This window comes from Akebia trifoliata, chromosome 8 (assembly GCF_017979445.1).
Source record: "Akebia trifoliata isolate Shusen 1 chromosome 8, ASM1797944v1, whole genome shotgun sequence".
In the NCBI taxonomy this organism is placed as follows: domain Eukaryota; kingdom Viridiplantae; phylum Streptophyta; class Magnoliopsida; order Ranunculales; family Lardizabalaceae; genus Akebia; species Akebia trifoliata.
In genome coordinates this window covers 38572346-38632360 of record NC_141382.1, presented here as the reverse complement: position 1 = coordinate 38632360, position 60015 = coordinate 38572346, and the positions used below count along the sequence as shown (strand labels likewise).

Sequence of the window (60015 nt, the reverse complement as noted above, 5' to 3'; positions counted from 1 at the left end):
AAAAAATGGTATGATTTTGAAAAAAAACTAAATTTTATTGAAAATAATTAAAATTAAGAAAGACTTACAATTTAAGAAAACGTAGGGATAATGAATCCATCAAAATAATCTTGTTAAATATAATCTTAATATTCAAGTTCTTGACAAATAAACTCAAATCAAGAATTCAACTAAGGATCTTGACTCAGAATATTTTTTTATCAAAAACCTTTTTGAAATATATCTAATTAATTGGTTACCATTTCTTTCTTTTAACATATTTTATTGCTCAATAATCCTCTATCATGCCAAGCATCCAATATAATGGATTTTCCCCCAATAGTAACAGATCACGCCAAGCATGATTGATAAGGAGTAATAATTGAAAAATATTTAAGGTCCAAGGTTGTTAAAAATAAATTTATTAAACACTTTTAAAACACACATGCAAGAACAAAAATATTAGAATTAAACCTTATTAGTTTAATTTGGTTCCATCAATCTCCTTTGAATGAGAGATTAGTCAAGCATGATCATTGATACACAATAACAAAAATAAACAAAACATTTATCTTTATTATTTACGAACTTCTTAAAATCCTTAAACAAAATTTTCACTGTCTTCCAAAATTACAGCAAAAATAAAAATAAAACATAATGCTAAAAGATGAAAAGAAAAGTGAAAGAAGTTAAGACAGAATAATCGAAGAGAGAGCCACCAAAACATAAAGTTAAGGTCTTTTTATATAGAAAAATTAGAATTGCCTTGGCAACACGTTTTCTCCCTCAAAAAGTCTAAATTGACTTTCATTCATGAAATAAAAATATCTTCTCTCCTCAAATAAAGTAATTGAGTCAAAAGTTATTTCCATAATGATAAAACTTGACAGATTTGGAGTTTCTCACTTTTCATGCATTTTTTACCAATGAAAAGTCTAAATTAATTTTTTTTCGTGAAATACGAATTTATTCTCCTCTAAATCAATTTTATAACTCTATTGACTTCACCTTAATTCGATAAGTAAATCAAAAGTTATGGATAAAATGGTATGACGTGACAAATTTAAAGTGAAATAAAATTTGATTCTATGAATTCAAGATTATCAGATCTCTTTTTTCATACTTTGACTTTGATTTTGCCTTTGATAGTTTTTCTATTCTTGACTTCTTGACTTCGTTTGATTTATCTATAAAAATATAACATGTAATAAAATATCGAAAAAAATGGATAGAGAATGATAATTTCCCATTGAATTAGAATAATTAGTACACAGAAATATATAGACTATTCTAGAGAGAAAAATAGGAAACTAATCTACCCAAATCAGAAAATATTCCTACAATTACAAATCCCATGATTTAAGGGATCACAATAATTTTCCTAACTAAATATACACCTTGATTTCTTTCCTAACAATTAATCTATGACAACTATACAAGTCAACCATGACAACTGTATAATTCAACACTCCCCCTCAAGCTGGAGAATAGATGTCTTCCATTCCTAACTTGGAAATAATTCCATGAAAAGTTGCACTGTTGAGTCCTTTGGTCAAGACATCTGCTAGTTGACTCCCTAAAAGCACGTACGGCATGCAAATCAGACCTCCTTCCAACTTTTCTTTGATGAAGTGTCTGTCAATCTCGATATGCTTTGTCTTGTCATGCCAAACTGGGTAATGGGCAATGTTTATTACTGACTTATTGTCATAATATAGCTTCATAAGACCTTCCCACTTGATTTTCAAATCATCCAAGATGATCTTCAACCACAATAATTCACATATGCCTTGGGCCAACGCTCTGAACTTTGATTCGGCACTTGACCGTGCCACAACATTCTACTTCTTACTCCTCCAGATTATCAAATTTCCATCAAGAAGCGTGCAATAATCAAATGCCGATCTCCTATCTACTAAAGAGCTTGCATAGTTTGCGTCTGTGTACGCCTCCAATGTGAGTTCATTATTCCTTTTGAATAGAACTCATTTTCTCGGACTACCCTTCAAGTAGTGTAACACACGGTAGGCTGCTTGCAAGTATGTCTTTCTTAGATCATGCATAAACCAATTAATCATGCTTACTGAGTGTGCAATGTCTAGTCGAGTATGAGCAAGGTAGATGAGCTTTCCTACCAATCTTTGGTACATTTCTCTATCAATGGCTGGTTCTTCTTTTGCTTCCCCTAGCTTTTGGTTTGGCTTAATAGGTGTTGCTACTGGTTTACAATCGAGTTTTTCGATTTCCTTTAAGAGATCCTTTACATATTTTTGCTGTGAGATAAAAATTCCTTGTCTTTAGTATGAAACTTCAATTCCAAAAAAATACTTCAGTTTTTCAAACTCCTTTATTTCAAATTCTTTGATCAAACATTGTTTCAGATCTTCTTTCTCTTTTTCATCATTTCCTGTGACAATAATATCATCAACATATACCTGTAGATACATGATTCTCGATTATGAGTACCACATCTACTAAGGTTTGGAGTCGCCACCATTCATATTGTAAGAGGGTGTGAATAGTCACCCGATGTACATTTTAGAAAAAAGTGTCATTTTTGGCATTTAATGACTCTCAATGAATAAGATACCAATCTAACCTTGAGATCGGGGTAAGCGGCTCGATTGGAGAAAATAGAAGGTGTTAGGCACCTTTTTCTCCCTGCCAAGTGGTGGTAACCTCAACTCAACTCGGTCATTTTTTATTAAAAATGTAGAAAAAAGAAAAATGCCACATGTCGATAACTTGTACCCTAAGTAGGGATTTCTTTTCGACTTTAGCTTGTAAGGATCATCTCATCAAAAGAGATGATCCTAAAGGGAATTAGCCTTGGACATAACCGATGTTTGAAAAATGTTGGTTAAGGTCTCGGATCCATTCTCATGGGTTGAGAAGGATCCGAATTCCAATTGCCTCAAAATAGTTTAGGGACTAAAACCAGTTTTGTTCTAAAAGGGATTACAACCCCTATATTTTCAACCGAATCGAAGTTCAATCTACCGGAGATAGGGGAGGGGGCATTACATCCTAAGTCCTTCTAAAATAACAATTAAAGAGAGAAAATAAATAGTAGAAGAGGGATATGGAGAGGGTAGAGAGAGAGTGAGGGGGGTATTGATCTTTTGCCCACCTTGAAGCTTCAAATTTGCTTTTCTTTCCTTTCTTCTTTTTCTTCTTCTATGTCTTATTAAGTCCTTAGTAGAATATGAGAGAGTGCATATATTTTTTAGAAGATTAGTGTGAGAGTAAAGAAGAGATGAGTAGAGAGTAGATTTTTTTTTTAATGTGAGACTTGGTACCCATTTTGAAAGGGGAGAGGGGGTATTTATAGGTGTTTGGAGAATACTTTAAGGATATAATGGGGTGAAATATTGGGAGAGTAGATAATGACATAGGTTTTGAATGTGAGAGGTATGAAATTTAGATTGAAGATGAGGTAGTTGTGTAATGAAGGTAAATGGGTATTATTTTTTATCCAAATGATTTGGATCATACCCAATCCATTGGGTAGAATATTGGGCGATGTGAGATGATGAGTGTTTGGTTAAAAAGAATGGGGGTGTAAGGGAGTGATGTGTTGATAGAGTGTTAGGTTGGTTGAAGAGGTGAGGTGTTTAGATTAAGAATGGGTTGTGTAAGGAATTAGGTGTTTGGGTTTTTAGGAGGGTTAAGGAGATGTGATGACATGTGTTAAAAGGATAAGGAGATGAGATGATTTAGATGGATTGATTGGAGAGGAGTGTTAGATTGGAGATGAGGTGTGTGGGTTTGGTTTGTAAAAATGGATTTGTAAGTGATGATGATGGGAAGTGTGGGTTGTGATGTGAGTTGGTGGAGTATTTAGAAAAAGGTGATGGGTTAGGGTGTAGGGGATGTGGGTTGTGATGTAGGTGTTTGATTGTGTTAGAGAAATGTGAGGTTGGTAGGTTAGGGAAGGTATAGGTTGAGGTGATTTTTAGAGAGAGGTGATGTGGGTAGATGGATTGTTAAAGAAAAATGATGGGAGTACGTAGTTGGATGAGGGAGGTGAGAAGTGGTGATGACATGTGTCCCCTTTGATGATCAAAGGGTGATTGGTTGATGTGGATAATGGATTATGGGTATGGGTTATGGGTGTAGATGTGGATTGGATATGGATAAGGGTTGGTGGGTTATAGTGTATTGGGCTTGGATTTTAGGAATGGTTTTGAGTTATTTGGAATTGGTTAAGGTCATTTTTAAATGAGTTTTAATGAGTGAGTATGTTTTAGGTGGTGTGGGATTGGATTTAGGTTAGGGGATAAGGTGAGAAATTAATTTTGGAGAGTTGAGGGTTCGTGGGCTTTAAGTGGGCTTGGGGTAATTCAATCTTGAGAGTAGAGCAGTGAAAGGTAAGGAAGATGGGGGAGGTCCTAAGTCTCATTTGGTGGATCTCTTAAAACTTTAGGGAGTTTTAGATACCCTAAATCGATAAAAGTGTCACGTGTTGACGAATTGGGCTTTTTAAGCCCGTTGGCAAGTTTTATCAGAAATCTGGTATTTTTAGTTTCGAGAGCGGAGCAGTGAAGGTGGGGGTGCATCAAATCTTTTTGGGTGGGCCCATTAGACCCTTAGGGGATCTTACAAACCTCCAAACTGATCAAAATGTCGTATTTTATTGATTCGGGCTTTTGAGGTCCGTTGGCAAATTTTGTTGAAAAATCGATATTTTTGAGCCCTTTCGAGTGGGGGCCCGTTCATATTGGGGTGTCTACAATACCAAAAAGGCTATCACTCCCCCTATTGCCGAATGTTTGATGAAAAGGGTATGGTCTCCTTGACTCTATCTATATCCTATTGCTTTCATTACTCCAACAAATCTCCCAAACCAAGTTTTAGGTGACTGTTTTAGTCCAGGGCTTTCTTCAGTCTACACGCCTTGTTAGTTGTTCCCTTTCCTTCAAATCTTGGTAAAATGCTCATGTAAATTTCCTCTTCTAGGTCACCATGCAGGAAGGCATTCTTCACATCATACTGTTGAAGTTGCCAATTAAAATGAGCAGCTAGAGATAATAAGATTTTCACAGTGTTCATTTTTGTCACAGGAGCAAACTCTCCTGATAATCAACTCCAGAGGTCTAAGTATAGCCCTTAGCAATCAATCTCGCCTTATACTACTCAAGAAAACCATCAGCCTTGTATTTTAAAGTGAAAACTCATTTGCAACCCACTAGATTCTTTCATTTTGGCTTATCAACAATCTCTCATGTTTTATTATTTTTTTTTTCCAATGCATCCATCTCCTCTCTCATAGCATTCCTCTACTCTCTTTTTGACAATGCCTCAGATAAAGTGTTTGGAACAAAAATAGTGTTCAAATTCATAATAAAATTTATATGAAGTGGTGAAAAACGTTTAAGTGACACATAGTGGGACAATGGATATAAAAGTGCTTTGTACATTTTCTAGTACCTTTCCTAACAGCAATAAGAAGATCAGAACCCCCATTTGTTGTTTCAATAGGTGTTTCAACAGATCGTATATGTAAGGGAGAATCAGAACTTACCATATCTTCATTAGCAGAGCTCGGGACGTCATTTCGTACTTGTGTCAGGTCTGGAACAACTTTTCTCTTTGAGTATACCTAAGGAAATCTCATTGAGTCATGCATACGGACAGATGTTGGAGTGACTAGAGTATGGACGGGTACTAAAGTGGACACAGACTCTGGAACGGGTATTGACACAGATTCAGGAACTGAGATAGACTCCATGGATATTGGGCCATGTTGTTTTTTAGTAGATAAAAATGGTATCGAGGATAGATCAAGAAACCCAAAAGAACCGAGATCACCACCACAGTTTTTATCTTCCATAAGTAAAATCACCCCCTGAAGATAGGACTGTGTGAAGTATGGTTTATTTTCAGCAAATGTGACATCTGCAGATATGTAAAGTTTTCTAGAAGGAAGATGATAGCTTTTATACCCTTTGTGTAGATGAATAGCCAAGAAACACACATTTGATTGCTCTAGGGTCTAACTTTCCTCTATTAGGGCTATGAATATGGACAAAAGAGGTACAACCAAAGACTCTGGGTATGAGACCATTTGAGGTTTTGACATAGGGATAAAATTTTGCAAGACTTTCCTTGGGAGTTTTGTAATCTTATGTTCGTGAGGGTAGCCTATTAATCATGTATGTGGCAGTAAGTACATCCTCCCCCCAATAAGATTTAAGAACAATCCCTTGAAATAACAATGCCCTAGTGGTATTAAGTAAATGGCCATTTTTCTTTTCAGCAACCCCGTTTTATTGTGGTGTGCTTACACATGATGATTCATGAAAAATGCCTTCTTTTTGAAAGTAGGGTGTCCCTGCACTGTCAAACCTAAAAGCTTTAAGTTTTACCCCAAATTGGTTTTGTATCAGGAATGGAAGTTAGGAATGACACTGTTAACATCAGATTTTTGTTTAATCAAGAATATCCATGTAGTACAATTGTCAATCAAAGAAACAAACCATCGCGACCCCGAAATATTTGGAATTGTAAACGGTCCCCAAATGTCACTATGAATCAATTCAAAAGGGTGAGAACATCTTTTATTACTAATGGGAAAAGACACACAAGTATGCTTTGCAAGTTCACAAATATCACAAAGAAAATCGGTACCATTCAATCCTTTAAACAAAGAGGGAAACATGATATTTAAGACTCTAAAGGATGGATGACCTAGACAAAAATGGTGAAGCCATATGACATCTTTATTTAAAGAACTAAGAAATGATGGACAAATTATTCATGATTTTCTTTGAAGTACTCGGTGTCTCAAGATAGTAGAGCCCATTCCATTCCTTAGCAAGTCCAATCTTCCTCCTCGAACCCTGGTTCTGAAAAACACACTAAGAATGATGGAAAGTTGCATAACATTTTAGGTCTTCTGTTAACTTTTGAATTGAAACAAGATTTGCTGACAATTTTGGTACATGAAGAACATTTTTAAGGACAAGAGAAGGCGTCATATGAATATCTTCTAACCCTGCAACTGTAGCAAGAGAACCATTTGCAACGGTAATTTTCCTACTACTAGGACACGGAGTATAAGTGTTGAATCCCATCTCCGAAAAATCCCATCAATTTCTATAATGGGAACATTGGGATCCACTAATTCCACATTACAAATGTTAGCAACCAGAATCCCATCTCTGAAAAATCACTAAGAATATTAAATTACCACTATTCTTCACATTTTAAAATGTCCATAAAATTATTAAAAATTAAATATCAATCCTTTATTAAACCCTAGACTAGGACTTGTGAAAACAAAGTTACCCTAACCTATAATCATAACTATTTATCTGGGTTTGGGACACAAGCAAAGTTACCAGTGAGAAAAGATTAGATTACACTCATATGAATAAAACCATGCAAAAGTTTACCAACAAAGGTGTCATGTCTTGCTAGGATTATCTCCATTAACTACAAGCTTGAATGGGTCTTGCATGAGCAAAAGCATTGGTGGTATGTTGCAGATGGCTTTCATATTTGGGTATTGGCATGACCGTTTCAAAAGCTTCAACAAGCAATGCCACCTTCCTTTTATGAGCAAGAGCAAGTTTCGTCACAGCCCATCGGAGTGCATACATAATCAAGCATCCACTCATCTGCATTTTTCCTATCATCCATCATTTGATGCCTGAGATCAATCTCAGAAGCCTTATCCTCGCCATCTGATTCAAAGTCATCACCAAATGTTGCATCAAAACTTTCTCTGTTTTCTATAGAAACTACTTGTGATTCTTCTTCATTTTTTGAAACATCCTCACAGACAATATCACCTGACTTGAAGACAAGCTTGCTGTGCAATCCGGGATCTGCAGACTCATGTAACTGAACAGATATCAAATCAACTTCACAATTAGCGACGGTGGAATGATCAGCTCCGTTATCAAGATCTGGATCTTCAATTTGTCCCTCTATCAATGGCTTCAAAGATTGATTCATCAACTTCAAACTCTTCAGGTATCTCGCTTTCTGATTCACTTTCAATGCAATGACCTTCCATTAATATTCCTTTTCATTATGATTTTGTCAAAAGTAAGTTTCATCCAATCCGTTAATTTTCCATCTCTTCCAGCTCGACCTTCTTCTTGGTAATATGCTTGGAATCTCCATATAAAAAAATAAAAAAAATAAAAGCTAAAATCAAATATGCTTACAACAAAAAATTGCTAATTGAGCACATAATGCAAAAGAGAAAAGCTAAAATCAAAGATTCTTGCAACAAAAAATCACTAGTTGACATAATTCTTCCTAGAGAAAAAAGAAGCAATTTTGGAATCATTTAGGATGGGATACCAAAAGGTTTTGTGCTTTGTAAAATTAATATATAAGCGGAAGTTTAAAACTATCTCCAATTGGAAATAGAGCAAGGTAAAGTCGTTTGAGATAGTTTGGGCATGTTCAAATAAAGGACACATTGATTGAAAGTAAATAAAATATGTCAAGACAAGAAAATAAGTGTTGTATATAAGTTAATAGTTCATTTCTGTGGAGATTGGGGTAAATATCTTCTTTGAAATGTTTAGTTGCATGGATATAAGGACTTAAGATCACATGAACAAAATCACCATGGATGAAATTGCAGCAAAATATCATATTCTACCCACATATAGAAGGGGGGTTTACATGCTCAAACTGAGGAACAAGACTAACCCAAAGATACTGAAAATTTGATGAGTTTTGTTAAGTATAAGAGGTTAGATCAACTTGGATATTTTAACAATGATAATATTGTATCTCTGACACTATATCTTGAGTATGTAACAATGTCATTATGGTTAGACACTTAGACAACAAAACAAAACCTACCAAGTCCACCATCCCTAGATTAATCCACCATGTAACTAAAAGCATGACCAAAAGCATAATCTAAATAGAACATAGAACCATCGGGAAAGATCAAGTGTGTGAAGGTTTGAGAGCCTCCCAATCTCTAATGGGATTGATCTTGACATGTTGTTTTGAAAAAGCCTGCAACAACTCCAATCATTAAACCAATAGTAACTCTAAAAACCTAAATAAAAAATTTCAAGCAATACCCAATGATTTAAACATTTAGAATTTTAAACACACTACGTCAAATGGGTATCTCAAATATTCACCAAAACTAGGAAGGGTCTACTTAAATCACCCAAAAAAAATTCTATAACACTGGTGATGGTCCATGGATGACCTCACACACACTATTCAACTCTCACATGACATTAGTTACTTGGCCATGGCTCTCCTACCGATGGTTGCGACCGAGCAAGGCTGTTAATGTAATATTGAGGGCCTAATATGGCAATAATAGAACGTTGTTCTAAAACCCAAGCCAAAGAGTCCCATGAGGAAGGCTTATTGCAGCATCATTAACAATGTGGACGCAACTTGTGTTTGTCGGTATGTCACTATGAAGAAGGCGATTGAGGTATCTCCCATAGAACCAAATGTGTTGAAAGTAAGAAATAAGAAACAATTTATTGGATCCAACTCAAAATTAGATTTGATCTAGGTCCTAGTGTAACCTATGACCTGAACCCTAAAACTTTATGTCTAAAACAAACCTCTTAATCCCTAAATCCTATGACCTATAATCACAACCATTTATCTGGGTTTGGTACACAAGCAAACTTATCCTAACCTAAACGTAATTTTGTAATGTCAATCCTTTATTAAACCCTAGACTAGGACTTGTAATTAATTACCTAAACCCTATAAACTATAGCCTCAATCCTTTACTCGCAATCACACAGATGAAGTAACCCTAATTTAAATTTAATCATGTCGCCTCAACTATAAACTCTATGGTCTAAAACCTAACCGTGATCGTATAATCTCAACCCTTAATTAAACCATAAATTTTAAAATAAATCTTAATCCCTAAAGCAGTTAAGTATCGTAATATATGTAGAGATTAGAGAATGAAACAAAGGTTTTGAATACTTACAAATAATTCGATCAATCAATCAATCAATCGGTGTATTTCTTGTTGTTAGCGTGAATTAGTGTAATAAATTTCGTATATTTCACAGATTTCATATTAATATTGATGAACATCTATCTATAAATTTAAGTGTGAAACCGGTGGAATAGATGAAGTATACAAACACTTTCCTCTACCTCTAGCAGGAGAAATGTAGAGAAAGATGGGAGGGTCTACTACATACATACGTATTTATAGAAGAGAATTGATGGATTATTCTTGGTCAAGTTACAGGTTTGGGATAGGTGTTGGGGCAGCTAATTGATTCAATACGTATCCCTTTATTTTTGGGGATTTAATGGCCCGGCCCACAAAAAAAAAATTTATTATAAAAGTAAATAAATTGTTTTTTAAGTTATTTTAGTCATGTGGAGCCCTTAAAAAAAACGACAAACCTAAAAGAGTTATAAAAAGAGAGATTTACGGGGGAGACACATCTGTTACAATTTTATTACAAAAACTCCCTAACTTTTTGTTACAAACCTTACTTTATGGAATCAGGCTACCATGACTAACTTAATAACATTTTTCAAATATTACTAAGGGTCTTTGAGCCCACACGCATTTTAAAATTGGCAATCCACATGGATTATCAAGCTGACAATCCAACACCACAGCTTTTTAGATTTTATGAAAAAACTCATATTCAAAAGAAACGCTTGTAGTTCTGACAACTCCAAAGGAACCTTAATTTATGAAGTTGGTTATCTGTCAAATCTTACTTTATCAAGTTTGTTAACGATCAAACCTTGGAGTAGAGATCCACGTCATAAAATTCAAATTGATGTGGTTAATTTGTTACGTAACGTATCTTGGAGTGGATTAATAACCCCAAGGGGTTGGCATAGTGGCAAGCGAGCCTTGAAAAACTCCTCAGGAAGGATAGGTCAAGTCTTTGAAATCTCACGAAGCAATGAACTCCTTGGGGGTCAGATTGACTCTCAACTCAATCAGTTGCACGTAGAACTTTGACTGAGTGTTTGGTTTATTGCAGGAAATCAATCGATGAATTGTTCGCATTTGACTCAGATTCGATATGACTTCTCTATTACTTGAAAAATATTATCATGGTTGTGAAGATTCAACCGAGGAAATTTTCGCATATTTTCGTTTAAAGATGAGTGACTCCCTTCAAATCGTACTTTTCCAACTTTGTTAACGAATTCTCCCTTCACAAACTATTTATTTTTAATGATCATATTATCCTTCTTTGCAATGGTTTCATATAAATACAAGTAGATAATTATAGTAACCAAAGGAGTTGGATATAAAATGTCTTGACCCTATTAAAATATAACTTATTTTAATAAAAGATATTTATTTTTAATCAGATCATTAAGATTGTTGTTTGTAAATTCTAAACCTGAAAATCATGTTAGGCTCTCTTGCCTGAATTATTATTGAACTTGTTTTTTTTTACCATTCACTATAAAACAACAAAAAAGAGACCAACAAAATTATGTTCCACCTAATTAAGAAATATATTACTTTGGTTGTGTTTGGTTATAACACTCCTGAAGGCTGAAGTTTGGAACTGTTTTCTGATTTATGGTTCAAAACTATTGGATTGATCCAGCATCCCTTATTGCTGATTCAAAATTTTCAAATTTTAATTCTAAAGTCTGGAATCTAAAATGAAACAAACAAGATTAAAAGTTTTAAAGTCTGAGTTTTAAAGGTGGACCACCTCCATTCAGACTTCAGAAATATTACCAAACACACACTTAATAATGGAAAATCTTTTTCTATAATACTTTTTGTGTTTTGTTTATGTTACTTAAGAACGTGATTTGGATAAATAAATAAATAAAAAAAGAAGAAGGGATCTTTCCATGTTTTTAGATTTTGCACAATCTTGATGATGATTGACTTTTTTGTGCACAATACCACATTAACACTATAATTATTCTTTATATTTTATCCACAAAAAATTGCATTTCATCCATTGTAAATGATAAATAATATGGCAATGGTGTTAGATATTCTCTTCATTTTATTTTTATTTTTATTTTTTAGGACTCCATATCTCACCCAAATCCCCAGTGTACATGCAATACCCAACAAACCACACGTACTAAGTAAGCTAGGAAAAATCCTTGTACATGGCCAACAAGGGAGCTTAAACTCAAGAGCTCTCCCTTTCTGGAGGGATGCCCTGATCTGTAAAAAGATATCAATCTATCAATTCTTGTACGGAAGAGTAATCTTATCATTTACTTAAAAATACATGATTTTGTGAAAGGGAATTTGTAATTAAGTGGAAAAAACTATGAGAGGCAATTCACAAGATCTTAACTGCTTGGCAGGCGGATGAAAGAAGTTTGCTCTTCCATTTTTTAGTAGCAGTGTTCCTATGTTAGCAGGACATTTCATGAAAGGTTTGGATAAAGATGGTTCAACTGATTCATTGATATTTTCCAAGACGAGAAAAAATGATTAATACCACTAAAGACGTTGGATTGAATGATGAGCCATGTAATATAGAATTCATCATATAAGTCGAGATAAATCCTAACAAGTCAGTTATTTTACGCTTTGTTGTTCGTTAGAATTAGAAAAAGATCAACAAAGACTCGTAATTTTATTATTGGAAAAATCATGGAGACCATCACATTGGGATCATTCAATTAAAATTTTAATTAAAAAATAAATTTGATAAAATGATAAGAGTCACAAATAATTTATAACTAAAAGTGGATTGACACGAGTAATTCATTCAACTACTGTTGAAATAAGAATGCTAAATTCTTTCTTAATTTAAGCGTTGGACTATCTTATCGATAAAAAATATATTCTTAGCAAATTAAATTGTCATTTTTAAATGCTAGTACTTCAAATCATAATTATTTGGATTGAATTTTAATTAAATTATCCTTCTTATCGGGAAAATCTCTTTGTTGCAATTTTATTACAAAACTCCCCTTCTTTATCAAGTTTGTTATCAAACAAGTCTTACTTTATGAATCATGCTAGCATGACCAACTTAATAAGATTTCAAATCTTAATAAGTGTTGTTGGGCCCACATGGATTACCAAATTAGCAATGCAACACCACAACCTTCTAGATTTTACTGAAAAGCTCAAACTAAAAATATTTTTTTTTGAATCCTTTTTGAGCTTGATGGAAGATGTTAAAAATGGATGGCTACTGAACTCTCACATTTAAAATTAAATTTAACGGTGAAAACTAACTCTTTTTTGTTTTTTAACATTCTTGGAATTTTATCATATCATGCTTTTAATTGCCACAAATTGACGAGGTTATGATCCACTCCACGATATGTTAAGAAACAAATTAATCGCATCAATTTGAATTATATGACGTGAATCCCCGCTCCAAGGTTTTCTGGGTAATAAACTTAATAAAGCAAGTTTTGGAAGGAAACAAACTTTATAACATAAGGTTCTTTGGAGTTGTCACTTGTCAGAACTCCAAGGGAGTTTTTGTAAAAAAAATACAACAATTAGGTCTACTGGGTAAATCTCTCTACATAATATTTGATAGAACGATATGTTTCTATGAAAATACGATGTATATTTGTATTATATCTAAAACAAGCCTCTTAATCCCTAAATTGTATAACCTCAATCGATTATTACTAGGATTGACACATAAGCAAAGTTACCCTAAACTAATTGTAATCATATAATTTCAACTCTTAATTAAACCTGAAACTATGACCTTTACTTACCTAAACCCCGTAACCAAACTTTACTTCAACGTTTTTGTCGGGGCTTGGGACACAAGAAAAGTTACCCTAAACTAATCGTACAATGTCAACCCTTAATTAATTGAGATTCTATTGCCACACCAACTTTCGCTAACACCACCCCAATTAATATCCAAATCACTAAAGAATCAGCACACATCTTGGGGTGGCATTAGCAAAATTTGGTGTGGCCATAGAAGTTCTCTAAATTAAACCCTAGCTGTAACTATCTAAACCTTAAAATCCTATTTTTAAAACAAATCTTAATCCTTAAATCAGTTAAGTACCTTCTATTAGTTAGAACAAGACAAAGATTTTGAAGATTACTTACAAATAATTCCATCTCGTCTTTATTCTTGTTACCATGAATTAGAATTAGTGTAATAAACTTCATCTACTCCACGGATTTCATACTGATGAACATCTATCAATTTAAGTATGAAATCCGCAAAATAGATGAAGTATACAAACACTCTCCTCTACCTCTAGAGGGAGAAAAATAGAGAAAGATGGGAAGGCCTACTTATAATGGCCTGGTTCACTTATAATTCTTTTACCATAAAAGTAAATAAAATATATCCACATCCCCCTAAATATGTGCAGTTTTGTATCAAAGGAAAAAAATCTATGGTTCTTTGCACAGTCACATGGGAAGATTGGGAGAGTTTGTTAAGAGGGGGAGTTAGAAAATCACAGCTCTTTTTTTTATATAATAAATCTATAATTTAAAAAAACACTTTCCTTACTTAGCTTTGTAAGATTTCAACTCTTACAAGGGGTCGTTGAGATCAAATGGATTACCATATTGGCAATCCAACTCTACAACCCTTTATATTTCATGGAAAAAAACTCAGATTACGAATAAATAAAAAAAAAAAAGTTCTTTTAGACTTGATCCAAGGTTCTAAAAATGGACAGCTACCGAACTCCTAAACTTTAAGTTGAAATTCAACTGTGAAATTATTTTCTTCAAAGTTCATAGAATTTTGTCCTTTACATCCCTTGACATCAGATCATATTTTTGGATGCTACAAGGTGAGCTCAATGACCCTTATTAAGAATTGAAATCTTACAAAGTTAGTAAGGCTAACCTTATTCATAACATAACTTTTTCCTTATAAAATGTAAGGAAAAAAGGGTTTTGTAGTTTGACACGAACTCAAGCAGTCAACCACTCTAACTCGATTATTTGGGCTCGGCTTGTGTGGAGCAAGTCTAGAATTTCAAAACACAGCTTCATAACATGACTTGCCCTCAAAGGTAGGCTAAAAACATTGAGATTAAAGATTGGGGGTTAAGAGTTGAGACTACTTGCAGACTCTGCGGTACCCATGAGGAAGACACAAACCATTTATTCAATGCCTACACCTTTTCTAGGCAACTACGGGCTAAAATCCTTAAGAGATGTATGTACAATCTTACCTTGGGCAATTGGGACGAAGAGGTGATGTGGGCCGTATCTAACTTCAAGGGTGACTCAATCATTCAAGATATCAAAAAAGTTATTTTCTTCGCCTTCATCTATCACTTGTGGAGAGAGAGGTGCAACAAGATCTTTCAAAACCAATTCAACAACCACAACACTATTATCTCTATTATTTAAGAAGAAATTAGTTTAAAGTTTGAAGATTCCTTGAAAGAAATCGAGGATTTTGACTACAATCGGCACTTCCTTCAAGCTTGAGAATTTAATGTGACCTTCTCATAGCCTAGGAGAGTTTATTGCTGCTGGCCAAAACCAGACATTGACACGTGGGCACTCAACACTGATGGCTCATTCTCGAACACTCGAGCTGGACTTGGAGCAATTATTTGAGACTATGAAGGAATGGTATTTGCTGCCATTGCAGGCCGTGCGAACCCCGTTTCAATCCTTTATCACGAAATACAAGCTATCCTTGAAGGGCTCAAGTTGTGTATCACAAAAAGTTGCCTAAACATTCAGGTTCAGGTAGACTCATTAACGACTGTCAATATCTTTAACAGCCGATGAAATACTCCATAGAGTGTTATACACTTAGTCCTCTCCATTAGAAGCTCTTCCTAATTTCATCATATACACCTTCAATCACGTTTTCAAGGAAGCTAAGAAACTATGGATTATCTTGAATCCTCCCAAGACTCCATGAAATATTCTAAAATAGATAGTGGCGTTCTCTCTTGTAACCTCAAATTTATCATTGATCAGGATCGTAAGGACTTTCCTTCATTGAGGTTGTAGTTGGTTTGGGTTTTGCCTTAACCCTGTTGACCTTTCAAAAAAAAAAACTCACGCTCATAGCCAGTTAGCCACTTACGTTAACTATAAGAAAAGAAAATTAAAAACTAAAATTAATATATAAAATACATATTTTTATATCTTTAATCATATATAATTTATTTTATAAATATTTTTTTAATAATGCCAATGTTTTTTTGATTTTACCGATTTTTTTTGAAATTTTTTCCTTAGCAAATTATTCTCAAATTGCGACTTTGTCACTATGGCCTCAATTAGATTTTTGTGGTGGTTCAATAAAAAAACTCCATGCGCCAATTTACGAAGTCAACTCGAAAATTGGTTGATTTAACTATTTAACTCAAATCAATGTCTCATGTTAATTTAAGTGTTTTTTACATCTCCTGTCATTATTTCAATTGACCAATAATCAACGATTCTAATCGTCATATGTATACTAAGACATTGAAGTTTTCCACAACTTTCACTATTAATATCACTAATAAATAAGGTCAATATTTTTTTTAAATGTCAAACAAATCACCTTGCATTCCGATCATTTTTCCAAAATAAAACCGTTGTGAGCTATTTTATTAAACAATAATTTTCAAATTAAGGAAAACATATACAACACTTCGACAATGTTTTGGTAAACAATAATTTTTCACTCAAAACTTCTCCAATTGTAGAAGTCAACTTTTTTCAGTTGCCACCGCAAAGACTCTTTTACCTTAACCCTAAACCCTAAACCCTAAGCCTAACCCTAAACTCTATAATCTCACCTTTTACGTAACCTTGGGACACAAGAGTAGTTACCCTAACCTAATGGTAATCATATAGCATCAACTCTTAATTAAAATCCTAGGGCCCGTGTGGATACAGGAGCCAGAAGTACTTAAAATATAAGTACTCCCAGAAGTATTTTTTGAAGTACTGTCTAAAGTAGCTGGATATGTGTTGTACGTTTGGATGCAAGATCTAAGAAGTACTATTAGAAGTACTTCTCATAGAGTTTTGTGTTTGGGAATTATTCTGGATTCTGTCAAAATGATCAGAATGCCCTTATATGTAATAATTATTGTTTTTAACATTATAATTCAACAACTTATACTAAAAAAAGTAACATTTACTATTTTTATTAAATAAAAACATTATAACATCATTTTAAACTCAAAATATACTTATTCTTATTTTTTTAAAAATTTGACACAATCTCCCCTAAATATTGGATATATGAAAAAGAAAAACTGTATAAAAAAATTACAACTATCATATAATAAAACCTGTATCATCATACATAAAACCAATACTTGCACTTAAAAAATTAGATTAATGACATTTTTAGCCAAATTAGAACTTACGCAAAATATCATACTTGAGCAATGTTATCCTCATGTGCTAATGCATTAGATAGTCTACACTGACTCCACCAATCCCCGCGTTATTCACCTAAAATAGAGTTTTAATTTTCAAAGATTCCGAATTGTGGCCCACCAAATTAATTAGCCATCGATGCATGGCGGACCGCGGACCAAATCGTAGTGACATGTCCACTCGTTGGTTTATTCTATCTTATATTGCCATGTGGGATAATCTTTCAACCAACTTTTGGATACGTTGACCTTAACATTAAGAATTGGTCTGATTGATGAATATTCTTAATCTTAGCCATTGATTTAAGCATATTGTTATCATGAACAAGAAGCATGGATACAAAACATTTGATTTTGGAGCCTTGGTAAAAACGCTTATGGTTAGAAATCAGCAATCAAGATGATTTTTTTTAGGATGGTAAGCTAAACATATATGGAACAATGGGCCCAAAGAGTGCTCCATGAGAATATATAATGCAACACGGGGGCAGGTACTACTTAAACCCGTTAATCTCATGTTGGGTCTTTTGTAAATATTTAATAAAGTGAGGGTAGACACAAATTTTTGAAATAGGACAATACGAGAAGTCATGTGAAAACTCTGTGCACCTGAAACTTTTAACTTTTCGGGTAGAGTTGGAACTTCCCTAAACTTTATGCATGTTCTCCAAAGAGTCTTAAGCAATTTTTTAGTTGACCTCACTTTTTGAGAGGTCATTTTAGGGTATGTTTGATTGCATGGAAAGTGATTTTCCATGGAATTTGAAATCCATGGAAAAATTGTTATGGAAAATAGTTAGGGTTGGAAAATTAAATTCTATTGTTTGATTTTACTTAGATAAAATTATGGGAAAATTAAATGAGAAAAAAGAAAAAGAAGGAGATGAGGAGGAGGAGAAAGAAAGATGAGAGAAGGGGGAGAGGAAGAAGATAAGTGGCGGTGGCGGTGGTGGCAACGGTGGTGGTGGCGGTGGCGGTGGCGACAATGGTGGTGGCGACAGTGGTGGTGGCGGTGGAGGTGGTGATGATAGCGACGGTGGCGGTGGTGGTGATAGCAGCGGTGGTGACGGTGGTGGTTGCGGTGACGATGGCGACGGAGGTAAATGAGGAAGAAGATGAGGGGAGAACATGGTGGTGGAGGTGGTGATGGAAGTGAGGGATGAAGAAGGAGAAGAAGAAAAGAGAGAGAGAGAGAGCAAATGTGGTCGGAGATGGTGATGACAGTGACGGTGAAGGCAACGACGATGGTGATGGTGACGATAGCGAGATTAGTGTAATGGTGGTGGTGGTGGTGAAGAAGAAGATATAAGTGTGAAAAAATTGAAGATGGAAAATATGGGTGGATTTCACTTTCCCACCCATATGGGTGGGAAAGTGAAATCCATGTTTTGGTGGACTTTTTGATTGAGGTGGAAAATGAATTTCCATTTCCATGTGCAATCAAACATTTGAAAAATATCATTTTCCATGAAAATTGATTTTCCACCCTATTTTCCATGTGCAATCAAACATACCCTTAAGGATTTTTCAAAAGAAATGACTCTCCAACGGGTTTTGAGATTGACCCAACAATGAAAAGCCTTCTTGAGTGTTGGAGTTTATGAGCGATTGCCGCATGTCCATTTTTGTGAAAGGTGCGAAACTATGGACTTTTAGGGTATGGATATGAATAATGGGTATAGAATAAGCTAGGGTTTGGACTTAGGTTTTGGGTTTAAAATGGGCTAAAATTTGGACTTAGGTTAGGGCCTTAGAATGGGCTAGGGTTTGGACTCAGGTTTTGGCTTTAGAATGGGCTAGGATTCCGACTAAAAGTGGATTTGGATTTGGATTTGGTTAGTAGGTTTAGGGAGGGGAAATGGGTTAGGTCTTGGGTTGAATGGGCTTGGAATGGGAATAGGTAAAGTTTTGGATTGAGTGGGCATAGGTTAAGGGAGTGGGCTAGGGCTTAGCAAATGATGCATGCATGAATGAGAGATTAGCCAAATAACACTTATTGTAGACTATGGGCCTATTTAAGGCCTTTGAATGACATTTAATACTTTTGAAAATTCAGGTTTTTTCCCAGTGGACTCATGAAAATTAGGGTGTTGTAACAGTATATATTATTTTTTCTCGTCTATACATAATTTTCAACTTCAACTTAATTTAAAATTTCAACATTATTAATTTCATCTTCAAATGTATCATTTTTAACCTCAACTTGATTAAATCCATGCAAAACACCCCCTTGATTCTTCTACTCAACCCCTTGTTTCTAATTTGTGTGATGTTTGAAGGTTGAAGTGGACAAAACCTTAAGGTTGAAGATGAAGATAAGAACATTTTATTAAAAAGGTTAAATATGATTGATTTTGTGAAAAACTATTAAAGATTTTTTAAACTAAAAGTTGAACACGATGGCATTTAAGTCATTTTTCATTAATCTATTATAATAGATTGAGGTCAAGAGAAGCATATCATCTATTTGAAAATAAATGGGTATCTCAAATATTCTCTAAAACTTGAAAGGGTATACGTAAATCACCCAAAAGAAATTCTATAAACCCGAGCGATGGTCCATGGATGACCTCACACACTATTCAACTCGCACATAACATCGAACTTACTTACTGAAAGAGAGAAATGGCATTCCTTGACATTATTAACTTGGCCATGGCAGTCCTACGGATGGTTGTGACCGAGCAACCGTGCAAAGCTGTGAATGTAATATTGAGGGCCTAATACGACAATAATAAAATGTTATTCTAAAACCCAAGCCAAAAAGTCCCATAATGAAAGCTTATTGCAACATCATTAAGAATGCAACTTGTGTCGGTCGCTACGTCACTGTGAAGAAGGCTATCGAGGTATCTCCCATGGAACCAAATGTGTTGAAAGTAAGAAATAAGAAACAATTTATTTTATTTTATGTAAGGCTGCGAATGGATTGGATCCAACTCAAAATTAGATTTAATCTAAGTCCTAGTGTAAACTAACACTATATTGGTGGAGTTACCCTAATCATATAACCTCAATCCTTAAATGAAAAAACTACCCCTAAACCTTGTAACCTATGACCTAAACCCTAAAACTTTATGTCTAAAACAAACCTCTTAATCCCTAAACCCTATGACCTATAATCACAATCATTTATCTGGGTTTGGGACACAAGAAAGTTACCCTAACCTAATCATAATTATATAATGTCAATCCTTTATTGAACCCTAGACTAGGACATGTAATTAATTACCTAAACCCTATAAACTATAGCCTCAACACTTTAATATCATAGCTTATCACACACAGATAAAGTAACCCTAATTTGAATTTAATCATGTCGCCTCAACCCTAAATTTAACTCTATAGATTAAAATAAATTTTACCCTAACCTAACCGTGATCGTATAATCTCAACCCTTAATTAAACAATAGATTCTTAAAGAAATCTTAATCCCTAAAGCAGTTAAGTATTGTAATATATGTAGAGATTCGAGAACGAAACAAAGGTTTTGAATACTTACAAATAATTCAATCAATCAATCAATCGGTGTATTTCTTCTTGTTACAGTGAATTAGTGTAATAAACTTCGTATATTTCACAGATTTCATACTAAAATTGATGAACCTTTATCTATCAATTTAAGTATGAAACCGGTGGAATAGATGAAGTATACAAACACGTTCCTCTACCTGACTACCTCTCTCGCAGGAGAAAGAAACAGAGAAAGAAGGGAAGAAGGCCTGTAGAAGAGAATTGATGGATTCTTCGTCAATTTATAGGTTTGGAATACGTGGTGGGGTGGGGGCCTGCTAACTGATTCAGTACATATGGCCCGGCCCACTTAAAATTCTTTTATTTATTATAAAAGTAAATAAATTCTTTTTTAAGTTATTTAAGTCATGTTAAGATTTTATAAAAAGAGATTACCGGGCAGACACATCTGTTAAAATTTTATTACAAAAACGCCCTTACTATCAAGTTTGTTACTGAACAAACCGTACTTTATGGAATCAGGCTACCATGACTAACTTAGTAAGATTTCAGATCTTACTAAGGGTCTTTGAGCCCACATGAATTATCAAATTGGCAATCCACATGGATTATCAAATTGGCAATCCAACACCACAGCCTTCTAGATTTATTGGAAAAACACCTATTCAAAAGAAAAAAAAAATGAAAAGAAAACATTTATGAGCTTGATCGAAGGTGTTGAAAGTGGATGGCTACAAAACTCACAAATTTAAAACTAAAATTCCATGTTGAAAATTAACTTTTTTAGAAAAAATATTCGAATTTCTTAGAATTTTGTCCTTTATACCCTTGTAGCATAGCATCAGATAATGGATTTGGACGCCACAAATTGATGTAATTTGATCCACTCCTCCAAGTATGTTAAGTAACAATCTAACCCCATCAATTTGAATTTTATGACGTGGATCCCACTCCAAGGATTGGTGGGTAGTAAATTTCATTAAGTAAGGTTCCTTTGGAGTTATTAGAACTCCAAGGGAGTTTGTGTAATAAAAATACAATAATTAGGTGTGTAGGGTTAAAAAAAAAGACTTATCCGGCAGACCTAACCATTAAATTTTTATTATAGAAATGCTTGTAGTTCTGACAAGTCCAGAGGAACCTTACTTTATGAAGTTGGTTACCCACCAAATCTTACTTTATCAAGTTTGTTATCGATCAAACTTTGTGAATAGAGATCCACGTCATAAAATTCAAATTGATGTGGTTAATTTGTTATGTAACATATCTTGGAGTGGATTTACCCCAAAGCATAATGGTAAGCGAGGCTTGAAAAGTTCCTCAAGAAGGGTAGGTCAAGTGTTCGAAATCCCATGAAGAAATGAATTCCTCAAATTGACCCTCAACTAAATCAGTTGCACGTAGAACTTTAACTCAGTGTTTGTTTTATTGTAGGAATTCAGTCGATGAATTGTTCACATTTGACTTAGATTCGATATGACTCCTTTATTACTTGAAAAATATTATCATGGTCGTGAAAATTCAACTGAGGAAATTGGGGTTTTATATATTTTGATAAAATAATTAATTTATGATAATTCAAATATTTATTATTTAAAATAAAGATGATTTTGTCATGAAACATATTCTAATATAGGACTTAAAACATGTTGGCATCGGATTGAATCTGAGTATATCCATATCCAATTTTTTTATCTGAATCTTTATTCGACTCGGATCTTATTAGCTGAAACCATATCTAAATCATTGATTACACCAAATTCAGATTCAGATCCGCCCGACCAAATTACTTTATTTGGGTCAAATAATTTCGGACTGTTCTACATTATTTTTTTTATTATATTTCTTTCTTATTTGTTATATTCTTCTATTTTACTATTATAATTTATCTATTTTATATTAATTCATCTTATATTAAAGTAGTAGATAAAAGATATTTTGAAAATAAAAAAATATTTTTCAAAGAATTATATCATTTAGATCTAGGTGAATATAGGGAAGGATCCGTATCTTACCCGGATCCAACTTCACTTAAGGAACGTCAACCCATATTTTTATTTGGATCTACTCCAAGGGTCCAAACTTGTTAAATTCGGATTCAGATCATGGATTTTGGAGAAAATTCAACCCATTTTATACTATATTCTAATCATCTTATTTTATTAAAAAAATTATAATTATTTAAATATGAATCAAGATTATAAATAATGTAAAGTGAGTTAAATGATTTATATGGTGGATGACTTAGGTGAGTCAACCCAATTTTTGTGATTAAAAATTTGTGTGTGGAATTGTTAATCCCACCTACATAGGTTGGAGTTGTAATTCCTTTAAAAATGAGAGTTGAGGACCTTCTTGGAATTGCAACTCCATGGAATTGACGAACCAAATAATAAAATAGAATTTTAAGACAACAACCGAAAGTTATAATTGACTCTCACTCCCAACTTTCAAGAGTTCAACTTTCTAGAATTATTACCTTCGAAAGTCTAACTCTCACGGTGAACTAGCAGTTATCAAACACACCTTAGTATTCATAAAGTAAGATTTGTTCGATAACAAACTTGATAAAGAAAGAAAAACTTGTTAGGAAGATTAATAAAATAAGGTTTGTTCGGTAACAAATTTGATAAAGAAAGGGAGTTTTTGCAATAAGATTGCAATAGTGACAAACTTGATAAATAAAGAAAGCCGTTATTAATAACGTAAGGTTTGTTCAGTAACAAACTTGATAAAGAAAATTAAATATGGAGTGCTTATTATTAAATAAATGAAGTCAATATATCTTCTGAAGAATTGAGTAATGATATGTGTAGAAGTATTTTTTGTGAATACCTCGAGATCCCTACTCTCCTAATTGGTATGTCTTGGATCTCCTTCTAATCATCCCTACTCCCTGGTCCACAAAGCCTTCGATGCCTAAGTTAGTTACACGGGAAATTTATAAGAGTTTTCTTTTTGAAAAAAAATTACATACCTTCTTAATGGCGTTGGTGCCTTATTTATAGATATTTTGGATAGTCTCCCTCTCTTAGTAGATTTCCAATTCATCCTTATCTGCAATAGAATCATTTTCTTAATTTTCTCCCCTTTTTCCAATCTATCCTTTATATAAAATAAATTTGATTGCTTTGGCATGGGATCCCTAATATCGTGAGATTCTTGGTGGTTGCTAGATTTAGTATCTTTCTGACCATTCTTCACTACCTTCTATCCACCCCACCGTTCTTGGATAAGGCTCAGATAACGTCATCCTCCGCATCTTGTACCACATGTCCTTATTCTGACACTGATGAAGTTTCCCTCCACATTGCCCCCTTTCGAAAGTTTAGGCACAACCTAAAGTTTCGAGACTCATTTATACTATTCTAAGCCTTTGTATATCGTGCACGTGGTATTGTTTGATTTGTTACTTGCTGAACGGTTGCGTTCTTTGCGTACCCTCAATATCTCATTAATGCCCTTTCCACATGTCAATCCATTATCAGACGTCTTTAAACTGCCACTTGAATGGTATGCATGTTTTTGATACGATGTCTTGCCTCGGGTGTTGAGATGTTAGCTACTCATTATTAATGCACATGTGTCATATTTTTATTGGCTCGGTGAGGTGTTGTTGTCACTTGGTCATCTCGATTCTCGTGTTCCATAATGTGCTCATCTTCGTTTGATGATCTCGTTTCTTGAGGTTCATCTCCCATTTTATTTGTCGAATCTCGAGGCCATCTTAACCGTTGAATCCTCTACGAATCTTAAGATTCCTTATTCTATTTAAATGATGTTTTTTATCCTTTTTTTTTCCTTTTTCAATATCCTCTTCTTCTCTACTCTGCCTTAGAGCTCTCTTTCTCCTACTCAATGTTTTCCTGTGCAAGCATCTTCAATCCGTGTGTACGGATCAACTTTTACAATTTTGGGGGTCGTACACCTAATTTTATAGTTTAAGAACAAAAAATTTACTCTAAACGGATAAGAAATACTAAACTACTAAAAGATTATGAGTATAGGCATCAGGTTATAAAATTGGAAGGTGTTAAACACCAATTTCGCCCGACAAAAATTGATATCAACTCTTCCCAAATATTTACATTGCAAAATAGCCTAAAAAAATTTAAATAAAAGTTACTTTTTCTTTTACCTGAATGATCACGACAATCGATTTCCTCAAAAATTGGTGGTGAGCATTCTTCGTGTAAATTTTTTCGTTTTATCTTCGTTACTAGATATGTTTTTAATCTTCGAGATGAGACTGTCTTCTTCTTAATTTGAGCATTTTATTACCTTTTGGGGTGTTTTTAGAGTTTATATGTATATTTTAGGTTGAAAACTAAAGCTTGGGGGGTTAAGTATTAACTTGGGACTCCAGATTTAAAGTTTTAAGAAGTATTTTGAAGATTTTTTACCTTAGTTTTTTAGGATTTCTCTTAACCTACGAAATTAGGTGGTGAAGGATCATTTTGAAAGATCTATGTTAATAAGATTAGGGTATGATTAGGTTTCTTAGAGATAAAATCTATCTTTAAATAATATGTTAAGTGGTTTATATTAGTTTTCAATTAGGTTTTATTTGAATTTTAAATTTTGAATTTTGAATTTTGAATTATTTGACTTACGTAAAATGAGAATTCTAAAATTTTAGAGAACCCCCCAATTGAGGGTTCTTTATTAAATTATTATGAATTCTTTAAAACCCCAGTGGAGGGTTCTTTATTAAATATTAGGTGGATCCCACTTGAATAAATGGGCCACCACTTAAAATTTGGTTTATGGGCTTGATTAATTAAATTTATTTATTCAAAAATTTTAATTTAATTTATTAAGATTTCACTTTACGTTAATTAATATTTTAATTATTAGTTTCAAATCTTTAAATTTTAGAATTGAAAAATTACCATTTTACCCTTAAAGAGGACTCTTGTGTTGGAATGTTTTTTTTTTTTAACGTTTTGAAATGTTTTTTAATCAGTTTTTCGTAAGAAATTCAATGAGAATATTGATTTGTGTCACTTATGGGTTTTTGATGTGAAATGATCGTAGACCCTATGAGGGACATTTTGATAATTTTGTCAAATTTTGTGAAAATTGACAAAACAATTTATTTGATTTTAGTTTATTGTTTTGTGTTCAAAAGGATTTTCCTAGACGTAATGTAGCCACTAGGGGTGTTCTGATATCAAGATTTTTCTCATAAACCTTCTTGTTGTCTCAAAATGATGATTTCTATGTTTTGGATTATATTTTCCTAGCGTAATATGATTTCTAATGTTATTTTCTTGAAATATTTCATCCGAGCTTTAAAAACACATCTATTAACAAATAAAAACTTTAGAATATTCGAACTTTAAAAACACATCTATTAACAAATAAAAACTTTAGAATATCCATTCATTATTGGAACATCACAATCTTAAACATTTAGAACCTATTATAGTAAATTGAGGTCAAGGAAGCATATTGTCTATTTAAAAATAAATGGGTGTCTCAAATATTCACCAACACTTGGAAGGATATATACTTAAATCACCCAAAAAAGTTCTATAACACCAATGATGGTCCATGGATGACCTCACACACACTATTCAACTCTCACATAACATAAAGCTTACTAAAAGAGAGAAATGGCATTCCTTGACATTAGTTGTTTAGCCATGGCTATCTTACGGATGGTTGCGACCGAGCAACCGTGCAAGGCTGTGAATGTAATATTGAGGGCCTAATACATCAATAATAGAACGTTGTTCTAAAATCCGACCCAAAGAGTCCCATGACACTATGTGAAACAAGCCCATATTAGACAGTCTCAACCAGTCAAATTTTCAGAAATTTGATAGACCATCCCGTCAAATATTTTCTTGTAGATTTGTTTTACGATCCTGAACTATCAAATTATTGGAGAATGATCTTCAAAAAAATAAAAAAAAAAAATCCATAGAGTATGACCATCGAATATGGAGGTTTAACAAATAATAGGACGGTCCTCTAATTCACCAATCACAATAAACGAAATAGTAAAAAAAATAAAAAATCAGAAAAATAAAAAACACAACAAAAATTATAAAACAAGCTCCAAATTAAACTAAACAACTCAAAATTCGTATTATATATTGAAATCCCATTACTTACAAATGAAATTGAGTCACATAATTGTTTAGAAATAAAACCCAATCAAATAGTGATGCTTTTGATCTCTTCTAAATCTTTCCGCTCTATCATGTCTTCTTATTTTCCTCAATGTTTGGATTTCCCCTATAAAAGATAAGAATTGATTTACCATTGAAAATTGAAATCTAAATCTTACCACAAAAATACAAATTATAACAAACAAGGTTTTCCCGACAATTTGGCAGATCTAAAAGACAAAGTCATTTATGGAAAACTCTGTTTATTTTGATTAATATTAATTTTAGAGAGTTACAATTGCCGCACCAACTTTTACTAAGGCCACACCAACTGTGTGCAATTCTTTTAGTGATTTACACTGGAATTGGTGTGGCATTAGTAAAAGTTGGTGTGGCAATATTGACTTTCTTAATTTAAAACATTTAAAAGACTAAATTAGCAGGAACAAAAACAATCTCTGGAATACAGTTATCTTCCAATTAATATAAATAGAAAGTCCAAACTAAAGTTTCTACATTCACATGTAGTATTTGCCCATTTGTCTAAAAAACTTTTCCAATCTTGTTGAATCCATTAAAGAGTGTTGTATTTCATGCTTATAAAGTTGTAGCTCCAAGCAAAAAAAGAGTGCACATACAATCCTCAACACACACCTTCTGTAGACCTAGCAACGATAAGCCGTAGGAGTCTTGTATGTGGAACACTTCTCACACACCCTTTACAAAATCATGCAAATGTGAAAATTATTAATATATTAATGTAAAGATATATGTGCAACTGAATACACAATTGAACAAGGTATCTCTTTAAAGTGTTTTCATGTAAGCACCCTCTCCATATTTCCTAAACCCAACAGAGCATCCTAAACTTGGAATTTCATAAACTAAAGAAAACTAAATTATGAAACTTGCAAGAGACACAAAGTCATTCACCACCTAAAATTAATTCACCCAGTAAATGAATCCAAGTTTTCCACGAAAATAGCCTTAGCACAACAAAATACACAACAGATCAGAAACCCTTCAAATAACATAAATAAACAACCAAGTGTCCTCATATCCAACTGAAAGCTCCAACAAATAGACACATTCACCATCTCTTACTCAACAGGTTGTACCAATTCAAAGATGATTAAATAATTCAACTACAAAAAAAGCTAATGAACTTTTAATCTCGACATTAGTAAATACAACATATATCAAATTAGTACAATACAACATACATGAAAAGAATCTCAATAATCCAAACTACACAAATGTTTAAAGGGGGTGCCAAGTTCTCAAATTGGTGAAATAATAGATGAAAAAAAGAATGACTTCTCACCCCGAAAATACGTCAACTTTCCATTTATTTCACAAACTATGTAACAAGCAGCTTGGTGTCTTCTGAATAAGGTCAGATTTCTTTGGCAAAGAGTTCATTTTATTTGGAAATCTATGTTAATGTAACACTTATAAAATGTATTATGCTCCTTCTGGGGCATGGCTGTTTTTAGTGGGATCAGTAACTTGAAGGTGAAGGTGGTTTTTAAACACAGGTCTATCATGTCATCATTCACAAACTTCATACTCATACTTTTGTTATATATAGTGTGGCATACTTTGAAGGGTCATTTTCAGCCTAGGATATATTTTTGGCACCAGTTGAGTGGTAGATTTAACTCCCTAACTTAGCTTGTGCACTACGCGTATTCCTTACGCGTTATTATATCAACTACTCAATTGACCCCATAAATTTTGTCTCCTTTGGACATGAGTGCATGCGAGTGTACCAATGACTTTGAAACTCTTACCTCTCCTGTCATCACCAAGCCTCAATAAAGAGATCACGACTTCAGCTGAGTCATCGTCAAAGTAAACATCCTGCATTATTCCATTCATCAAAATATACAGCTCACGCTCAGTGAGAACAATAAGACAGCTACAAAGATTTACCAACCTAAAAAAAGGGGACAATTCTAAAGATTTACATAATAAAAATTGAAAATTCCAAAGATTGCCTCAACTATTTTTCTCAACCCCAACCCCCATATATCATTAATATAATCAATGAAATTGACATTTTTGAAACCCCAAACCCGTCTGTTTATCTGTTTTCCATCTTCACTTGACGTAGTTTTTATTTTATTTTTTGGAAGGTAATGCTTAACAATCCCTAAAAAGAATTGGAAATTTTACCTCATCATCTCGCTCAAGAGATCCATGAACCTACAGCCACGCACAAGAAGAACCAAATTACCTCCACAGAACAATAATACATAAGCTACACATTGATCAAACCAAAAGAATGCATTTAATAAATCAGCTAGTTCAAGTGTATGTGGTATTAGATACCTCTTCAGCATCATGTTGTATCTAAAGGACTGACTCAGGTTATTTGCAAGTGCTCCTACATCATAATCTTTGTTATGGAGTTTAACTCCATCATCAGACAATAAACATGTTCAACTTTGGAGTAAAACCAAACTTGTAAACAAGTGTCAAATCTACAAACCTTGGAGGGGAGAAAGAGCGAGAGATCCAATAATAATTTTCTGCTGGGTGACATATAGCTCTTGAAAGATTCCCATCCACTTGCTTGCAATATCAATTGAAATGTCATGAAAATGGGGCATACCCTCCGCTTGTAATCCATCTCCACAAATAAGGAATTGGTTTCCTATTATAAATGACCCGGATACTCGAATGGCAACTCCATCTTGGCCATGTGCCTGACACTGAAGTTTCTCAACAACGTGCACGAGTCTTTTGGGGGGCCAGTCACCTGCTAATGTTCTTCGAATGTTTGTTAAAGATGCAAAGATTTCATGCGGGCCCACAAGGAGTTTCTCTGAAAAACTAGAAAGAAAGAAAAGTGTCGATTAGCAATTGAGAAAAGACCAGTCACCCGAGTCCTCCCCATTTCTCTAAAAGACAAAAATTCCTAAATCTTTTCAAGACCCAGAATTCTACTCTTTTAATACAAAGGTAGTAAGTCCTTCATGTTGACATTTACGTGGACCCATGCCATTTGTGCCATTTTTTCAATGATTAATTTCATTTTTCCAAAATATCCTAAGAAAGTGAAAAATATGTTGCATCAAAACTAAAACATTCAATACCTGAAAGTTGAATCCTCGTTATATAAGTTCTTTGCATGACGCCAGAGCTCATCAGGTCCATCAAAAAGTAGGTAGTAGTGTATGGTAAGCATCTGGACAGGAAAAAAAAGGTGAGTTATTAATTCATATTCATTTTAACAAATCCCCATAAACAATATAAGACAACTTTAGTTTTAGCCATGATGGTGCAAACTGAACAACTTTTTTTATAAGTATAATGCAAACTAAACAACTTGAACACCTCTAGCTTTTAAAAATCTTTTATCGTTTATCGTCTATGATCTTCTATTATTACTTTTTTTTCCTAATTATGGCTATTGATGTTATTTTTTAATTGGATATATCTGCAGATTGAGCGCATTGAAGCCTCATTTCATAAACATGTCCAACAACATGATGTGGCCGCACCCATCATATATTGATGGCAAATGTACAATAAAAAAGAACCAGGGACTCACATCTGCTAAATCCTTCATCCTTTGTGTTGGATCAAAAACATTTTGGACAAATGCCGCTAGGTCTACTCTTGCATCCTCGTACTTTCGGATAAATGGGTGTGAAAGAAGCTTCTCAGCCGTCGGTCTTGCATTTGCATCCTTGAGTAGCCGCTATCAATGAAGGAGCACGGCTCTCGGGAAAATGAACTTTTTGGCGGTGAGGGCGATGGATCATACATAATCTGTCATAAACTATAAAATTGTTATAAGTTGAAAACAACGATGGGGCAAAAGAATAGATATCAGTGTTTTCAGGGCTATAATCATAAAACAAAATCATGTTTGTTATGCCTCATAGCTTAGGTTGTAGGTTCATGACAACACTATCAACAAAATATAAGAACTATTCAATGCCATATAGGTTCAGAAAGATGGCTTACAGTTTTAATTATTTTCAATTTATACAGAAAATTTAAGCAGAAAAATATAAATGCAAGTGAAGAAACAATTTGAAATTAGAGACCAAGATCGAACAATCTCACCTGTAACATAAGATTAACGGGTCCGTTGTTAGCTGTGTATGGGAATTCTCCTGTGGCACACTCAAATAGAGCTAATCCGAGGCTCCAAATATCAGCTGGGTATGAATAATTCTCATTCCGGATTCTCTCAGGTGACATGTACTCAACAGTTCCAACGAAAGTAGCAATGACCTGAAGTCAACATAATTTCTAATCCATTGCAAACATAAAACCAGAACTTCTTTTCGAATTGAAGAGCTAATAAAGCAATGACCTGAAGTCAACATAGTTTCTTACTGGAAATTTGATGGTCAGTGATTCTAAACTCCTTGGCTTCGAGACATAGGGCAGAGATACTATATTGTGTCTTTTATTCTTTGCTGAAGTGTTCATCAATATGTAGTTCACCATTACTATAATATTTCAATTGGATAAAGCCAAAGTCTTCCCTACTTTGTAAAATAGATTTTGGGTCTCTTTCGTAAACAATCAAAATATCACTGCACCTTCTTTTTCCTCTATTTTCACTAATTTCACCAAAAACTCTACACATCAAAAAGTTCCCAGATATCTTAATTGCAACAATAGATTAATTCAAAACAAGATGAATAAACTAACCCAAAAGTGGATGAATTAACAAAGATAAAAAATGGTGATGGTAGTGTTCATTGGGCCGAAATCACGCCTTGTAAGCTGGTTTTGGATTCCATTATTGTCAAGAAGAGACACATCAATTTCAATAATGGGAACTTTGGGATCTACTAATTCCACATTACAAATGTCAGCAACCAGAATCCCATCTCCGAAAACTCACTAAGAATATTAAATTACCACTATTCTTCACATTTTAAAATCTCCATAAAATTATTAAAAATAAAATAAAATCATTAAAAATAAAATATCAATCCTTTATTAAACCCTAGACTAGGACTTGTGAAAACAAAGTTACCCTAACCTATAATCACAACCAGTTATCTGGGTTTGGGACACAAGAAAGTTACCCTAACCTAATCATAATTATATAATGTCAATCCTTTATTAAACCCTAGACTAGGACATGTAATTAATTACCTAAACCCTATAAACCATAGCCTCAAACCTTTAATATCATAGCTTATCCCACACAGATAAAGTAACCCCAATTTGAATTTAATCATGTCGCCTCAACCCTAAATTTAACTCTATAGTCTAAAATAAAATTTACCCTAACCTAACCGTGATCGTATAATCTCAACCCTTAATTAAACCATAAATTCTAAAATAAATCTTAATCCCTAAAGCAGTTAAAGTATCGTAATATATGTAGAGATTAGAGAACGAAACAGAGGTTTTGAATACTTACAAATAATTCAATCAATCAATCAATCGGTGTATTTCTTCTTGTAACCGTGAATTAGTGTAATAAACTTCGTATATTTCACAGATTTCATACTAATATTGATGAACATCTATCTATCAATTTAAGTATGAAACCGGTGGAATAGATGAAGTATACAAACACTTTCCTCTACCTCTCGCAGGAGAAAGAAACATAGATAAAGATAGGAAGGCCTGTAGAAGAGAATTGATGGATTCTTGGTCAAGTGGTGCCCTTAAAAAATACGACAAAAGAGAGATTTACCAGGCAGACACATCTGTAACAATTTTATTACAAAAACTCCCTTACTTCATCAAGTTTGTTACTAAACAAACCTTAATTTATGGAATCAGACTACCGTGCCTAACTTAGTAAGATTTCAAATATTACTAAGGGTCTTTGAGCCCACATGGATTATAAAATTGGCAATCCAACACCACAGCCTTTTAGATTTCAAGGAAAAACTCATATTCAAAAGAAAAAAAAATGACAAGAAAACATTTTTGTGCTTAATGGAAGGTGTTGAAAGTGGATGGCTACGGAACGCAAAATTTTAAAACTAAATTTCAATGTTGAAATTTAACTTTTTTTCTAAAAAAATATTCGAAATTCTTACAATTTTTGTCCTTTATACCCTGTAGCATAGCATCAGATCATGGGATGCCACAAATTGATGCAGTTGGATCCACTCCTCTAAGTATGTTAAGTAACAAATTAACTCCATTAATTTGAATTTTTTATGCGGATCCCACTCCAAGGTTTGGTGGTTAACAAACTTCACAAAGCAAGGTTCCCCTTGGAGTTTGTTAGAACTCCAAGGGAGGTTTTGTAATAAAAATGCAATAATTAGGTGTGTTGGGTGTTAAGAAAAAGATAATTACCCAGCAGACTTAATTGTTGAATTTTTATTATAGAAACGCTTGTAGTTCTGACAACGCCAAAGGAATCTTACGTTATGAAGTTTGTTACCCATCAAATCTTACTTTATCAAGTTTGTTATCGATCAAAGCTTGGAATAGAGATCCACGTCATAAAATTTAAATTGATGTGATTAATTTGTAATGTAACATATCTTGGAGTGGATTAACTCCAAGGGGAATCATCAGATCTTTCAAGGGAAAGAATTCCAAACTTATGATATGATTCTCTCGGTATTGGGGCTGAACTTCATTTGGCCAAAGACGTTTAACGGGTGTTTCTTTGAGGATTTTTGTAATAAGATGGGAGCACATTTGTAGCTTGGAGATTTTACTTTTTTTTTTTTTTTTTTTTTTTTTTCGTTTTTTTTTAATTATGGGTTCACCTCGAGCCCTTTTTCATTTTTCTAATAAAATTTTAACTTATTAAAAAAATTTGTCTAAAGGATAACATCTCTTTATGTTAGCAGGACATTTCATGAAAGGTTTGGATAAAGATGTTTCAACTGACTCATTGATATTTTTCAAGACAAGATAAAAAATGATTAATATCACTAAAGACGTTGGGGTGAATGATGAGCCATGCAGTATAAAATTCATCATAGAAGTCAAGATAAATCCTAACAAGTCAGTTATTTTACGCTTTGTCGTTCATTAGAATTAGAAAAAGATCAACAATGACTCATAATTTTATGATTGGAAAAATCACGGAGACCATCACATTGGGATCATTCAATTAGAATTTTGATTAAAAAATAAATTTGATAAAATGATAAGAGTCACAAATAATTTATAACTAAAAGTGGATTGACACGATTAATTCATTCAACTTCTGTTGAAATAAGAATGCTAAATTCTTTCTTAATTTACACGTCAGAGAATCTTATTGATAAAAAAAATATTCTTAGCAAATTAAATTATCATTTTTAAATGCTAGTACTTCAAATCATAATTATTTGGATTGAATTTTAATTAAATTATCCTTTTTATCGGGTAAATATATTTGTTGCAATTTTATTACAAAACCCCCCTTCTTTATCAAGTTTATTACGGAACAAACCTTACTTTATAAATCATGCTAGTGTGACTAACTTAGTAAGATTTCAAATCTTAATAAGGGTCGTTGGGCCCACATGGATTATCAAATTAGCAATGCAACACCACAACCTTTTAGATTTTATGAAAAAGTTTAGACTGAAAAGATTTTTTTAAAGTCCTTTTTAAGCTTGATGGAAAATGCTAAAAATGGATGGCCACAGATCTCCCAAATTGAAAACTAAAATTCAACGGTGAAAATTAACTCTTTTTTTTCGATGTCTTAGAATTTTATCCTTTATAACCCTGTGGCATCATATCATGTTTTTAATAGCCACAGATTGACAAGGTTATGATCCACTCCACGATATGTTAAGAACACATCAATCGCATCAATTTGAATTATATGACGTGAATCCCCACTCCAAGGTTTGCTGGGTAATAAACTTGATAAAGCTAGTTTTGGTGGGAAACAAACTTTATAAAGTAAGGTTCCCTGGAGTTATTACTTGTTAGAACTCCAAGAGAGTTTTTGTAATAAAAATACAACAATGAGGTCTATTGGGTAAATCTTTGTACATAATATTTGATAGAGATATGTTTCTATGAAAATACGATGTATATTTGTATTATTTCTAAAACAAGCCTCTTAATCTCTAAATCCTATAACCTCAATTGATTATTCGAGATTGAGACATAAGCAAAGTTACCCTAAACTAATTATAATCATATAACTTCAACTCTTAATTAAACCTTAAACTATGACCTTTACTTACCTAAACCCTATAACCAAACTTTGCTTCGACGTTTTAATCGGGGCTTGGGACACAAGAAAAGTTACCATAAACTAATCGTACAACATCAACTCTTAATCAATAGAGATTCTATTGTCACACCAACTTTTGCTATCACTGAAGAATCAACACACATCTTGGGATGGCATTAGTAAAAGTTGGTGTGGCAATAGAAATTCTCTTAATTAAATCCTAGCTATAACTATCCAAACCTTAAAATTCTATGTTTAAAATAAATCTTAATCCTTAAATCAGTTAAGTATCATTCTATTATGTTGAACGAGACAAAGGTTTTGAAGAATACTTACAAATAATTCCATTTTGTCTTCTTCTTGTTACCATGAATTAGAATTAGTGTAATAAATTTCGTCTATTCCACGGATTTCATACTGATTTTGATGAACATCTATCAATTTAAGTATGAAATCTGTGAAATAGTTGAAGTATACAAACACTCTCCTCTACCTTTAGCAGGAGAACTTCTTTTATCATAAAAGTAAACAAAAAATATGCACATCCCCGTAAATGTGTGCAGTTTTGGGAGAGTTTGTCAAGAGGGGGAGCTAGAAAATCTCGGCTCTTTTTTTATATAATAAATCTGTTATTTTTTTAAAAAAAAACAGTCCTTACTTAGCTTTGTAAGATTTCAAATCTTACAAGGGATCGTTGAGATCAATGGATTACCATATTGGCAATCCAACTCTACAACCCTTTTATATTTCATGGAAAAAACTCAGATTAAAAAAAAAAATTCTTGTAGACTTGATCAAAGGTTCTAAAAATGGATGGCTACCTGAGATTGAGACCTTTGTCCAAGTTTTTCAATCTCTTCACTATTAAGTCCTCCTTTCTCCAGTACCTCATTTTGGTTGATTTGTTCTGTCAGATGAGCCTGAGATTGAGACCTTTGTTGACCTCCACGGTTTCCCCATTCTCAACTTGGTGGTTTACCATTCAATTTTCCAGCAATTCTCCTTGGTGTGTCTCGTTTTTTTTATAGTAGGTACACCACAAATTATCCTTGTTATCTCTCCCTGATAATTTTGACAAGTCTGTTTTCCCTTTTCTTGCATGTGAGGTTGTTCAATTTTAGTCACCAAGGTTGAGCCATCTAAAACTTGAGGTTTGAGCATTATACCCCTTCGACTTTCTTCTGTCCGAATTAGAGAAATAGTTTCCTCCAATGAAGGTGTCTCCTCCTTGCCGTGTATCTGAACCCTAATCTGATCAAATTTAGGATTCAGTCCAGCCAAGAAATCATTAACTTGGTCCTCCTCAATGAAGTTCTTCAAGATAGCAGTATCTTCTGGGCATTTCATCTCAAGTACTCGATAGTGATCAAGTTCCTGCCACAAGTTTTTTAAGTAAATTGGCATACTCTGTCATCATTTTGCCTCCTTGTTTGGTTGCACTGGTCCTCACTTTAATCTCATACACTTTGGCTGCATCACGAGCTTTTGAATAGGTTTTCCTAGTGGACTCCCAAATCTCCTTTGCAGTTGTGAAAAACATACAGGTGTCACTAATTGTAGGATCCATAGAATCTCATAACCATGACATGATCATGGAATCAGTTTCGTCCCATACTTCAAACTTTGAGTCTCCTTTCACCCTTCAGGCATGTTTTAACAAATTGGGACCACTTGAGATAATTTTTCTCATTCAATCTGTATGTAGCCTAAATATTCTACAGATCTCCAATCATTTGATTTGTGTTGACCTCGTCTGTTTGAGTAAAGGCATTTGAAGTCTTGGTTTCGGATGTGGCCATGGTGATCAAGAGGAGAATTTTTTGGAAGAAAAGGATTGAGGATGAAACAGAAAATAACGCAACAATGAAGGTTGCAATGAAAAGTAACCATATCGTAAAAAAGGGATAGAGAATGATAATTTCTCACTGAATTAGAATAATTGGTACACAAAAATATATGGCCTATTTTAGGGAGAAAAATAGGAAACTAATCTACCCAAATCAAAAAATATTCCTACCATTACAAATCCCATGATTTAAGGAATCAGAATAATTTTCCTAACTAAATATACACTCTGATTTCTTTCCTAACAATTAGTTTATGACAACTATACAAGTCAATCATGACAACTGTATAATTCAACATTAAGATCCATAAATTTCATGTAATTAAGTAATAAAATATGAAATGATTTAAGTGACATGCATGATTTTATGATCAAGATCGACGATATGAGTTAGAAAATTTGTTAAGTGCCTTAAGAAATGACGAAAAAATATGAATTGTACTTAACATGTCACACTGGTTTATTTGATAGAAAAACACTTTCCTTACTAAGGAAAATTTCTAGATTGGCCATCCATGTTAAGGATTGAAATAGAATTCTCTCTATTGTTACTAGTGACTATTAGAGATTGGGGAGTCAAAAGCAATAAATAATCAGTCCTTTGAATGTTAAGAGTATTATTTACAATCAAAGGTATGATAATTTAAATTTTATAGACAACAATCCACATGATTGGTATTGAGTGATTGTAGAACTCTAGATATTTTAAATATGTCAACGTGTTTGGGTTTTGTAAAAATACAACAATTGGTATCAGTGCTTAGGATTGAATTTTATTTTTGATTAATCAAAATTGAAGAGTAAAAATTCTTTTGATGATTTTCATAAGAGATATGTTGAGATTTCTGGTCTAACAACGTCCAATTAGAAATTTTTTTTTTGCCCATTCGACCTTTTTTGGTCCGACCATTAGATGGGCCAAACATTAGGATCCGACCGGACCAATTGCTTGATCCAACCCATTGACTGCCCTAGAAGAAATATCATTGAAAATGAAGTTGTAATGGTTATTAGAATTACCATGTATAATCGATAGAGAGGGAAGCATAATCATAAAATTAAAATTAAGGAGTTTCTATTAACACACCAACTTTTACTTATACCACACCAATCTATATGTTTAAATAAGACTACTGTTATTGTCACCCCAACTTTCCTTACTACACCCCAATTTCTTAAATTATTTATCACACCCTCAATTGAAGATTAAACACACTCTTCAAACATTACAAAGGTTTGGTTCAAATTAAATCCCAACATTATAACTTGTTCAGACAATTTCAGTAATTGTTTGCAAGTATAATTAGGCTCATATAAAATCCCAAAACCCCAAAAATAGAAATCTAGAAAAAAAAAAATAGAGAGAGAATCTATCTCTATTGGAACCTCAACTTTTACTTATTCTCAATCATTCACTTATTTTCTTGGGACATTTCCCAAAATGTGCACAACTTAGACAAAATTCTGATTTTGATACACTGTTCATTTTTATTCCCAAAACATGTTTTTCTTGTGAATTTGTCGTTTTATAATCAACGGTTGATAAATTACAATTGACCAACGAGATCGTTGATCTGACAAAATTATTGATATTTTATCAGTAAATTCATTGATAATAAAAATGACGAATTCACAGAAAAACATGTTTTAGGAAACAAAAGCTATAGCATAATAAAGTAAAATAAAAGAGCAAACATCCTTCATGAATTCCTAATCAGAATTAAAAAGGTAATGATATGATACTACAAGGTGAAAAAGCAACTCGTGCCTAAACCAATGCTTGTTATAATTTTGATTGTTGTGTTCAAGCCTTGACGCATAATGTCAATAGCCAGCTCTTCTCAGCCTAAGAGAAAGCTGAAGACTTATACTTGACCTTGCTAGCTGACTCCTCGATAATCTAATGTATGGTACCAACACACAAAATGGAGATTCACCATATTTTCTGTATCTTCAATTGGGATGCAATAAGTGAAAGTTAGGGTGCCAATATCGTCTCTCGTACATAAATGGGCAAATCTCCATTTTGTACATTAAATATGACGAAATTATGAGTTTGATACACTATTCATTTTAATTCTCAAAATATGCATTCGTCATTTTTATAACCTACGAACTCGTGAATTGATCACTTTTAATATCTCCGAATTCGTACATATACCAGCTACTTTATTCATTATAAAGTGTCGAATGCACTCGAAATACAAGTTTTGGGAATTAAAATAAACAACCGTTGAATTCAAAAGGATTGCTGTGTTGTGTGTAAAAGTTGGTGTGCCAATAGAATATCACTAAAATTAAACCTCCTCCCCTTTTCTTCATTCGCAATTCACAAAACCCTACTACCTGGCAACTGCAACCTCTCTCTCTCTCTAAAAAAGAGAAAAAAAGAAAAAAATGCTGCAATCGATACTTAGAACAGCTTCTTCTGGATCGATTCGAACACGAAACCCATCAAAAATCCCAAACATCCTAATCTCTTATTCTAATAATTATTCATCAAAAGCATCTAAATCCTCAGCTCCGAAATCCAAAGTAAAACCGAAACCCAAATCAAAATCTCAGTCTGCTTCTTCTTCTCAAACCGAAGAATCCCCAGCCACAGATGAACCCAGCACAGACTCTGATCTCCTCGATGAAGAATCTCGCATTCGTAGTCTTGCCAGAGAAATTAACGACAAATCTCTTGATCTTGGACCCAATGGTCGACCTCTCTTTACCACTACCCAATCTCTCTCTCGACTCACCAAAAGAGATACCTGCACTTACATGCATTTCAAGTCTCTCTCTCTCTCTCTCTTTTAAATTCCCCTATTTTTCTTTTTTAATTTTGTGTTATTGATTTTTAGGGGAAATTCCAATTACAGATTTACGTTATTAGAAAAAATTATTGTTTTTTTCCAAAAAATTACGCTTTATAAACAGCAATTTTTCTCCCACTTATGTAAAATGTTTGAATTCTGAAAATGGTGGATGAATATTGAGCTGAAATGGGAATGTCACAAAAATCAGCCTTTTTATTAAACAAAAAAAAAAAAAAAATCTTTGTGTATATCTTATATTATTAAATACTCGGTTCCGGTATTTTAAAAAAATTTCTTATGCTATTTTTCTTGATTTTTTTTCTTTTTTTCTTTTTTGGTGGTGGTGCAGTGAGGATGATTTAAATGCGGTTTTGGGGGAGGGATTACCGATGGGGATTATAAAGGAGTTTGAAGAGTCAAAACGAAGTGCATTGCTTGTTAGGCAGAGCTTCTTGGATCTTCGAGATAATTTTAGACGCATCGTTGATCCACCATTGCGGTCCTCCGATGGTAAAGGTGCGAGCTTGATTAAATTTTAATCGCATTTGGAATAGCTTCTCCTAATTAGTTTTATTTACTTAATAATTAGATTTTTTATGTTGATCGGTGGATGGAGCTTTGTGTCAGATAGTCTATTGTACTAAAATGTTGAATTCTTGATATTTCCCGACATTGATTTGTATATCTTATAGTCGTTCCTTGGGTTGAATAAATCTGCTCTTGAAACCTATTGATGATTTTATTTGTTTTCTAATAGAAAAGGATTATATTTTAAGTGTCACTACCAATCCACGTAAATTACTTCTGCACACAATTTTGATTATACTCGAGGAGCCCTTTGATACTACTACGAACATTTGTACTGTTGGAGTATCACTCTCCTACAGCAACTATCAATTGAAGATATCTACAATAGAAGTGGGTACTCTATAACTTCATACAATTAAAGTGCACAAAGCATACTCAAGGTATGTTTTAAACTTACAATTCAACTCTTATTCATAGGGTTGTGTGGTTAAATATGAAGCAAAGAAAACCATTGACCAATCTTTTTATTTTATTTTTATTTTGCGGATTCTACATGTCTAATTGGCAAGGTAAAGTCAGCATTACAATTTTGATAGTTTCCCCCTTCTACCAATGACCTTCTTCAAATTCTTTCATTTTGTAAGTGCCCTTTCAACAATTTTAATAGGATAGAAGTATATTTGTCATCAATGCAAAAATCTTGTCAAGCATTGAACCATCCATCTCTAATTCCTAACTATACTTTATGCACCATTCCTTATCATGTTATATGTGGGATGAAGTGTTTAAATGTATTAAAAGAATAGCAAAATAAGTTTTTGGGGAATTTATTGGAAAAATTCATATACATAAAGGAACTTCCTGGTGAAATGATGAAATTTAGAAGGTTAGTAGTGAAAAAATATCTTTTACAAGGCATGTCAAATGACTAGAAATGAAAAAAAATAGCAATAAAAAAGTGGTAATTGAAGTTAAACATAAGCCATATGATGGTCAATAATCCTTGGTTGGTCATCTCAACCTTCCCCTTGTATTGCTTTTCTTTCGTTTATATATAAAAAAAAATAGCTAGGAATGTGAGAAAGAAGTCTACGAGTTGGCACATATTAGAGAAAGGAAAATATACTTTGATCATGTTAGGGGAAGATGAGAGGGTCTTGTTTAAAGAAGAGATTAAGGAAAAGATATGAGGTTATTTTTCAAATAATTATTAAACGAATTGCGTCAGAAACTAGGATTAGGATGAGATTTGTGTCACAAGACTCGTTATACCTTATTTTGGTCTAGGTTAGATGCCCCCCATGTTTTGTTTAATATGAGAGATACCATCAGTTTTGGTCAATATTAGAGATAAACTTGTTTTTTTTTTCTCTGGGACTAACATAAATGACTTACCCTATACAAAACTACCTCTATGAACCAGGTTCATTCTAGATTGTCAAACCAAATTCCAACCGATGAACAAGGTAACATAGGATGAGACATATGGACCACTAGAAAGTACACATATGTCCATGGAATTAAGATATCAATAGTGAAAGTAACATTAGCAAGGACGACAAACATGTAGGGCATGGGAAGTATTAGATTGTCTTGTTTAAATAGGTTTTAATAATGTTTTGAACAATAAGAATATCCAACAAATAGAGAAAATTGGCATAGTACTTATATATAAGAACAAAAGAGACATAATACTATCAGATGTAGTCGAAAATGTAGATTATGTGCAAAAGATCAACAATATTTTGAATTCTGCCATCAAATGTTGGAAAAGGTTCATGTTCTCAATTCTTATTGGTTGTAAATGTCATTAATTTCCAATGAACATAATTATTTTACTTAAGCATCCGATTGGGAATCCATTAGATGCATTGGAATGCTCGTTTAGAGATTTATGACAATTATTTTTAGGTAGCTTCTAATGTTTTTGATGTAAAAAATATGTAGAAAGTTTAAGTACATTAGAAATTGCTAAAATTAGGGATATTTTAGGCATTATTAGAAAAATATTTTTGTTATGCAAGATTGGTAATCGATGTAAAAACCATTTTCTTTGTTAATCTTCACTTGAAAGGACACCGGTAGTGTCGGTCAAAGAGCCTCCAACGATCAAGTTAGTACTTGATGAAAATGCAAAGCAAAAAAAAGATAACTAAAATAGAGAGTTGTTGTGTGGCTTGTGTCTTAAGGCTTGAGTGGGAGAAGTCTCCTTATTTATAGATCAAGTAATTAATATGCGGTATTTTAAATTCAGTTGTAACCACTCCCCATGTTGTTTGGCATTTAAGTCACTAAGATGCATTGATGTTCTTAGAGACCCATTCCTTTTGATTTTTGTAATTTACACGAGGAGTAACTTTTAGTATGTAACTGTTTCAATTCGGCAACTATTTAGTTCCTTGAGTTGACTCAGTTGTGTTATGCGTCTGTAAGTTTTTCCGGTATAATTTGTTGAACCTTTGCGATTAAGCACCTCATTGTTGTACTTGCTACTCAGGTAGCTTTATTTGAGATGGTAATTGGTGGTTGTAGTACTTCATTATATCACTACTCATGTAACTTCACAAATTTTTCTTTGTATGTCGATCTATTTTGAAAAATTCTCACTAGTGAGAGATTACTTCATGATAAACGTAGAAGGGTGTTACAAAACTCAGTCGAGAGAGAGAGAGAGAGAAGTCTGTAAACTTAAAAGGCATCGACCCCTTATATACTTTGGAGAGGGGGGATGAGTTGTCTACCCTGAACCACTTAAAGATATTGCAAGGGGTGTCAGTACCCTATAAGGGGCCAAACCACTTAAAGATATTACAAGGGGTTAGGGTTGGCTCCCACGAGGGGGTCGAACCACCTAATGGGATGCAATGGGGGGTTTGCTCCCAATAAGGGGACGAACCCTTTAGGGTTTGTTATATGTGAGGGTCGGCTCCCTTGTAGGGGTTAAACCTCCTTACTTTCCTCTTTTAGTGGTCGGCGCCCAAGAAGGGGTGTTGATATCTCATTATTATCCCATTGAAAAAGTTTTCAAGTAAAATGCTAAGGAAAATGCATAAGCTATTTAAGTAGCAATACAATACACTACTGCAACCAATTACCATCTCAAAAACTGTTCAAGTAGCAAATAAAACAAAATGTGCTACTACTGCCAAGGTATGACAAGATCATGCTTGAAATAATTACGGGACACAACACGATTGAGTCAACTCTTGGAATTGAGTAGTCACCGAGTTGGAGCAATTACATAGTAAATGTCACTCATGTAAGTTAAAAGAACCATGAGGAGTGAGCCTTTAAAATTATCAATGCATCATGGGTCTTTAATTATTTAAATGCTAGACAACATGGGAAGTGGCTACACCCAAGTTTAATGCCCCATATTGATGAGCTTACTTTATAAATAGGGAGACTTCTTCCACTCAAGCCCCAAGGTATAAGTCACATAAGAACTTTTTATTTTAATATTTTCTCTGCACTTGTAAAAGAGTACTAACTTGATCGTCGAAGGCTCTTTGGTCGGTACCACATTAGTCTTTTCAAGTTTAACAAAGAAGATTACTTTTCAAAAAAAAAAAAAATTTAACAAAGAAGATCATAAATTCAAGGATTCTCAGAGACGAATATCGGAATAAGGCATTTATTACTGCACGGATCTTGAGGAGCGAAAAATTTATTATTGCATGGATCTCAAGGAGTGACTAGTGAGATATCCAAAAAATCTCCTATAGTTACCTATTCTCAAAATCGACGCAGGTGGGTAAGTAGTGAATACCTAAGGGCGTGAGATAACTCTCCCTAAGGAATTCAGCAAAATAGCCTTGTCACTTCGGGGGAAGGGATGCCTCCTCACAAAGGAAAGGGGGTCACAGTGACGAGGCCCGAGCGTTGTTTACCAAAAACTCAAGTGTTCACAAAATCATAAGACTATGCATGGGGGTTGATGCCTACCAATATTGGAAAGTCAAGGAAGTTGATGACAAGGGGGCCAGTGACTGAAGCCCTAATGAATGACCTAACTATAACAATCCTATGGTAGAGAAATTCCTTATCGGATAAGTTCCAACCCACACAAAAGGCGTAACAATCTGGGCATTGTCTCAGAGAGAGGCTCAATGAAATAGACATGTATGTGAAGATGCAGACTACTTGCACATGGATAGGAAAACCCTGGAAAAATAAGATGGTCTAGGGTCTCAGAGGTTGCAAACTATGAATTATGCGCTATTTGGCTAATGGTTATGGCATTTTGGATTTGATTGGAATAGGTTGTGTGGAAGAAAGTTTTAAAACCAAGTTTGAATATCAGAAGTTTGAATGGGAAAGTAAGCTAGTGCGATCTTCCTTTGGTTGTAGGGTTTAGAAAGGTACTCAAGGTCCTACTTGCCTTCCGCAAGTAAAATTCTTTCTTGGTTAGGAGAGGTAATAGGGTGTAATCTTGGGATTAAAGATGGCGTGGTGCAGTATCTAAAGGAATTGTTTCCTATTGTATTTACTTGATAATATAAAACGACTATATCAGAAGTTTTAAAGCCAAGTTTGAATATCAGAAGTTTGAATTGGAGAGTAAGTTGGTGCAATCTTCCTTTGGTTATGGGGTTTAGAAAGGTGCTCAAGGTCCTACTTGCCTTCCGCAAGGAAAATTCTTTCTTGGTTAGGTGACGAAATAGGGTGCGATCCTGGGATTAAAGATGGTGTGGTGTAGTATCTCATGGAGTTGTTTTCTATTGTATTTACTTGATAATATAAAACAAATATGTTGATTATTTACTTAATAATTAGATTTTTATGGTGATCAATCGATGGAGCTTTATATCAGCTTATTGTACTAAATTGTTGAATTCTTGGTATTTCTCGACATTGGTTTGTATATCTTATGGTTGTCCCTCGGATTGAATAAGTCTGTTTATGAAGCCTATCGATGATATTATTTGTTTTCTAATAGAAAAGGATTAGAATTTGAGTGTCACTATCAATCCATGTAATTTACTTTTGCACACAATTTTGATTCTATTGCCCCTTTTGATGTTAAGATTTATACTCGAGGAGCCCTTTGATACTACTACGAACATTTGTACCATTGGAGTATCACTCTCATAAGACAATTATAGATTGAAGAAAACTACAAGAGAAGTGAGTACTCTATAACCTCATACAATTAACATACACAAAGCATTTACCAAGGTACATTTTATATGGACAATTCAACTTCTATCCTACACATTCTTTCATTTTGTTAGTGCCTTAAGTGCCCTTTCAACAATTTTAAGTAGGATTGAAGTATATTTGTCATCCATGCAAAAATCTTGTCAAGCATTGAAACATTCATCTCTAATTCCTAACTATACTTTATGCGCCATTCCTTATCATGTGGGATGAAGTGATTAAATGTATTAAAAGAATGGCAAAATGAGTTGTTGGGGAGTTTATTGGAAAAATACATTTACATAGAGGAATTTCATGGTGAAATGATGAAATTTTTGAAGGTCAATAGAGAAAAAAAATCTTTTACAAGGCAAGTCAAATGACTAGAAATGAAAAAAAAAAAAAAACTTTGAAAGAACAATACTAAAATAAAGCAAAAAAAATGGTAATTGAAGCTAAACATAAGCCATATGATGATCTATAATTCTATATAACAGGTGGGGAGCTTGAAATGTGAGAACGATGTCTATGAGTTGGCACAAATTAGAGAAAGGAAAATAAAATAAAATACTTAGATCATGTTAGGGCGAAGATGAGAGGCTCTTGTTTAAAGAAGAAGAGATTAAGGAAAAGTAACGGGGTTATTTTTCAAATAATTTTTAAACGAACCACATCAAAAATTAGGATTAGGATGAAATTTGTGTTACAAAATTTGTTCTAATTCGGCCAAACTGTGAGAATGAACCCGTTATACCCCTATTTTGGTCCATGTTGGATGCCCCCCATGTTTTGTTTAATAGAAGAGATACCTTCAGTTTTGGGTTTTGGTCAATATTAGAGATAAACTGAGACTAACATAAATAACTTAAATAGAGAGTTCACATATGTCCATAGAATTAAGATATCAATAGTGACAGTAACATTAGCAAAGATTAAAGACATGTAGGGCATGGGAAGTGTAGGTTGTCTTGACTAAATAGGCCTTAACAATGTTTTGAAGAATAAAAATATCCAACATATAGAGAAAATTGGCATAGTACTTATATATAAGAACAAAAGAGACATAATACTATTAGATGTAGTCGAAAATCTAGATCATGTGCAAAAGATCAACAATATTTTGGAGTTTCTGCCATCAAATGTTGGAAAAAGGTTCATGTTCTCAATTCTTATTGGTTGTAACTGTCGTCAATTTCCAATGAACATAATTATTTTACTTAAGCATCCGATATGGTAATCCATTAGATGCATTGGAATGCTCGTTTAGAGATTTGTGACAATTATTTTTAGGTAGATATTGATCTTTTTGATGTAAAAAATGCATTAAAAGTTTAAGTACATTAGAAATTGCTAAAATTAGGGATAAAATCGTTCTCTTTTTAATCTTCACTTGAAAAGACATCAGTAGTATCGGCCAAAGAGCCTTCAATGATCAAGTTAGTACTTGAGGAAAATGCAGTGGAAAAAAGAAAATAACTGAAATAGAGAGTTGTTGTGTGGCTTGTGTCTTAAAGCTTGAGTGGGAGAAGTCTCCCTCTTTATACATCAAGTAATTAATATGCGACATTAACCTCAAATGTAACCACTTCCCATGTTGTTTTACATTTAAGTCATTAATAACCTATGATGCGTTGATATTCTTAAAGACCCACTCCTCATGGTTCTTGTAACTTACATGAGGAGTGACTTTTATTATGTAACTACTTCACCTTGGTGACTACTCAGTTCCCTCAGTTGACTCAGTTGTGTTATGCGTCTATAGTTTTTCAAGTAGGATCTTTGTTGTACCTTGACGATCGAACACCTTATTGTTGTACTTGTTACTCAGATAGCTTTTTTTTATATGATAATTGGTGGTAGTAGTAGTAGTAACTCAATTGTATCACTACTTGGTAACTCTACACATTTTTCTTAGTATGTGGATCTCCTTAGAAAAATTCTCAATGGTGAGAGATCACTTAATGATAGGAGCGGAAGGGTGTTCCAAAACCCAGTGGAGAGAGAAGTTTGTAAACTTATAAGGGGCCAAGCTCTTATATACTTTCGAAAGGGGGGAAGGGACGACTACCTCGAACCACTTAAAGATATTGCAAGGGGGGTCAACACCTGATAAGGGGCAAAACCACTTAAAGATAATATAAAGGGGTCAGCTCCCATGAGTGGGCTGAACCACCTAATGGGATGCAATGGGGGTTCAGCTCCCAATATGGGGTTGAACCCTTTAGGGTTTGTTATATGTGATGGTCGGTACCCTTGTGAGGGTTGAACCTCTTTGTTTTTCTTCTTTAGTGGGTCAGCTCCCTAGAAGGGGTCGAACCCTTTGAGGTTTTTGCTCACGATGGCTCCTATTAAGGGGATGAACCTCTTGAGTTCCTCATACAATTCCTTAATCTTTCGGATAAGATCGGGTTGGGTCGGATCACACTCGAGTTGGATCGATATAACTCGGATCTCGATATTCGTACACTAATCCCAATAATCAATTTATTTTGATTCATACATTGAGTGTAGGAGTTTTTCGGATCTCACACTCGAGGTCCTATAGGAATAAATACCTTACTTCGATTGTCGTCTCCGAGGATCCTAGAATTTTTTATCATCTTCTCTGTCAAACTTCACCTGAAAAGACACCGGTGAGGTGTTGGTTATAGAGCCTCCAACAATTAAGTTATTACTCAATGAAAATGCAGAGTGAGTGAAGTCTCCTTAGTATAGAATGAATTCCTCGATATGAGGTATTAAACTCAAGTGTAACCACTCCCCAATTTGTCCAGTATTAAAGACCCATTATGCATTGATAACTTTAAAGACTCACTCCTCATAGTTCTTGTAACTTATACGAGGTACTTAATTGCTCCAACTCGGTGACTACTCAGTTCTCTGAGTTGACTCAGTCATATTATGTGTGTAATTATTTCGGGCATAATCTTTGTTATCTTTTTTATGATAGTAACACATTTTGTTGTATTTGCTACTCGAGCAGCTTTATTTGAGATGGTAATTGGTAATAGTACCACATTGTATTACTTGGGTAGCTTTATGCATTTTCCTTAGTATGTCACTTTACTTGGAAAATTTTCCAATGAGATAATAATGAGAGATCACTTCACGGTAGGAGTAGAATGGTGTTACAATACCCAGTTGAGAGAGAGAAATTTGTAAATTGAAAAAAGGTCGAGCCCTATATACTTTGGAGAGGGGGGAGATGTCGGCTTGCAAGATGGGGCCAAACCACTTTAAATGATGTTGGACATCTATAGATCTAGTTATAATCTTAAGTCGTTTACTAATTCTAGTAGGATTGTTTCTATTTTCTAATCCTAGTAGGATTTTTTCTATTTTCTAATCCTAGTAGGATTTCTATTGCATAGTTATTTTAGGAATACAATTCTTTGTTAGTTTTTATTTTGTTCTAAATTCGTTTCTGTTATTTAGGCTACAATTAGAAATGCTTAGAAATATCTAAATAGAGCTAGAATAGGTTTAGATAGTTACTATTATATTATAGATAGGTTAGGAAAGTTACTTTTTAGTATTTTAGAAGGTTTCTAAGTTGTTATGATGGAGTTATCAATTCAATTATCTTTTCTCTCTGTTAGTTTATGCTTTATTTTCTTCAAAGTTATTGTTTGTTTATCAATTGAATCTATTGATTCAAATTGATTTTGTGTGTTTCATTTAACACAATATCTTAATTCGTATCGAATCTATTGATTCACACACTTCTGCTATACCATTAAAGGATTACCAAAAGGTTCAACTTCTAGGATAGGGGCCGAACCACTTGAAGGATTGCCAACGTAGGTTGGCTCCCATGAGGGGTCGAACCTTTTAGGATTTGCACCCTAGGGGTTGGTTCCTATTTGGGGGTTGAACCCTTTTAAGATTTCGCACATTAGGGGTTAGCTCCCACGAGGGAGTCGAACCCTTTTGAGATTCACATACTAGTGGTCGACTCCCATGAGAGGACCGAACCATCTTGAGTCCCTCACATGGTTTCCTTTTCTTTTGGGTTTGGTCAGATCGTACTTGGGTTGGATGGATACAACTCGTATCTCGTTACATGTTCACCAATCCCATATAAGGTGTTCCATAGGGTTCGGCCCCCTCATGGGAGTCGACCCCTAGTGTTTAATCTCAAGAAGGTTCAGGCTTTTCATGGGTGTTGATCCTTAATGTGTCTCTCAACTGGGTTTTGGAACACCCTTTTACTTCTTGACGCGATCTCTCATTATTATCCAATTGGAAAAAATTCAAGTAAAGTGACATACTAAGAAAAATGCATAAATTTATCAAAGTAGCAATACAATAAGGTACTATTACCATATCAAATAAAGCTACTCGAGTAGTAAATACAACAAAATGTGGTACTACCGCCAAGGTATGACAAATATCATGCTTGAAATAATTACAGACACATAACACAATTGAGTCAACTTGAGGAACTGAGTACTCACCAAGTTTAAGCAATTACATAGTAAAGGCCACTCCTCATGTGAGTTACAAGAACCATGAGGAGTGAGTCTCTAAAGTTTTCAATGTATCATGGTTATTTAAATGCTAGACAACATGGGGAGTAGCTCCACTTGAGTTTAATGCCCCATATTGATAAGCTCACTTTATAAATAGGGAGGTTTCTCCCACTCAAGCCCCAAGGTACAAGCTACACAAGAATTTTTATTTTAATCTATTCTCTTTGCTCTGCATTTTTATCAAGTTGATCATCGAAGGCTCTTTGGCCAGCATCACATCGGTATCATTTCAAGTGATGTTTAACAGAGATGCCGATCATAAATTAAAAGATCCTTAGAGACGATAATCGGCGTAAGGCATTTATTGCTGCACGGATCTGGAAGAGTGAATAATTTATTATTACATGGATCTCAAGGAGTGAGATATCCAAAAAATCTCCTACAAGTACCTATTCTCGAAATTGACATAGGTGGGTAAGTGGAGAATACCTAAGGGCGTGAGACAACTCTCCTTAAAGAACTCTACAAAATAGCCATATCGCTTCAGGAGAAGGGATGCCTCCTCACAAAGGAAAGAGGGTTGTAGTGACGAGGCCCTAGCAATTGTTTACCATAAACTCAAGTCTTCACAAAGTCATAAGATAATGTATAGGGGTTGACACCTACTAGTACTGGAAGGTCAAGGAAGTTGATGACCTGATAACAAGGAGCCAGCGACGGAAGTCCCGGTGAACGGTGGTCATAACTATAACGATCTTATGGTAGTGAAATTCCTTGTCGGATAAGTTCCAACCCGCACGAAAGGCGAAACAATCTGGGCACTGTCTTAGAGAGAAGCTTGGTGAAATAGACATGTATGTGAAGGTATGGATTACTTGCACATGGACAAAAAGACCCTAGAAAAATAAGATGGTCTCGGAGGTTGCAAACTATGAATTATGTGCTATTGCGCTAATGGTTATGGCATTTTGGATTTGACTGGAATAGGTTGTGGAGGAAAGTTTTTAAAGCCAAGTTTGAACAACAGAAGTTTGAGTGGGAAAGTAAGTTAGTGTGATCTTCCTTTGGTTGTGGGGTCTAGAAAGGTACTCAAGGTCTACCTACCTTCCGCAAGGAAAATTCTTTCTTGGTTAGGAGAGGAAATAGGGTGCAATCGTCTAATTAAAGATGGTGTGCTGCCGTATCTCATGGAGTTGTTTCCTATTGTATTTACTTGATAATATAAAATGACTATGACGATTGTTGAATTCATGTTATGACCAGGTTCGAAAATGATTTGGGATGTTGGATTCATAAGAGCATACAATGATTGTGAAGGTTAAGTCCATATCTATGTTGATTAGTTGCATTTCTCTTCCTTCAATTCATCCACACAATAAAGACAGTTGGAGGTGGGATGGTAGTCGTGATGTAGTTTTATTAGGCACATGGTTCTGCATAGATAAGGAACAAGAAAGGAATTATGTACCACTTCTTTTCGATACTGATCGAAATTGCGTTGCTGTGTCAGAAGAAGGATAGCTATACTGATTCGGTATACTCTAAAGACGCCCTCGGTACACTATTGACGATCTCACAAAGATGAAATATCAGTGGATTTCCATTTACTGATCCCATCTTTCGCGGAATCGATCCCCCTTTTGACTGTACAAGAATATGTGGAGCTCAGAATGTCTGGAAGCACGGGAGAACGTTCTTTTGCTGATATTATTACGAGTATTCGATACTGGGTTATTCATAGCATTACTATACCTTCCCTATTCATTGCAATTGCACCTATCAAGGCAACTAAAAGAATTATAGAAATGAGTTCAAATGGAAGAAAAAAATCTATTGATAAATGAATCCCAATTTGTTGACCATTATTTATGAAGTCCTGCTTTATAATCTGGTTTGATCTTGTAGTCCAACTAATCTCGTACCGTGACGTATCTGAGATAGAATCTATTTTATAGAATAAAAGAAAAAAAAAATCTTTTTGGTAATTCCCAGCAAGAATGTAATAGGTTGTCTCCCGATTGTGTCACAGAGACAATCGGGAGACAATAAGGATTAGATCAAACAGGAGATAGAGATATGTGATGTGATAGATGGCGATCCATCTTGATTGTATATTGTCATTACTTTTGCTTATGAAGGGCAAAAAAAAAAAAAAGGTCTTACTATCCATACATGTTCCATTAATAACATTCTTTTGAAACTTTCAAAGAAGTAACTACGTATCTTGCTTGTGTTTAATGCTGCCTGATTCTACCCGAATCATATTTGGTATTTGGATAATATTCGTATCAACGACCTCGCAAATCATGAATGATAGTTTATAAGACTATGAAAATGGAATTGATACCTAAATGATAATGGAGAAAAAAAAATAATAATTCCGTGTTATTATGAAATGCTCGTAGTGGTTGAATCAGTTGAGTATTCAACTTTCTTAGAGTTCCGTCTAGGGAACTGAGTTTTAGATGTTTACATAGAAAAAGCCATGTGCAATGAAAAATGCAAGCACGTTTGGGGAGGGGTTTTTTATCCTATTTCTACAAGGAAATTCTCTACTCTATCCGACTAGTTCCGGGTTCGAGTCCCGGGTAGCCCATTCTCAGATGAAAAATATATAAAATAGATAGAGGAAACTTAAATGATCATATTGGGAAGGAAAATGGAGGTTATGAAAGTTCATTGAGGATTTGGGTTTAGGGAAAGATATAAAATAAGAACTGCAATGCTTGAATTTGTGATGGCATATGACTTTACGATAGCTAATAAATATTTTGAAAAGAGAGTATAATATTTAATTACATTTAAGAATGGAACAAATAGAAGTCAGATTAATCTTTTTCTATTTAGGAGCCCCTGCATAACTTCTTCAAGTATTTCCAACACAATTGGTTCTTTTTCACAAATTTTACCTTTAGCAACTCCTATGCCCGAAGTAATGTGTATCAATATGCAATGATTGTAAGGTTATGCCAGTACATGTTTAGCTATTTGCATTAAAAGATAGAAGAGGGGTGAAAATAAGGGATGTTGAAGAATAAAGTACTAGAACCTAATAAGAGAAAAGACGTTGACTTTTATAAACAAATTGATTAAGTTGGAAATGCGAAACTTGGAGCAAGATACCACAATGATGTGCAATCAAGTAGTTCAGAGAGAAATGAAAGAGTTCCTTGGGGATTTTATGGGAAAAATATACTTAAAGCCTAAGTGATTATTAAAGAAAAAAAGATCCATTACACGTCGTGGCAAAAAATTAGATTGGAAGAAAGCTTAGAAAAATATAAAAATGGGAAAAAGAAATAAAAAGAGTGATAAGTAGAGTTAAACGTAGGGCATTTGATGATTTACACGACAAATTGGTTAATAAAGAAGGTAAGAAATATGTCTACAAGTTGACGTGAATTAGAGTCGATGGAGATAGTAGAAGTTGATATGAACTCACTTTCAATAATAGACGACTTGGCTCTTGACAGAGTGGAATGGAGGAAGAATATGATTCATTTTGTTGACCTCAAATCTTTGGGTAAGGGTTTGTAGTTGTTGTAGTTGGCTATGAGAGCATGTGCGGAGATTTCGAATGATCAGTAATATGTTCATAGCTTTTGAAGCTTTGCTAACGGTGGCAAGTCTTGGTATTCTTAGGAATCCCTTTGAAGAGGGACAAAGCTTTGCTAACATTAGTTAGTCTTGGTATTCTTAGGATTCCCTTCCAAGATGGATTTGGTAGGTTATCTATTTGTTCTACCATTTTGGGAGACTAAGTTCATTTTTGTAGATTTTTCTAATTTTGGATCAAAAAAACTTTTTTTTTTTTCTCAGTGGCTATTTTTTTCCTGCATCATTTGGTATCAGAGCAAGTTCCTCCCAAGAGAACATGTGTCAATCAACATATTGAAGCAAATATAATCAACAAAAAGAGATGGATCCAAAGATTGATGTGAGCAACACATGGAATATTGTATATGGATATCATGAAGAGATTGATCTGGTCATCACATTGTTGATCATCACTATCAGAAAACACCATCTTTATACCATCCATTGTCATGCCATCAACCATCAATCATGAGGAGCTACTACAATCATCTATATAAAAGTTATCTGATGAAGATACACAAGCACTAGAAGTTTATGGTCGAACTTTTTTCAAGAATGGTTGACTGATGTGATTGGAAGTCTAGATTTGATGTGAAGATCATAGATCATAGCTCAGTTGGTTTGCACATTTGCAAAACAACTTTGAGGTTGTTGGTTCAAGTTCAGCTTACCCATCGAAAAAAAAAATTAGTCTTCTAAAGCCTTGATAAACAAATGCAGAGAAAAGAGGTCCATGTTCTCAAATCCCATCAAGCTAATGAACATTTACTTAAATGCATCAGATAGCTCGTTTAAATATCTTCAACAACTATTTCACAACTTTGGGTAGATTCTGATGTTTTGGATGTCAAAGTTATATTGGAAGTTCTATTTACATTACTGGTACCCAAAATTAGGATGAGTAGTTAGGATATGTACCTTTAGTCTTAAATTAGGTTTTTAGTGTAATGTTTTCCTATAAATAGTTTGGTTATGAGAATATTTGAGGAGATTTTGATTGATTAATAATATTTGGATAACTTATAAAGCTTTTCTAATCTTGATTAGCCTCAGTATCCATTCGGGTTTACTTGCGAAGAGATTTCAGTGGTCAGTCTTCTTGCAGATTTTTCTGATTTTGTATCAGAACCAGCTTATTTGTCTCCTGCATCACTATCAAAGCATCAAACTTGCAAGTCATACATTGAAGTTATGGAAGAGAGTGATGGAAACTAGAAACAAAGATATTAGAAAACAAATTTGGTTTTGTGACGGGATATCTACCATTTCTAGCCAACAAAGTAAAGTTGGCATTACAATTTCAACATACTTGGGGTTTGAGAATCCGACAAAGAGGCGAAGTTTGAAGCTTTCACAAAAGAATTATGATTTATGACTTAAAGAATGTACTTTGTTTTAGTTGAAGCTTAAAAAGAAGATTTTGTTGTTGATGTTTGGTCCTGTCTTTCAGGTCCAAAAGTTCGAAAGCAGATTGTCTTGGATGGTCCAGTTAGCTGTGGAAAAAGTATTGCACTTTCTATGCTAGTTCACTGGGCTCGCGATGAAGGCTGGCTGGTTTTTTATGTCCCTAAAGGTAAAGAGTGGACTCATGGAGGATTCTTTTACAAGAACCCACAAAGTGGTCTTTGGGATACTCCTATCCAAGCTGCAAAAATCCTCCAGGTACATATTTGGATTCTTCTTCTGAGCTTGTAGAGCAATTTAATATGAGAGCTACTATTGACACCCTAACTTTTACTTATTACACCCCAATTTCTTAAATTATTGATCACACCCCAATTAAAGATTAAAACACTCTTCAAACGTCACAACAGTTTGGTTCAAATTATAATCTCAAGTCTCAACATTACAATACTCGGTGTTTACAATTATGATTAGGCTCAAATAAAATCCTAAACCCAAAAAAGAGAAATCTAGCAAAAAATGAGCAAGCTTCTATTGGCACCCCAACTTTTACTTATTCTTAACCATTCAATTATTTTCTTTATTTTTAATTGGGTGTGTGATAAGAAAAAGTTGGGGTGTCAATAGCAGTTCTATTTAATATTCATATAGTAGGACCCAATAGATCACCCTTAACTTTACTTGGTGCACGGTTACTCCCTTAACTTCATATGAGGTTGATGTCTGACTGAAGCGAGATTCTATTTCCCTAATTCTTTTATTGACAAATGAAATGATTGGTAATTCACGACCAAAGTTCAGTGTTTTGGTCTCAAAATAAGATACTATAAAAGTGACAGAGGCCCTGAAACTCAACTAAAGAATCGTTGTTCCATTAGCTCATGTTTTCCTCGCCCATTTATCCTATTTGTACCCACAACATCTTTCTTCTCAATGTATGTTGGCTTTTAATCTCATTTATGTTTTTTTTTTCTTGATGAATTTTAATCTCATTTATGTTGCTAAAAATGCTTAAAATGAATTTTTCCCCATCCATACATTTACTGTCCCTCTTTTGGCAAGCTATTTTTCTCTTTATTGAGTTTTTGTGGTGACAGCTAAATCTCTGAAAATTGCTGTGATTTTTATCAGCATCTATTGATTACATTATGTTTATTTAATGAAATTTATCAACAAACATAAAATGTATTGGATGAATGAGGAGCTTGTTTGACTAGTAAGCACATTCTTTCTTATTACATAACAAGGAATGCTTGTTTCGGAGAATATAGTGTCAATGACACTAATATTAGAGTAAGGGGTGGATCACTTTTTCTTGCTTTGAAAATTGTCGTAGTTGAGCAGACATGTTTAGACAGCACTGCTTTGCAAGGTTTCATTAAGTTCGCTCCTCAATGATGTTTTGTAGTTTTGACCAAATTTTGCTAGGGTTTTTTGTTTCCAGGATTTCCTGAAATGCAATGAATCTCGCTTACAACAATTACCTTGCCAAATCTTTGATCCAATTCCATTGGGAGAGGGTGCTGGTGTTGGATGGATGAAAGGGGTTGATTCCATGGCAATGCCCGAAGGTTGTACTTTGTATGACTTGATTCAAACTGGGATTACTCACACACATGCTTCTGTTGGAGTAGCAGTTCGTTTGAGGAAAGAGTTATCGCTGGTGAAAGATGTTCCAGTGCTTATTGCAGTTGATCAAGTAAGATCAAAAGCACCACAATCCATTTCCAATGCCATTTGTCATTCAGTTCCAATACAATAGTAATTTTGATTATTTTTGTTTCCTTTCGTTGCTCCTCTCCAGTATAATAGCTGGTTTACATTCAGCGAGTATGAAGAAGCGGTAACTGTTCGTTCTTGCCGGCCAATTCATGCTAGAGAACTCGCAACGGTTAGTTCATGTACTTTACTTTTTTTTTTAAATGGTATAAGATTAATCTTTTATAATAATGAAAAAATGATGGTTGAGCTGACCACTGTGTTACACAAGTGACACTAGGTTAGCTCTTTGGTTTACACACTGAATCCCATTTGGATAATGCCTTCAAAAAAGACGCCTTTGAATAACTCCTCAAATAACTTGTACCAAAAGATTACAATACCCAAATTGCTAATAATAATTTCCTGAACCAAATTTCCCTTCCCTTCAAACACTCGATTATTCTTCTCATTTCCAAGGCCAACAAATCCCAAAAGGTATTAAATGCCAGATAATCCCTTCTCTTTCCCAAAAGGCCCAACGTTGCCAATTCTCAAAAAACAAAGGAACCGAAGGAGGGAAACATTGAAAGTAATGAAATAAAAACATGAAATGTGACCACACGAAATATGCAACCCCACAAAGGATTAGGATGTGATTTGCTGACTTTCTACTTCTGAGAAGATTTGCACGTGGAGCAAAAGTTAATTAATATTATGCCATATTGCTAAGAATCATAATATTTTTTATGGTTAAAATTTTGTACATAGACGCAGACCAGATGAAAAAACGACGACCTTGAAAGGGATATTTTTACTCTAGGTAGCCAACATTGGAAACTTTGACTACCTCAAAACCTGTAATAGGGATTTATAGGACTTGGCCAAGAATGCTTATCCCTAGTGTCATCCAAGTTAACCTATCGTCCTTCCTTAGATATGGTAACATGGTCCAAATTTCCATGAGGCCGACAACAAGAGGTATTTCCCAATCGTGGAAATTTCTTCTAAAACCAAAGTCCAAGATAACGCCTCTCCGAATTGATTGTTCTAGAGTAAATTGCTATTAGTTGACTCACATTACGTATGATGATAGTTACTTCAAATCCTGTTAAATTAGCTTGAGAACTAAGATACTCTTAATCACTATTTGTTGTTCGTACTTGGGTTCACTTTAACTTACGATAGGGACAGACCCATGTATCATAAGTGGCTTCCCCCCACCTTCCCTTTTGTAGGTGAATGCATTTCGATCCATGATGCATAATGACATGATGGTGGGGGCTTTCTCTCATTCAACAGCAGTGGGCAAGTTACGTAAAGACCTACCAGATGTTCCAATAGATGCTCGTGCTGACTTTCCTCGCTACACTTTGGATGAAGCCGCAACTGTTTGCCACTACTATCTTAGGTATGATTACTGATTCTTTTACGTTTATGATGAGTGTGACCGCCAAATGGGGTTGTAGGGCCATATATTGATATCTTCTATGACAGGCAAAGACTGATACGCCGTGAAGCATTCTCAGAAGAAAAATGGAAGAAAATATACTACTTGGCCAATGGTAATGGCTCTGAGATGAGATGGTTGGCTCCTTTTATACGGTGACTTGTTTCTTTTAGGTAAGTTTCCAAGACTCTCGAGGCGAAGATTAGTTACGCATGGCTACCTTAGGCTTTTCATCACCTTATCAATAAAACAAGTGATGACATTCCAATTGGAGGCCTATCGTCCATGATGAAATCAAGGAAGTATCGTTTCCTAATGTGGGTTATTGACGAGGTTCATTTTCTTCTCTCGTCAGATCAAATCAGTGCAAAACAATGAGCCGTTTTATTCGTAATTTACTTTCTCTTGCCTGTGATATATTGCACCATGCCCATATTGTTATATGTAGATTTTTTTCTTGGTTTGCCGAATTAGGTATACCTTATGTAGTTGAATCTGGATATGAACTTGAGAGAAAATGTGGTATCTCAACATTTCCCAATCCATCCTCCACTGCCCTTTTTATTTGCTTAGAACTTTGATTCAGGATCATTATTATTTCTTGAAGTTTGAGATCATCTTATTGTGATTGTATTCAGTGGATTGACCGAGTGAACTTTTCTTTTGTCGTTCTCTTCTTCGTCTCATATATTTCATTGATGCTAGCTAGTGAAGGTTTAGTCCAAGTCTTCGGATTCTAGAATCCGATTCTTGATCATAATCAGATTTTAGAATCTATGAGGGTGTTTGGTTGGGAGGGATTGTTGGGGTGATTTTTTAAAAATCAGGAAATAAAAACCACAAAATTCAGAAATGGTCCTCACACTGTTTCTTGTGTTTCTCAACCACAAGCCGGTTGTAGTTTTTTTGCAGGATTAACGAATCACCATGTAACATCCATTTGCTCGTGGGTTCAAGAAAACCCTTAAGTTTTCTTCTAAAATCAATCATCCTACTAGATATGCAACCCCCATATCTAGTTCATTTCAATGCCGTCTTCAATCCATTGTTTCTCTTTTTTTTTTTTTTCTTTTTTTTCTAAAACTAAAAAACTGTAGGAACTAAGAGTTTTCGAACCTAAAACCCTTGATTTTTCTTTCCAAAACCAGTGATCATCTACAATATCGAGCCTTGAAGAGGATTTGTATTTGTTGTTGATCATCGTTTTCAACCATGTCTCCTCTAGAGGGCCATCAAGCATCAGATCTTCAATATTATTTTCTCGATATACTTTCTTGTGTTGTGCTTGAACTAGCAATAGTTTGGAAAGATTATAACTTTGATGTTCTTTAGGGATTCCTTCCTCGTAAAACTAATACCTAAGTTAAGTAACCTCTAGTGATCTATCAGAAACCTGTGTTGTATTAAAATTCCCATATTAGAATTTGTTGGCTCCTTGATTAGCAGCACACTATTAAGCTATTTTTGATAAAATAATATCAATTGTTGAAGAGGATGTTCTATGGTTGAAGCTTACTTTTAGGATTTTTCATGCCTAAAGTAGATAGAAAGAATATTGTGGTTGTGTTTCAATTTATGTTAATTTGTTTTGTCTCATCTTGTCTGTCTATGATTGATATTATTTTTGTATATAATTGGTTAATTTCAATATTGTTACAATTTTTTATGTATTTTGATCATGTTTTAAAAATAATGTTAGCCAAACAAGATTCTGATTATGGAGTGTAAAATCAGTTTTCAGAAACTATTCAACCAAATGAGATTCTGGATTCTAAAAGACACTTTCTATAACTTGATTTTAACAATCCAAAATTAGAATAAAAAAATCAAGTTTTACTATCCGAACCAAATGTCGCCCAAGATTCGATTCAACTCACTCACTCTCTCTTATGAGAGAAGTGATCAGTATTGAATCCAAGAAAGAGAAACTGTTACCAACCTTAAAGCTGGAAAGTAGTATCTCTTTACTGTTACAAGGAGAGGTGGAGTAAGTGTGCTTGACACCAAAATTTTCTTTCAAAAATACCCTTTAAATGCATTTAAACTCATTAATAATTAGGGTTTTTTTATTTTTTATATTTATTA

At 34.0% G+C, this 60015-nt stretch overlaps 1 protein-coding gene and 1 pseudogene across 2 annotated transcripts; one reads left to right on the top strand and one right to left on the bottom strand.

The window, feature by feature from the left end:
- Nucleotides 1-26808: 26808 nt before the first annotated feature.
- On the bottom strand, nucleotides 26809-32252 carry LOC147396736 (mitogen-activated protein kinase kinase 3-like; annotated as a pseudogene). The gene is made up of 8 exons (XR_015180915.1): nucleotides 31215-32252; nucleotides 30939-31109; nucleotides 30418-30638; nucleotides 29960-30051; nucleotides 29353-29696; nucleotides 29193-29247; nucleotides 29037-29066; nucleotides 26809-28721 (listed from the first exon to the last, which is right to left on the bottom strand). The product of XR_015180915.1 is annotated as a mitogen-activated protein kinase kinase 3-like (transcript).
- A 6914-nt stretch (nucleotides 32253-39166) lies between these two features.
- LOC147396735 (mitochondrial 28S ribosomal protein S29-like protein) lies at nucleotides 39167-58563 on the top strand. The gene is made up of 7 exons (XM_086451823.1): nucleotides 39167-39618; nucleotides 39992-40158; nucleotides 54829-55040; nucleotides 56227-56481; nucleotides 56587-56673; nucleotides 57719-57891; nucleotides 57978-58563. The coding sequence occupies exons 1-7, from the start codon at nucleotides 39236-39238 to the stop codon at nucleotides 58087-58089; spliced, it is 1389 nt and encodes a 462-aa protein (XP_086307949.1). The 5' UTR covers nucleotides 39167-39235; the 3' UTR covers nucleotides 58090-58563.
- Nucleotides 58564-60015: the final 1452 nt, after the last annotated feature.

Coding starts and splice junctions, on each gene's coding strand:
- LOC147396735 (XM_086451823.1), top strand. CDS start 39,236: ATGCTGCAATCGATACTTAGAACAGCTTCTTCTGGATCGATTCGAACA. Junction 40,159..54,828: donor GCGGTCCTCCGATGGTAAAG/GTGCGAGCTTGA, acceptor CCTGTCTTTCAG/GTCCAAAAGTTCGAAAGCAG. Junction 57,892..57,977: donor GTTTGCCACTACTATCTTAG/GTATGATTACTG, acceptor CTTCTATGACAG/GCAAAGACTGATACGCCGTG.